This window comes from Choloepus didactylus, chromosome 19, assembly GCF_015220235.1.
Source record: "Choloepus didactylus isolate mChoDid1 chromosome 19, mChoDid1.pri, whole genome shotgun sequence".
Classification (NCBI taxonomy): domain Eukaryota; kingdom Metazoa; phylum Chordata; class Mammalia; order Pilosa; family Megalonychidae; genus Choloepus; species Choloepus didactylus.
Genome location: NC_051325.1, coordinates 8,701,818 through 8,773,906, shown reverse-complemented (window position 1 = coordinate 8,773,906; position 72,089 = coordinate 8,701,818). Strand labels below are relative to the sequence as shown.

The 72,089-nt window shown below is 47.8% G+C and overlaps 2 pseudogenes; both read right to left on the bottom strand.

The window, feature by feature from the left end:
* Positions 1-16,070: 16,070 nt before the first annotated feature.
* LOC119516046 lies at positions 16,071-18,306 on the bottom strand (annotated as a pseudogene).
* Positions 18,307-21,429: 3,123 nt separating this feature from the next.
* Positions 21,430-21,791, bottom strand: LOC119516056 (annotated as a pseudogene).
* Between the last annotated feature and the right edge of the window lie 50,298 nt (positions 21,792-72,089).

The following is a 72,089-nucleotide window of genomic DNA, read 5'->3' as shown; positions in this document are numbered from 1 at the left end:
CTGGTTGTTTGAACACCTTGGAAATAACTGCAAGGCTTAGCTCATCATAACCAGAAAAGCGTCTTCCTCCTTGCAGGCCTGTGGAACAGAGAGAGCAGGGGGGCTTTCTGGCTGCTGATATTGAGGGAAGGGGTGTCCCATCACCAGGAGACGGCCCGGGAGGCTTGGCCTGGGCAGAGTGCTGCTGCCTATGGCTCTGCCTCAGTGCACGTTGCCAGTGGAAACGAGGGTCGTGACTGGCAACCTCACGTGATATACCCAGCTCTGCACCATGCTGTCACAGCTGGTCCCTCTCAGAAGCAGCCAAGCCACCACCATATGCTAATAGCCAAGAGAAAGACTGGAAAAGAAATCCAAGCTCTTGTGGGATATATATTGAGGGGTCTATGCATCAGGCCCATCTGTTTCACACACAAGTTCAGAACCAATCGAGGAATGATGATTACCAACTTCAAAGCCAACTGAGACATACACCACCCACAATTCAGTCCTCAGGGATCGCATGTCTCCTTTGTAAGCAGTAGATCAGAGACTGGGGACGGTAACCAAGGTGTGTGCAGACACAGCTCCTGACCCTACATCTAAAAGAAGCTACCTTACCTATCTGCCATGAGAAGCCCAGATCCCACAGCCTTCACCTGGGATAGGGTCTCCTAATTTCACGTGAAGCTGTCTGCAGGGAAGCACATCCCCCAAATAAAGCCATGCCTATGTCCTCCCAAACTTCTCTGACCTGATAAATCACCCTTTTTTCTTTGGGGAAGGAGTAAGTGCATAGAGAGAGACCAGAAATGAGCACGGTACAAGTGTTTCACACCCACGGTGTCCTAAGGCCATTACTAAAGGTTCTATTTCTAAGGGACAGCTCTGCACAGGCCAACTCAAACTTCAGAATGCTCTCTATAGCCTAGAGTGAAATTTCCTAAGGCATTTCCCCAGTGCTGTGTGCTGGTTTGAATGTGTTATGTACCTCATAAAAAGTCATGTTCTTTAATGCAATCTTGTGGGGGCAGACTAATTGTGGGTACAATCTTTTGACTGGCAAAGTGAGCCACCCAATTAAGGGTGGGACCTTTTGATCAGGTTATTTCCTTGGAGGTGTGACCCCAACCATTCAAGGTGGGTCTTAATTAGTTTACTGGGGTCCTTAAGAGAGCTCAGGGAGAGAGAGAGAGAGCTCAGAGCCAACACAGATACAGATGTTTGGAGTTGCTAGGCTAAGAGATGAAGCCCAGAGTTTGCCCTGCAGAAGCTAAGTGAGAACCCACAGATTCTTAAGGAGAAAGGCATAGGAATCAGAAGTTGAAAGCAATGCAGCCCGGGAGCAAAGGACCAGCAGACACCAGCCATGTGCCTTCCCAGCTGACAGAGGTGTTCCGGATGCCACTGGCCTTTCTTTGGTGAAAGTATCCTCTTATTGATGCCTTCATTTGGACACTTTTACAGTCTTAGAACTGTGAATTTGTAACCTAATAAACCTCCTTTACAAAATCTGATCCATTTCTGGTATTTTGCATTCCAGGGGCTGTAGTAAACTGGAACATGCTGGTATTTGACCAATGCCCACAGAGTGAGAGCAATTTAAATAGTGCAGGCCATGGCCCATGCAGAGAGAGCTCGAGATGGTAGGGGGCTTAGCATTCTTGTAGCGTGCGTATCCTGTGATGATAAATGTGATCTTATGATAAAACTGTTCATTTTTGTTGTTGCTTTTACAAATAATCTGGCATATTACCCTTCCCTTCAATACCCAGGGTGGCCTGGGGTGGTGATGATGTGGGTGAGAGAGGCCTCCCAGGGTACAGCGTGGCATGTCCCCTGCCCTTGGTGAGCGGAGCACCACTCTTGATCCATGACATTTTCTATCACCCCCACCAACAGGGCCCTGGAAAGAAATAGAGACAATGTGTCCTCCTGCAGGACCAGGTCATCACAAGTCACCCTTTAAAAAACACACAGTACTGCTGTCTTAGGCTGGGTTTCACCAAGAGCAGAGCCTGAGCCTGGGATCTGAGTGCACATAGCTTGTTTGGGAGGTGATCCCAAGAAGCACACAAGTAGAATGAGAAAGTGAGACAGGAGGGAAAGTACCAGCAAAGGGATGATGCACGTCAGCAACCACTGAGGGTCCCTGGAGCTTCAGCCTGCTGAGAAGCTCTGAGAAGTCAGAATAGGACACTTGCCAAGGAGGTATCCCACTGAGGAGTGTGGGAGCTGGGGTGCGGATTCTCCGACTCATACCAGGCACTGGTGGAAAGCTGTCCCGCCTTATGGTGTGCGAAGCAGACTTCAGGGTCCAGAGATGGTCCCCAGCCAGAGAGGAGCATTTGGCCGTGGTCAGGGTGAGGGGTTTGGGTGAGAACCAGTATCTTTTCCATCACAGCAAAGATCCCCTGCTCCTCTGAGCCCATCCTCCTGGGAGGCTGGATGAACTACCGATCATGTTCCTGGGCAGAGCTGCTTCTCGTTCACCATGGCCAAGGGCAGGACCCACCCCCTGTCTTAGTTTGCTAATGCTGCAGAATGCAAAACACCAGAGATGGATAGGCTTTTATAAAACGGGGGTTTATTTCACTACACAATTACAGTCTTAAGGCCACAAAGCGTCCAAGGTAACACATCAGCAATTGGGTACCCTCATCGGAGGATGGCCAATGGCCTCCGGAAAACCTCTGTTAGCTAGGAAGGCAGCTGGCATCTGCTCCAAAGCACCGGCCTCAAAACGGCTTTCTCCCAGGACTCTCCTCTCTAGCAAGCTTGCTCCTCTTCAAAACATCACTCCCAGCTGCACTCCATTTCCTCTCTTTGAGTCAGCTTATTTATATAGCTCCACCGATCAAGGCCCACCCCGAATGGGCGGGGCCATGCCTCCATGGGAACATCTCATCAAAATTATCTCCCACAGCTGGGTGGGGCACACTCCAAGCAAATCTAACCAGCACCAAAACTTCTGCCCCACACAAGACCACAAAGATAATGGCATTTGGGGGACACGATACACTCAAACCGGCACACCCCCTATAAGCATCCAAGACCCGTGCATTCTCCAACACAGCTCCTCAGATGAGCCTCCCAGGACCCCACTCTCCAGCAGAGGCCCACCGTCCTCTGCCCTAAATCTCTTAGTGCTGTTTCCTCACTGCATCTTCTCTGGTACCCAGGACCATAGAGGAATTTGGCCAGAGCCAGTAATTTACACCAGGGCCATGTGAGAATCTTTGCACTGTTACTACCTGGGGGGAGTCCTCTCCCCTTAGATACCGACATCCTTCCCATCCTCCTTCCCCCCCAGGCCTTCACCCCAGGGCCACCCTCACTCAATGGCAAATACTCTGTTCTTCCTATCCCCTTCCCTGTTGGTTCTTCTCCTTAGCACTCACCAGCATCCAATAGTTTATACATGTTGCTTATAAGTCTTGTCCCACTGGAATGAAACTCTTCATGTGCAGAGGATGTGGTCTATCTAACTCACCCCTAAGCCCTCAGCACCTGGAAAAATTCCTAGCACAGAGCAGCCACTCAGTATACATTTGTCAAATGAATGGATAATGAGTTAGGTATGAACAAAAGAGAGCAGCCTCATTTGCACATTATCTAAGGCCATCTCCTTGGGCCAAAGGGAGAGATTTTGGGGGCTGCAATGCACAGAACGGTCATGGCCCAGTGAGGGGCACATCCTTCCAAGCAGAGTCTCCGAGCTGCTTTCACACAGTACTGAATAAATATGTGCTAGGCCTTGGAAGGATTTTCACTTAGCATATTGCTAGCCGTGTGTCCCCCAGGATGCCGAAGGCATGGCACGCCACTCTCTGAGCTTCAGTCTCCACTGCCATGAACATGAGTGTTAGACAAAGTCATCGTTTTCCAAACAGTTCTCCAAGAGCCCTGTGGTTTAATGGAGCTGCCTCAAGGACCACTGTGGACGGCACACACACTCTAGCTAGACTCTGCCCCAACCCTGACCGATTAAAATCAAACCAAAAAAAGGAGGAGGAATGTAATTGTAATTGGCTACATGAGAATGGCCACATCCAATGAACATGTCCTGTTCAGCTTCCAGGCATTTTGCACACCCGTCTCATTTAATCTCTTCAACAAACTCCTGATCTGGGGGCTAGTGTTAACTCGCATTTACTCATGAAACCCAGGCCCAGGGAGGTTTGCTCATAGCCACACACCAAACACAGGGAAGAGCCAGGCTTTGCAGCCATGTGTGTGTGATCCCAGCACCCATGGTCCTGACCTTCAGGAACTGCCGCATCTTCCAGGACCCCTGACAGGCCTGGGGCTCTGGGAGTCTGCCACGGTGCCTGGCCCTGCCAGGGGGCCACATTTTAGGGTCATTTCCTTGACAGCCTGAAACAGGCCCTGGCACCTCAACCTACTGACCAGATAAATGAATGAGCATTTCCCTTCTCTTCTCCCTGCGTGAGAGCAACTTGCACCCATCCAGCTCCAAGTACAACCCCTAAAGGGCTCCCCAGCTTCAGGATGGCAGGGTGCAAGACTCAGACATTACCGAGCTCACCAGAATCAGACGCACAGCCTCCACTTCAATGAAGGAAAATATACAGAAGAAAGTTATTTGTGCATCCGTTTGGATTTGAACTTATGGAATTCAATTGCCTCAGGGGTTAGGCTAACTCCACACAGGCTCCTTGCCTGCAGCTGCTTACTTGGGCTTTTCTGTAATAAATAGTCCAGAAGCACAGCTACATAAGTTAGCTTCAGGCCATCCTTTCCTCCCCAGTCTCCTGACTATTGCAGAAATGATTGGGAGACGATACATCCCAGAGTAATTTGGGCAGAGAATAAAAATGTTTTGCAAAGTCCCCTTGAGGGACTGGGGGAAAATGTGGAAACATTAAGTTTCTCCACCTGGGGAATTCCTGATAATCTTGCAAGCATTGGGGGCTACCAATTTAGCAGGCCAGGCCCTCAATCTTGGGACTTGCCCTTATAAAGCTTGTTACCGCAGAGGAGAGGCTAAGCCTACTTATAATTGTGCCTAAGAGTCTCCACCTGAGTACCTCGTTGTTGCTCGGATGTGGCCCCTCTCTCTAGCTAGGCCAACTCGGCAGGTGAATTCACTGCCCTCCCCGCCTACACAGGACATGACTCCCAGAGGTGTAAATCTCCCTGGGAAGGTGCGACATGACTCCCGGGGATGAGCCTGGACCCAGCATTGTGGGATTGAGAAAGTCTTCTTGACCAAAAGGGGGATGAGAAATGAAACAAAATAAAGATTCAGTGGCTGAGAGATTTCAAATGGAGTCGAGAGGTCATTCTGGAGAATATTCTTATGCACTATATAGATATCCCTTGTTAGTTTTTAGTGTATTGAAATAGCTAGAAGGAAATACTTGAGACTGTCAAACTGCAACCCAGTAGTCTTGATTCTTGAAGACGAGTGTATAACTATATAACTTACACTGTGTAATCTTGTGATTGTGAAAACCTTGTGGCTCTCACTCCCTTTATCCAGTGTATGGACAGATGAGTGGAAAAATGCGGCAAAAATTAAATGAATAATGGGGGAGGGGATGAGAAGTTTTGGGTGTTCTTTTTTACTTTTTATTTTTATTCTTGTTTGCATTTTTTGTAGTAATGAAAATGTTCAAAAATTGATTGTGGTGGTGAATGCACAACTACATGATGATACTGTGAACAACTGATTGTACACTGTGGATGATAGTATGGTATATGAATATATCCCAAAAAAACTGAATAAAAAAAGAAAAAAAAACTGCTTTGAAGAGATCCTTGTACATAGTATATGACAATTACAAAAAGTACCCTCTTACATGAAATTACTAGGCCAAAAGTCAGTTCTGAGGAAAGTTTAAAAAAAAAAAAAAAAGGGAAATAATTGGGAGAAGCCCAGATTCTCAGGGGGGGCGGATGGCCAAGCCTTACCCCAATGTGACCTCAGCCAGAGTCCTCCACCTCTTACTGCCCAGGGCCAATGCGTCCCTTATCTGTCCACCAAACCGCCTGGGCCTTACCACCTTCACATTTGCTCTGTCCGTGCTGTCCACCAAGGGTGCACTTTCCAGCTACCCAACTTTCACCCCAACCATCCCAGAGCACCATAACCAGTCATCCAAAGCTCAGTGGCATAAAATCCCATTTCATGAGGCCCCTGGGCTCTGGACCAGGATTCCAGAAGGGGCACATCAGGGACAGTTTTCTCGGCTCTAAGCGGCCTGGGGGTCCAGAGAGAGCATTTGGGCAGAGCAGTGCCAGTGCCGGTGGTTGGAAGTCTGGCTGGTTTGCTCTGAATATTTGAGGGCAAGGGGAGGGGGGCGGGGGTGCTGACAACGCCTGCCATATGTGATTCCTCAAAACTCAATTAGGGGCCATGTGAATCACATTAGTAGGACTTGAGGCGATTGGAGAGGAAATGGCATCACCTCTAATTATAAAGCAGCTGCTTATGCTTGAGTAAGTGTATCAGTCAGAAGGCTGTGGTTGCTTGCAACAGAAATCTGCTCTGGAGCATGTAGAGCCAAGAGAATTCATTGGAAGGATATCAGAAGCCCAAACAATCAATGGCAGGTATGGAAATGTGGGTTAGAAGCAGGCTCCTCTGCAGAACTAGAGAGAAGGAATTGAAACAAATGTTCTTTCCAGGTTGCCATCACTGCAGGAAATGAATGGGACCACACTGACATTTTTGTCACTTTACTCAAGATACAAATACCATGGGTGGAATATCTAGTGGCCTGGCCTGACCTGACTTGCAGTCCTATCCCTTGCCTTGGGGAGGGCCTAGTCCCATCAGAACAAATCCAATGGAGAAAAGATAACTCCCTAAAAGGAAATCAGTATGTAGGTAGGAAGGAAAACAGATGTGGACTCACAGTAATAAGTGCACATCTCAGAAAGTGAGAACTATCTTTTGATTCTAAGTCCCGTTCTTTTCCATCATGCCATGCCACCAGGCCTCAACTCCATGCCTGGCCTCTTGGCATAGACACCTTGGTTGACCTTCCCTAGGAAGCAACACTGCAGCTCCTCCAAGACTGCCAGCAAATATTGCACGATACCAAGGACTGGGTTTTCTCTCCCCTGAAACGAGTAAAAGAAGCTCCCACAATTTTTATGCTTAAGAAGTGCAATACAGTTTTTGTTTACCAAGGTATTTAAAGATTGCTAATTTTCTCCAAGCTCCCAATAGCGCAAATTGTTTTATTGCTCTAAATATAGAGTTTGTAATGTATCATTTTAGATTTACAGTAACCACATGTATTTAGCAATTAAAAATATTAGCATTGCCAATTGACTTTGAAAAATAACTGCTGATGGCTAGAATAATGCTGTGCCTGCGCTTGTTTTATTAAAACGAAATACAGATCATGATGGCTTTATTCCAATCCTCTGCATCTTAGCCTCTGAGCCAATTAACTGAAAGCATAGATAATATAGTTTTCCCCCCATTTCAATAGGCTCTGCTCCATCTTTATTCTAAATATTGTTTACACTGTGTACCGTGTTCCCAAATTTTCCAATAAAATGGCATGTCCTGTTGCAAAACTCACGTCTCCACTGGAGCTGGCACGGTGGGTGCCCTGTCCGTACACCATGCAGTTCTCCTAGCACCCACACATTGACTGCTCTTGAAATCCTGCCCATAGGCTTTCCCTGGCATCAGGGGTCAGTCCAGAAGCTCCAGAGAATTAACACTTTAGAAGCAGCCCTCAGTTAACTATAAATGGAAGGTTGATGATAAATAGCCTGGCATCCTCAGCCCTTGGCTTGGACATGCTGGGGTTTACTCAATCATGCCTCCCAGGGGTTCCCAGTGGGACTGAGACCCAGTCACTCACAGCAGTCACCTGCTCCTAAATGCACCCTTGTCTCTCTCACTTCCCCCTCCCCTACTGGAGCTCCTTAAGATCACCTCCTGTCTTCGTTTCCAGGCTCCTATGACAATTACCACACAACAATGGGAGATTATTATCTTACAGTTTCAGCATCTAGAAGGCTTACTTCCTCCTGAGGTCTGTAGCCTTCTGGTGCTGGCTTGCAGCAATCCTTAGGGTTCCTTGGCTTGCTTTTCTGCTCTCTGACAAGGTGACCTCCTCTCCTTTTACTTCTGGGTTCCCACTGACTTCCAGATTTCTGCTCCCTCCCAGTGGCCCTCTACTTGTAAGGCCACCAGTCTTCTGGACAAAGACCCACACTCATTAAGTTGGGCCACACCTTAGCTAAAAGTAACATCTCCAAGAGGTCCTATTTGCAATGGGCTCACAACCACAGGAATGTGGATTAAGATTAAAAACATGTCTAAATTGGGGTTTGTAATTCAATCTACCACATCCCCTAAATAAACTACTCAAGTACTTGTCCTCCCTCAACTACTTTTGCAGGAACTCAACCCAAGTCACCCATCAATTCCCAACAACACGAGCCTTTCTTCTTTCTCAACCAGCAGGTGAAGCAGCTGAGCAAGGAGGAGGCTTTTGGGTGTGGGCAAGGAGAAGGGTAGTGAAGAGAGAGCCTGAGTGTTTTACCCTTTGTGGGTAGAAACAAATGATTTCAGCCAAGAAAGTAAAGAATGCTGCAGTGCATAGTGATGGAATTCCAGAAAGATGGACGCTAGGGACTCCCTCAAATACCCATTGTGACTGTAGAACTGGACTTCCACCCTGTCCAGTCCTCTGTTCTCAAGGAGTAGGAGATAATTGCCAAATCTTAGCAGAAGCCATAAAAATCATTTTCCCACCCACGTCCCTTCCTACCTTTTCTTTTAGGCATTCAGTAGCCATCTCCTGAGTTAGAGAAGGTGTGCTAGATGAACAAGGGTGGACAAAGGGGACTTTGGCTCCCACATCCCAGTGAGTGGACACTCAGGCCTCTTCCCTCTGTCCTGCTCTCTCTCTAGGCAAAAGCAGCGTGGCCTGAGGGTCGATTCACTATAGGAGGCAGACAGTTTGCTTTGCAGCCATTATCATCAGGTGCCTCTCACCTGGAACACCTGCCTTCTGCAGCCCCGTGGCCCCCGTGCATCGTGCAGTCTGTCCCAAAGTGGTTTCTCCATGGAGGACCTGGGCAAAGTACAGTCAGGTCAAGAAGGCTGGGTGGGAGCACACTGGCCTGAAGGGGAGGGTAGAGGCTTTGTCCTTGTGTGGGTTCCTGCCAAAGCAGACCCTGGAGCAGGGATCTGGTTACTGGGGAGGTGATTCCAGGAAGCACAGGAGCAGGGCGGGGCTACAGGGAAGGGATGGAAGCTGAAACAGAGTATGAGGTGGTCACACTGAGGGAAATTGGAGCCCAAGCCTTGGAGGTCTCTGGTAGAAGGAAACGTGGGAGTCATCCCCTCTGAGAGCCAGGAAGTGGGTGCTGTCCATCAACTCTTGTCCGTTATTCGCTAAGTGTTGACTCTGGGGTGTTAACTCTTCAGCACTCCTGGAGAAAATCCATGAGCTGGAACATGCGGTAAGAAGCCTTGGGCTTGCAGCAGTAACAGTGACTTCCCCGGGGGACTTGGGGCAAGAACTTGGGGGCAGGGGTGCCTGGTCATTACATTAGTCTTCCAGTAATTTAATTCTGAAAGAAATTGAGTGAGCCTCTTTTCTATATATTTAGTGACCATTTACATTTGTAATTCTGCAAACTACTGCTCTTTCAATTGGGTTTGTAAACATTTTTCTTATTGATTGATGAGAGCTCTTGGTAAACTGCGTCACTTACAGAAGCGGGTAGGACCTTTGTCATTGGAGCTGCAAATATTTTCCTCGGTTCATTGTTTGCATTTTCTTTGTGATTTTTGATCCTTGTTGATGTTTTTCATTTTTAGTCAACCGCACCAGTATCTCCCATCAAGACTTAGAGATGTACATCCTGCTTAGAAAGGCATATCCCTCTCACAGCTAGAAATAAATTCACCCTTTGTTCTCTAAGAATGGTTTAGCTTTGTGTTTGTACATGTAAATCTCAGCTTACCTGGAATTTCTTTGGGGATAAGGCAGTGGGTCAAATTCAGCATTTTTTCCCAAATAGTTCATTGTCTCAAACCATTTATTGAATAATTTCGCTTTTACCCTCTGATTTGAAATGCCACCTTTGGCATAAACTAAATTCACACATTTAGTAGTATGTGTTTTGGGGCTCTCTGTCTGTTCTGTGAAAACCTTCAGTTTCAATCCAGTTTAGCAATTGAACCTTCAAAATGAGTTTTATATCCAGTAGAGCTATTCCCTCCATATTATTCTTTCTTTCCTCTGAATCTTCCCATTCATTTTTTTCCATGTCAGTTTCCCTCAAATAGGATGTTGGCATTTGAATTGGGATTGTACTGCCTTCGTAGGATAATTTAGGATTAATGCTTATCTTTACTCTACAGAATAAAGCAACCAGTAGCAAGTTCACTTAGATCATTTGCAGATTCTTCAAGTTTTCTTTATATAGGCCCTACATATTTCTTTTTAAATTTATAGTTTGCTATTGTCTGACCGAATGAAATAATTGTCCATAATATTTTAACTAGTTATTTGTACATAGAAAAATTATTGGTTGTGCCTAGTAATTTCACTACCTGAGTTCTTCATTTCAAAGGGTTTTCAGGCACTTCTCTTGAGTCTTCCAATCATACAATCATATCATCTGCAAATGATGATAACTGTGTCCTGACTTTTCCAGTACCTCTTATTTCTGAGTCTTGTTTTAGTTCACTAGGCCGTCTTCTAGAACCCAGTTCAGTACAACAGGTGATGGCAGGTATCTTTGTTTATTCCTGACTTTATGATAATGCTTTTTCCCCACCTATTAAGCATAATATCAACAAGAAGTTCTTTTTAGCCTCGTAATAACTAAATTAATGCTGCATTTTGTATAGGTAACTAGTAGTAGTGTGCAAGGTGGCTAAAAGGGGTGGCGGGGGAGGCAAAGCTAAAGAGGGAGAAATTTAAGCGAAGCTAGTAAGCTGGCATCTACGAGCGTGCGGGTGCATCTGGTCTGGGCCAGGGGCTCTCGGGTGCATCTCCCAATCCCACACTCATCCTGAGAGCAGCAGCACTGACATGCGAGCCCATGCCCAGCATCCTGAGCCAGCCTCGTGGGTGCCTTCATGTTTCAATGTGCCTGGACACCCCATAACCATGGGAAGTAGGAAAGATGGAAATTGGAGAAGGAGAGACAAAAGGGAGGGGGAGAATGAGAGCCAAACCAAAGAATCTGGCTTCAAAGACTGAACAGGTACAATGGCCTTAGTTAACATGTTGTAGGTGAGGCACACCTGGGAGCTGCAGGTGGAGAAGTCTAACAGGCAGTTAGAATAGCAGTGTGAGGACACGGGGAGAGGAGTCAGCAAAGGAAGCTAAGGCTGAGCAGTCAGAGAGGGGAGACCTAACAAGTAGGCTAAAACGCTGTCTCTGGAGTCTATGTGAGGCACGATTCTCTGGTGGTTACATAATGAATCTCATGTTCTCCCTGCTTTGAGGTTTAAGGAACCTTCTCCCAGGGGCTGGGATTCCGGAGTCCTGGGCACCTTGAAAAGAACCAAGACTTTGGTTCACAGAGACCAAGGGAAATGTATTAACCCCAGACGTCTGGAAGTTCCTTGGGGAGCAGCGTGCCATCTCAAACTTACCTCCTGGCTGAGGCAGGGTCCCCCAGCTCCCCCAGCATGCTGCCCTCCACCATGAAGAGGTAGGACAGGTCTGGGCATCCATCTCACCCACAGCTGTGAGGATGGTGTCATCCCTGCATTAGATATTTCACCTGTGTCCGGTTATCTCCTGACAAAGCCGGATAGTGACCCACAGACCCCTCCCCACCTGACCTCCTGTGGCCCACCTCCCATCCCACCCACACTCTTGCTCTCTCTCACTCCAGCCACCATCGTCCCTCCTGGTCCTCCAACATGCCAGGCCTGCCCTCACTCCACGGCCTTTGCACATTCTTCCTGGGGGCAGGTATTGCTGCCTGCTCTGCTCATGGCTGTGTCTCCCATGCCTTGCACAGTCCCTGGCCCAGCAGGAACACTGCAGCCTGCACCAAATGACTTCCCGAGACTTCCACCTCGGGAACATTCTGCATTGACTAATCCACACTGTGAGAGGTAAACCCAGGTCCCGCCTGCACCAGACCAGCTACAAGCAAGAAGGATATGGGCAGTGTGCAGGAGAGTTGTAAGAAAAAGCCAGAGCCGAGGAAGGGAGAGGTAAGACGTCACAATGCAGCCATCTGTGCATCTGTTCAGGCCCTCCTGCCAATCCTTGGCAGAAACTGAAGGATGGAGACAGTTCTAGAGTGTCCTCTCCTGCCCCTACTCTGTCTTAACATTAAGACCTCTAGCCTTTATGCACACCAACAGCCCCCCAGCCTCCTGAGGGATAAAGGATATTCTTGCTGCATTTGCAGTTGATGAACCAGAAGCCAAGAAAGCTCCCCAACAATTCTGCTATCTCTCAGGCATCACATCTACTGACACCTGCCTGGGAATTGCCAAACCTAGAAGTGACTGACCCCAACCCATCCCTTGGGGGCAGGCAATCTGGAAACCCTGCCTGTTTCTCATAATTCCAGGGTGAGGGCTGCAGGAGTCGATAGCACAGGAAGTTTTGCTTCTAGAGTTTGGCTTTAGGTGTCTACCTGCCTGCTCCTTCCCCCTGCCCCCCTGTGTCAGACACAGAACTGGGCAGTTAGGGGACCCGACAGATGAGGGGGTCACAGGCCAGGTTAGTCTGGACTCATTGTAAAGCCTGTGTTGGCAAAACCCACCCTACGCTCCACGATGAAGCTAAGGCAGGACAGATGCCGTCCCCAGAAGGACATGCCAGGGCCTCACTGAAGATGGCCACAGGGGGTGCCTGGCTCCTGGGCTCAGCTGGCTTCAATCCCAGAAAAGGTTTCCTTCTTCCTTAAGTCTACCCAGAGAGGGCCGAAAAGGCGGCAAGGGATAGAAAAGGAATTTCATGGCACTACTGATAGCTCTGGAAGAATTAGGAATTCAGGGCAGAGGAGGTTCAGCCTCTTGGAAATGGCTTCTATTTCCCAGAAAATCATCCCATTGGAAAATTAAAAGTAGAAACATCCAGAGGGATAAGGAGGTAATAACTTGGAAAATGGCCCCCAGCAGATAGCCAAGTCCCAATGCCTGGAACTGGTAAACATGATCTTATTTGGAAAAAGTATCTTTGCAGACCTCCGACTCACCCTCACCCTCTAATTCTGTGAAGAGGATGGAGTCCCTCAGCTAAGGCCACTTTGTCACCATCATGCTCGCTTGGTCTCTGTTCTGCAGAACCAGCTGGAAAGAGGGAGTGGCTGCTGCCTGGGGTTCTGCCCTCCAGCGAGAGCTGGCTTAGAAGGAGCCGGCAGTGTGGCAATACACATCCAGCTTCTATCCACAGGGCCCAGGAAAGCCCCCTGCCCTCCCGCCTCAGTGTGGCCAAGCTGAGTGGGTAAGGGCTGTGCTGGCTTCCCAGCTCCCACCACTTACAGTTTACAAGTTCACCAGGCCCCAATGGTTCTTGTTACCCCACGACATCTGGAGGAACAGACTCGAACCCCTATCCTGCAAGAAGTGGGCAAGGAGCCTCCCTTTCAAGTGGAAACACAACCCTTGGGCAGGGGCAGGGCCTGAAAGTGACGTGTCCCTTTAGATGTGGCCAGTCTTGGGACTGTTGCAAGGGTAAACCATGGACACTTAGGAAAAGGACAACCGGCTTGAGACGGGTCAGTCCCCCAGATGCAGTGCAGTGGGCCAAGACGGGGCTCTCGGCACCTTGGCAATTGACCACGGCCAGTTGTGGTCCCCAGGGTGGCATCTGGTGTCCACTATGCTGGAGGCAGAGCACATGGGGCCTCCTGGCATGTCCTGCTTGGAGAGCTGAGCACCCTCCCTGGAGGGACGCTCTTAGACAGGTGCCAACTGAGGTGGTCCCCAAGGGTCACCCACTCTCCCCGGCCAAGTGGACTAGCCTGATGTTCCCTTTCTTTCCCTGACCCCAGGCTGAGGGGCTGCCCATGCAGAAGAAACAGAAATGGCCATAACCTGCCAGCCCAGGCTCAGGGGACCCCCTCCCCAAGGCCTCTCTTCCCACGGGCTGGATGGAGACTGGAGTCTGGGGGCAGAACAAGGGGTCCCATGCCCCAAGTCCTCTCCTTCATCAGGGGCAAAAGAAGTGTCCAGCTCTTCTGCACCACTTATGGGACACGCACTTTGCAGATGTCATTTCTTCCTCAAGGACTCTGGGGAGTAGCCATGATCATCTCCCACCCTTTAATGCAACCCCCAATACCCCAGCTCAGCAGCCCCCACCTTTATTAAAACTGCTCCTCTGCCAGCCACCACTTCTTGTGTGAACAAAGGCAGCAATTTCTCACCTAAACAATATTGTCTGATTACTAGATTACTTTGTCTTGTTTCCAAAAACTGACATCACTTCATCAACCCCAGGCCACCCTCTCACCCCACCTCACCCCCACCTCCCCACCACAGCCTGGCCGCACACACACCAGGAAGCCAGCTCGCTGAGGACCAGCCATCACTTCCCTGCACAGCCATCTGAGCCCACGTGAGGTGCCACAGTGTGAGCCGATGCCCCCCGCCCCCAACTGCCCCATGGAAACATCTGAGAGGGACCCTGCCCACCAAACACAGAGTCCACCTCGTAGCTGAAAACGTGACTGCTCAGCATGGCTTTCTCTCCGCACTGCAGGCATCCTGCTTCCCACGCTGCATCCTAAACTTCCTGGAAGCCCTGCCCCGCCAGGATTTCCTCTTATGGTCCTGATCTGAGTTACCTACAGGTCAGGTTTCCAGGATACGCATGCCTTCTTGTCCTCATCAATACACATCCTCCATCGAAGGCATCTGGGGCATAAGCAGGTTTCACGCTCTTACGTCTGTATTCACATAGATGAATTCTTTAGTCTGAAAACATTTCTTTTTATCCATTCATGTTTCTTGACATGGGCCCCAGAATAGGTCGCTGTGGTTTGTGGGGATACAGAGAACCCCCAGGGCCAATAGAAGGAGCCAGAATAGTGAGGAGACGGAGGCCCAATGGGCACGGCCTAAGTGGGCAGTAAGCAGAGCCAGAGGCTGGGGGGGCCTGTGTGCTCCGAGGCTGATGGTCACTGAGGGTGCTAGAAGGGTGCAGGACGGAGCTGAGGGTACCAGGCGGGAAAGGCACCATCTCCAGCCTGCCTGACCTCCCAAGCAGGTTGCCTAGCCTCGCCCTCCGCTAGGGTGGCCTCCTCTTTTTCCCAAGCCCACCCCCTGCCTCTCCTTTCCAGAGAAGAACAGAGAAACAATAGTATTTAGTAATGATAACAACAGCCAAAGGTGCTGACGTGTTTGCTGGGCACCCTTGTGAGTTTAAGAGGAGAAACCTGTGGCTCAGCTCAGGAACCTGCTCCGTGCCCCCAGCACCAAGGACAGGGCCACTGTGGTGCACACACCCTTCCCCACCAAGGTGTCCCTGCTCTCACAGCGCCCCACTGGTGACTGCCATTTCAGCAACTCAAGTCTGGTCTCTCGAGAGTGTAGCTTGGGCCAGGGAGCAGCCAAAAGGAGTGTCAGGCTTTGGGCGGTAGAACTACCTTCCTTTGCAGAGGAGGCTGGAGGGAGAGGTTACAGTCTGGGTTTGCTAATGAGGGAGCACCATCTGGTGTTAAGTTCAACCAGAGAGCTGGCTTCCTCCTCCCCCTCCTCCCCAAAACCTTTGGCCAAGAAATCTAATTGTAAAGACTGAAAGGATCTGGTGATATTTCAGAATCAGACCCATTAATTGGAGGTAATGAAAGTAGGCTGACATTCTCTTTCAATTCTACCACACGTCACAACTCGCAAATGGTTCTGAAATGAGAACATTTACCACCATACTCCGAAAACTTAGGAACATGGAGAGTCAGCCAGAACGAGGGAAAAGTCGTGGATAGGTAGGTAGTAGGTAGGTAGGAAAGTAGGTACATGAAGAGTCAAGCTGCTTTACCCAACACCAGTGTACACCAGCTTTAACTAAATGAACTGAGGAGGCCAACAGCAGCAGAACTTCTCAGTTCACCTTCCAAATCAGAAAAACTAGACTAAAAGCAGCTCAGGTTTGAATTTTCTGCTATGCATAGTTTCCACTGGAGAAGAGCTGCTCAAAAGCAGGGTCTCTACTCCTTCTATACAATGCGATGCATGCACACAGCCTGCCCAGCAGCTGAATAGCTGCAAATGCCAGTGCTGCCCAGATAACATGCAACATGACTTCTTGTAGCTTCTTCACAACCAGAGCCTCATGCCCCTCAGCATAGAGGTCAGATGGGTGGGCCAGGCTGCCATTACAGCTGCTGGCAGTCTCTCTGCAACAGCTAAGAGGGACACTCTGGTTTTTGGTTTCTTTGAACCAGTCGGTGTTTTCCGAGTATAAGTAATTGTGAATTCCACAAAAGTGCAGCTGTCTCTGTACATAATCAATAGCCCAGTGTGCTGGTTTGAAATGTTATAGACCCCAGAAGAGCCATGATTTTTTAATCCAATCTTGTTGAGTGGGACCTTTTGATTAGGTTGTTTCCATAGAGATGTGACCAACCCAACAGTGGGTGGGACACTTTGATTGAATATTTTCATGGAGGTGTGAGCCCACCCATTCAGGGTGGGTCTTGATTAGATCACTGGAGTCCTTCAAGAGAGCTCATAGAAACAAGGAGCTTGAGCAGCTAAGAGAGACATGTTGGAGAAAAGCTAAGATATGTAATCCAGAGTTTACCCCCGGGAGATGCTAAGAGCCAACACAGACCCAGATGCTTGGAGATGCAGACAGAAAGACATTTGGAGATGCTAAGGTAAGAGATGAAGCCCAGAGTTTGCCCCGGAGAAGCTAAGAGAGGACCCCCAGATGCTTAGATACACAGGAGCTAAAAAAGCTAGAAGAAACAGAATCCCAGAGATGTTTTGGAGACAGCCATTTTTGAAATCAGAACCCAGGAGCAAAGGACCAGCAGACGCCAGCCATGTGCCTTCCCAGCTGACAGAGGTGTTCTGGATGTCATCGGCCTTTCTTCAGCGAAGGTTTCCTCTTGTTGATGCCTTAGTTTGGACAATTTAATGACCACAGAACTGTAAATTTGTAACCTAATAAATACCCTCTATAAAAGCAAACCCCTTTCTGCTATTTTGCAAAACAGCAGCTTTAGCAAACCAGAACACCTGGTTAGCAGCATCAGGGCTGGTTCCATTGTAGGTCTTATACACTTTCTGAATGCTGCAATCAACCTCGTTTTCCACCTTCTCTCTGTAAACGTGTCCCAAAACCACTACAACAACTTTTGTGATGAAAACAAAGAGGAGGATCAGGACAAATGTGGCAAGTCCATGGTGGCTTTCCTGGATTGTGGCACAGGAGCCAACTGGTCCGAGAATGAAAAGCAGGGCTCCTACAGCTATGATCACTGCAGCAGGGATGAGCATGTACACATGTCCAAAGAAGTGGTCATAGTCATCGTAAGTGATGAAGACAGGCTCCCACATAGCACGACATGCCAGCTGATCCCCAGAAGATGTTGAGAGAGACCAGTCTGGTCTTAGAGGAGGTGATGTGGCACTGACTTATGGTGTCGGCGGCCAGCGGAGGCTCTGCTTGGTGAGCGGAGTCACACTCACCAAGCGAAGCACCGATGGCAGTGGCACCTCCCCATTGGGAACTATGTGGCCTCTGCAGTGCTCCCGCAGCCCCTACTCAGTTGGTGCAGAGCACGAGCCCCAGCAGGTGCCTAGTTCCTCCACACAGCTGCTGCAGTCCCCCCTTAAGTGTGTTTCTTACAAATAGCATATAATTAGATTTTTAAATCAGGCTGAAACTTTTACCTATTAATTGCAGAATTTAGTCTGTTTGCCTTGATTGTAATTACCATCACATCTGAATGTATTTTATCCACTTTATTTTGTATTTTCTATTTGCCCTGTTTCTCTTTCCTATTAGGTATCTTTAATTATGCTTTCTTTTTCTTGACTTCTTTTTAGTTGACAGATTTTTTATTCCCCTCATTCAATATTTTTCTTCTGCTGATTGGATGTTATATCCACTTTCTAGACATTTTTGTGGTAGCCATGGATATTTAAAGATGCATATTTAACTTAACAATACTTTCTTCTCAAACAAAAACAAAGTTTAACTCAAGCATCTCACTTCTAATCTTCTCTCTCCTGCTATTTTCCAGTATTTGTACTCAGTCTTAATTCTTTCTTCTCCACAAATTAGACATTACTTTTCATTGGTTTACACAGTTCACATTTGTTTATATTTATCCACATGCTTACTATTTTCCTTGTTCTTTTTCCTTTTTCTACCTCTGACCTTTCATCTCAGACCAGCTTCCCACTTCCTAAACTACTTCTTTAGAAGTTTTTTAGGACAAGTTCATCAGTAGTAAACTCTGGATTGTGTGTTGTTGTTGTTGTTCTCTATTTCACCCTTATTCACGAAGGTTTTATTTCACAGAATACAGAATTCTAGCCTAGCAGTTAGTTTATCTCAGTACTGTGAAGATATTAATACAATGTCTTCAAACTTCCATTTTTGTCTTTTGATTTATTCACTGCAATGTGACCAGATATGGATTTTCTTATATTTATCTTTCTTGTGGTTTGTAGTCTTCTTGAATCTGGGAATGACTTATTATGTCAATTCTGGAAACTACACAGTCATTTTTTGACATTTTTGCCTCTCCTCTGTTCTCTTTCTGCTTTTATTCTGGACCCCTAATTAGACACATGTTGGACTCTCTCATCCTATATGCTCTGCCCCTTAAACTCTCCTGTCTATTTTTATCTTCCTCTGCTACATTCCTGGAAATATATTTGAATCTATCTTCCAGTTTACCAATATTCTCTTCACCTTTGTCTAATCTTTTGTTTAACTTATCCAATAATTAATGTATGTATTTCTAGAAATTCCATTTATCTGATAAATTTTTATAATCCTTTTCCTTATCACACTTTAAATTCTCTCTTTTATTCTTTTAAACTTATTGTGCATCTTTCTTTATTTTCCAAATCTAATAATGAGTTCCCACTGTCTCTTGTTCATAAATGACTTGATTCTTTGTATGCTTAGTGATTTTATTTTTATTGTGTTATCATGTTTCCTGGAACTTATCCATGGGAATCTTTTGAGAGCCAAGGTAAAAGCACATTCCTACAGAGAGGATGAGGGTTTTGTTTGCTTCTGCAAGATGCCTGAGGAGATGTCAGACCTGGGACAATTTTAAACTAAATTTTTAACTTGGAGTTTTGGAGACCACATAAGGAGTGTTAATTCCATCTGTAATCCCATCAGATTTCAGGGTTTTTTTTAACTAATTCTCAAAAGGGATGTTTTCTCACCCCACTAAGGCTGAGATAGAATATCCCTATCACCCACCTCTGAAGATTTTTTTCCATTTCATCCATTGAGAATATTCACCTTTTCGAGGAGCTGAACTTATGCAGGAGGCTCTGACAGGATTTTCCCCAGGCTTTGTCTTATTCCTCCATCCATATGGTCCATTCAAACCCTGGCTCTGGGTTCCTGGGATTGGAAACATCCCCAGGACAAACTCCACCTCTACTGCTGGCTATTCCAGTGCTTTCACACTTATTTGCATTGTCAGGCCTTGGAGGAATTCTCTTACTTTCCCACTAGCTTGACCTTTTTTATTATTATTATTTTTAAGGAATGTTTTTAAAAAGATCTCATCTGACATTGTAAATGTGTTCTACTGGAGGGACTCTCCCATGTTGCCAGGAGCATATGTCTCGTGAGTGGCATTTTGATAAACTTTCTCAGTGATTCACCTTCATCGGAGCTGACTTCTCACAATCACGTATTAGATTCCATGTAGCAGAAAATAACTTATTCTAATTTACAGTGGCATAAAAGGTGAGGATTTGGGGAGATGTGAATAGCAGCTGTCCATAGGTGAATGCTGTCATAGGGGTGTATTCTCTGTGGCATTTAGTTTGAAGGAGTCACTGGAAATTCACCGATTCTGATGGAGCCCTTGAACTGTGCTTCCAATCCTAGAATAAACATGTAAACTATTGCTCAAAGGTAGTGCCATGGAGTTCCACAGAGCACCAGAAACTTCCACGTTCTGTAACCATGAAGACTGGATACGCAGTCCCCCTGCTGCTGGGTCAGGGGACCCGTGTGCATCTCCCACACTGACGTTCACTGGAAAACGAAGTCCTGGTGCTGTTAATAGAAATGCTGAGAAGGAAGTGCCCCGTGATCACACAAGTTACAGGAAACACCAAGTCAAGCTATATTAAGCAAATTTCTTCATTGCAGTACATCACACGGCCTTTAAAATACCAATTTGCGAGAAGATGAGGCAATGCAGAAGTTCTCCCAGACTTTTTCCGGGCATCCTGATTAACATTTCCCATAAGCATCATCCTCAGAATATAATTTGGACACATACATTTGGCCACAGTTAGGCCTTGGATGAAATCGCTATGGGTTGCAAACCCCCGATGAACCGAAGGGACTGTGTTACCTCCGAGCCAACCCAGGACCACATCTGTGCCAGGGGCCACTTATCTGGGAAAATCTCAGGTGTGACATTAGTCTAGGCTGCCCATGTCTCACACCTTTAGCACCAGCTGAGTAAAACAGACAGCCTTTGCCTGCTGCATCCCGGGTTCAAGAAAATTACTGATTGCCCTAAATGTCCATGCTGGGAAAACCATACTGGAAACCTTGGGTTTTGGTCACCACAGTTGTCAGTACCTCAATAGAACAAAACTTTCCTGTAAGCAGGGCCAAGGCACAGGGGGGATTCAAAGTAAAGTGCTCTAATATCAAACTTGGATGGATTTCAGGTAAAATCCTTGACTGGTTGCTCTGTTTTCTCACAGAATTCCTGGGAACAGTTGCTAAACAGTTGATCCTAAATCAGTGCTGCTCAAGCTGCGGCCGTGGACCCAACAGTATCAGTATCTCCCGGGAACTTGTTGGAAGGGCAGAATCCCAGGCCTCGTGAATCAGAATTCCTGGGTTTGAGGTCCAGCAATCTCTGTTTTCACAAACCCTCCAGCTGATTACTGTGGACACTGAAGTTTGAGAATCATCCTGAGACCAAATTGTCAAGTATAGCAGTATCAATAAAAGCCCACGAGCCAAATCCACTTTTGTTTCCACATGAGTTTTATTTTTCTTTGAAAGTTTATTTTTCTTTATCTTTCCACCCATTCACAATCCCATCTCCCACAAAGAATTGATGTGGATCCAAGTGTGTCTGCTATAGAAATAAATATTGTAATACAAAGGAGGCCTTCATGTAGGACACGTGCAGGTTGTCTTGGGACCTCGAAGAATTTTCAAAGATTCTTAGAAAGTCACTCACTGGGGTCTTACTCCTTCCAGTTTTCTTGTTTGTTTGTTTGGTTGGTTGGTTTACAAGTCTTTGATTTTTATTATTCAAAAAAGCTCCATTTTTTTTTTTTTATTTAGCTCTCTGACTCTGTGCTTGTGCCTTCAACACTTTCATGATGGTTTTCTGCTCCTCAATCCGGAAAGCACGCTTGATCCTGCCACAGACACATTTAGCACACTTGGAACCACCATAGGCTCTGCTGACATGTTTTTTTGTTTGTTTTCTTTAGATAACCTCATAAGAGCTTTAGGCCTCACAGCACAAACACCTCGAAGTCAGCCTGGACCAATGCTACATGCAGATTTTTGTGCTTTCCCAACCTTCTTGGTATGAAGGTAAATAGCTCTATTACCAGAGGTCCAGGAAAGCCTAGTTTTGTTGGAAGCAGTATTGTAGGATGGCCTATGACAGTATTTCAAACACTGGACCATTTTGGATGCATTTAGGTACTATCCCGTGGAGAGGAAAATGAAGCACTTGCAAGTTCAAAACCTCCTTCCAGTTTTTAACAGTGATCCTGGCAGAAGAAGCAATTGTTTTATACCCCCAAGTCCCAAAAGAGGGCAGCCAAAGTGTTATTTCCAGTTCCCTCCTGTGCTAGCTCTGAAATCCAGGGATTTCTGTGCATTAGAGCCGCCTGGGGTAGAGCAGTCCCATGGGGTCTCCTGGGGAAGGGATCTGGGTGTTGAGCATTCTTCATCACTTTCCCTATGGTTCTTCAGTGCAGCCAGGCTTGGGAGTTGGGCATTAGGGTCTAGAGGCTAAGAAAAACAAAAGGAGCAAAAAGTCGTGAAAGGGAGCTCAGGAAGCTGCCAGCAGGCAAACTCATCTTCCCACAGAGAAAAAACACAAATGAAGGAAAGAAGGTGAGACCCTTGGGGGGGTGGGGTGGCAGAAGAAAACCCTTCAGCCCTCCTCTGTTGCATTTGGCAAAGGGAGGGAGCGAGCTGCAAGCCCACCACTCACCCCTTTAAAGGAAGGTCATGAAGTGAACGTTATTTCACAAAGGCTGGCTTTGTGTCTGCACTTTCTGCACAGCAGCCCCAACCCTTGACCCCGAGCCTGGGATGGAGGACTGAGGAGCCTGGCTTTGGGTCAAATCCTGTGTGTGATCATTCAAGCCTGACTATGCGCAGTTGCAGAGCTTTATCTGGCAGGTGTCCTGGGGGGAGGCTGCCTCCCCATCCCAGGCTTGGTGCCCGGCAAATGCACTGAGGTCTCCAGAGGGAGTTGCAAACAAGATCCAGGACCCCAGCCCTGCTCATACACCTATCTGCATTCCTAGCCCAGGTGCTTCCACTTGGAGACCTCCTGGAGGCAGGGGAGAGGGATGCCCTTGTGCTTTTGTCCTGTCCGACAGTACTTTTCCCTCCTGTCCCCCCACCCCAGGAGTCTTTGGCTCCGAAGTGAGAGGATTTCCTCCAGCTGCATTGTGTCCATCTGACTGACTGACCCTCATCTCAAGCACTTCATGAGGAAAAAGGAACACTGGGGAGCCAGCATCCCTTTGCCTCTTGCTTACATTATCACAGTTAAGTGAATAAGGTTTGATAGTTGCTTTCAGTTTGGCTCTTGGTCCTAAATGACCAGCTCAGCAAGTAAGTGCTCAGTCAATAGTTGTTGAATGAATGAGTGAATGAATGAGTGAATGAATGGGGGACGACTATGCCTCTTTGATCCAAGGGTTGGCGACACCGCTGTATGGACAGTTTTTTGAGCTCCTACCCTGCTTTCCAGGACTGAGGTCCTGCTCTCTGTGCTGACATGGAATGAGCTTTGGCTACAAACCCTCCTTTGAACTTGGGCTACAAACCCTCTTACTCAATTCCTAATACAGCCAGGTTAAACCCCTTCCTTTAGAACAAACTAATTTTTAAAATGAACTGAAAACCACATTACCCTGATTTGATTTGCTTTTATAAAATTAGGCAAGTATTAAAAAATCAGCCCTGCAAACCCAGGAGTTCTGGTAGCACATGTCAACTCACCTTTTTCTCAATTCATGTATTTAAAGCAGAATGTATGCAGTGTGCGTGCAAGCAGAGGTCTCAGATTGGAGTAAAAGGAACATCAAGGCAATTTTACACAGATTGAGATGAGGGCGACTGTGCTTTGTACTTAGCAGGGCCAGTGAGCTGTTGTTTGAATAAATGGAAGAGTAAATGAATGATTGGCACAAACAGAGAATAAAAACTAACGGCATGGAAAAGATCAACTAACTTTCTGTCATCTTTGCAGAAAATGTCTTTAGTCCTCAGCTGTCTTCCTAGGATCTGGCTCTTATAAAATTCCTATTCTTTTCTGAAAATTGTATTTCTCTAAAATACCCCCAAAGCACTTACCACAGCCAAAGTCGCTTTTTCAATCAGCGACCTGAGTATGAAGTCAGGGCTCTTGTCAGAAGCGCTGGGATGCTGGTAAAAGCAATGCCCTCCTTAGCCTGTTAGGAGCATGCTGACTCCTGCTGTCACTTCTAATTACAAAGAAAGTAAAACGCAGAGGTCAGTCTGATTCTGCTTTGTGGACCCACAGTGACCTTGGCCGTCCCTTCTAAGGCAGTGTACACACATACCTACATGAGGGAGAGAATAGGGGGGGCAGAGAGGGGTCTTGGAGGGCACTGGGCCAGTCCCCGCCAGCATTTGTGTTGAGAGGGTGGGTGCTCAAAGATTTCAGGTGACTTACTCAAAGGCACAAACCATGTCTGGCAGACTCAGGACATCAACCCACAGCTCACAATTGCCAAGCTGTATTCTTTCCACTGCACAGCACTGCTTCCTGAATATTCATTCAATAAATATATTTGCTAAGTACCTGGTATGAGCTGGCACTTGGGCTACAGATGCAGTGGTGGATAAAACAGACAGTCCCTGCTCTCCTGGGACACGTGCCCTAGTGTGGGCAGACAGTTCAATTAAGTAGGTCAGATGCCAAGGGGTGGGTGTCACAGGGAAAGCCAAGTCTGGGTAATGGGATGAGCAGTGTGTCCCTAGGTTTTGGGGGTGTGAGAGTCATCCTATGTGAAAGGGGGTTTCTGGGAAGATAGCGGCTGCAGGGGCAGAGGGTTTACTCTCCCCAAATCCTGGCCTAAAAACAGATGGTGAAGCAAAAAACTCCTGAAGCACATTTACAGCAAAACTATATAACAAGGTACCCCCACAAACCCAGCATTCGAGGAGGTGGGCAAACACACAGCGGCCTTCAGACATGAATGTGTGGGAGAAATGAAGGAAGCAGAAGGAAGCAGTGGGGCATCTGTGGGCCCTGAGAACAGGACCCCAAATCCATCAGAATGCAGAAAGGGCCAATCTGAAAACAGTGGCTAAACAGAGGGCTTGCTGAGAGCAATGCCTGTTGAAGGGGTGGGGGTGGGGGGAGGGAGTCGGGAGCAAAGTCTGAGAGGCAGCAGCAGGTGGAACCTTGTGGGCTCCTAGTGTGACCTACCACAGTTCCCTTCCAGGACAGAGCTCGGCACTGAGGGGAGACTGGGGGGGAAAGTCAACAAGGAGCAGGGTATCCCCAACAGACACAGAGTGAGGGAGAGGAACCGGGAGATCTCAGAAAGCAGGCCACTGTAGTTTTTAATACTAGGGAAGCAACAGAGGAAGGAGTTTTGTTCAGATGAAGAAGTTCAGGATGCTATCTTCTAAAAGTTCAGTGTCTCCTTCTAAAAGTTCAGGAAAACTAATTTCCTGTTTTAAAAAAAAAACTAGCAATAGAGATGCATTGAGGTACAAAACCATACAAAATTAATACAATAGCCTATAAAACTAATATAAGAAAAAAAAATAAAGAGAATAGCATCCCTACTGATAATTAGAGCATGCCAAAGAGACATGCCCAAACATGCCCAAACAGTAAATTACTATTTCGATATGCGTTAAAAGATATTAGGAACATTACATGACATAAGCACCCTTAAGTAACTTTGGAAAAACTCACAAATGAGGTAATAAAACTTTAGAGATAACTAGAAATAAAAGAAAATTAGTTTAGAAGTGAAGACTAAACTAGAAGGAACACAAGAGCAAATAAACCTCATGGATAATGCTGTTGAGAAATAGAAGAAAAGAGGAAATTTAAAGTAAAAAATTTAAAAGAGAGCAGAGAGAGCAAAATGATTTAAGAGAAAGGGACAAACAAAAAAGAGAGGCAAAGAACACATAATATAAAGAGAATAAGAGTCCCAGAGATAGAAAACAAAAACAAGAGAAAAGAACACCAACACAGAACCATCAACCCCAAACCAAGACATGTTCTAATAAAATCACTAAACTTGAAAGAAAAAGGAAACAGTCCTTTAGGCATGTAGGGAAAAATAGCAAATGACTGGTTATTGAGAGGAAAACAGATTACCATCAAACTTTCCAACAACACTTTGTGCCATAAGAAAATGGAGTCATGGATTTAAAATATTCAGGGAAAGAAAAAGTAAGCCAAAATTTTATATCCAGCAAAACTAACTTTAATGCTTAAAGCCACAGACAAACTGTTATCATCCTGCACCAATTCAGGAAGTATTGTTCCGAAGAACATTTCCTGAGTAATCAAATTAAAAATGAGCTTCAGACAACTAAAACAACTTGGGATGTTACTGCTGGCCTCATGGTGAGCACTGAATGTGCAGGTATCTATACAACTAGAACTCAGAGATGGCTAATGGAGTTGGGTATAGAGCTCAGCAAGGGCACATATGTGCAGTCATGAAAAGCAGGGTGGATGGAGAGAGCCAGGGGAAATATTTTTTACTCCTTTTATCATATCGGTAGACTAGTATGCTGGTTTGGATGTATTATGTCCCCCAAAATGCCATGTTCTTTAATGCAAACTTATGGGGGCAGATGTATTAGTGTTGATTAGGTTGGAACCAATTGACTGAGTGTTTCCATGGAGACGTGACTCAATCAACTGTGGGTGAGACCTTTGACTGGGTAATTTCCATGGAGGTGTTACACCACCCATTCAGGGTGGGTCTTAATAAAATCACTGGCGCCATATAAAAGAGGTGACAATCAGATGGAACTCAGTGCAGCTGCAGCAAAGAGAGGAAAAAATGTCCCAAGAGCAACATTTTGAAGAATGCACAGGAGCTGAGGGTGGAGCTGGAACATATCCCAGGATCAGCAGATGCCAGTCACACGCCTTCCCAGCTAACAGAGGTTTTCTGGATGCTATTGGCCTTCTTTGCTGAAGGTATACTTGTATTGATGCCTTAATTTGGACATTTTCACGGCCTTCAGACTGTAAATTTGTAACCAAATAAACCCACTTTATAAAAGCCAGTCCATTTCTGGTATTTTGCAAAATGGCAGAATTAGCAAACCGGAGCAACTAGTAATAGTGTCATTATTCTTATTTCATTGACTCTCTAATGTGGGATAAAATGAATGAGCAATTATGCCATATCTTAATTCTATCAACCCCTGTGGTCTTGAGAATCAGAATTCTGGTGATGGAATAAAGGAGATACAGACGGAAAAGAGAAAAGGGACGTAGAACCCAGGAAGCCCTAAATTTTGATTGGAAAATCAGTAGCAACTCATTAGGTAGTCTAGCTTTAAAATAGATACATGCAGGCATACATACAGATGTATATAGATAGAGAAACAATAACCAACCCAGTAGCAATGAGTATCCCTCTGGGCTCTCGGGGCACCCAGACATAAACACATCCCCTAGCAGAGAGAGGTCAGCTGGCCCATTCCTTCCCCTTTAACCCTGAGCATCTGTAAGCATTCAGGGACACTGCTTGGCTAAGTGCATAAATGTCCCCAGAGGGGAGGGAGCAGGGCCCTTTGACAGCAGCACTGCAGGGGTGCCTGCAGATCATCTGCCTGCTTCAGCTTTAGAGCAAGACTCACTGGCCATGGGGAACGGATGCCCACTAGAGCAGGTGACCTTGCTCTGTCTCTTCTCTATGTAACTAAATGCTGCTCCATCAGTGCCTGTGTGAGTCGTGCCTTTTCTGGCAACCCCAGCACCTGCAAAGCATGGAAAGGGTTGGGTTCCTAGGAAACTGTTTTCGGTGGCAGGCACTGATATGCTCTTGCTGCCCTCCATGAGGTGGGACACTTGCCTCGGAGGAGGTAACAGGTGCCCCTTCCCCAATGGGTTACAAAGGCGTTCACCTAAAATAATTTATTAAGCTACACGTTCTGTGGGATTTTCTGTTCCTGTGTTTTATAATATAAAAAGTATTGTAAAAGAAAGCAATACAGATAGTCACCTAGGGAGCTTGTTAAAACACAGATTCAGGAGCCCTAGCTTCAGAGTTTCTGATCAGTTGGTTTAAGGATTTGCCCTCCTACCAAGCTCCCAGGAGATGCTGAGGCTGCCTGTCTGTGGACCGCATTTCGAATAGCCCTGGGAGAAAGAGTACGTGGATTATCTGGTCAATGCATGGCCACTGTTTGTAATAATAAAGATGTATTTTGTTGCTACTCTGCACCAGACTCAGCTTCATTCTTACAATAGCCCTGAAGGCAGTGTGGTCACGTGCCTTTGAAAGCAGAAGCCAAGAGGACAAGGTCATCAAGCAAGGACGATAGCTGGACCCAGAGGATTTCACCATGTGCCTCTCTTGATTAGAGTCATTATTTGACACTTGAAGGTAAGTATGGGATTATAAAGCTGGCTCTTTTCTTGAAGCATCTCTAGGTGACAGGAGTTAACCCATGGATGCCAAACCCTAGTAAACAGAAAAGCTGGGGTGGTCCTGGCTTAATGAGCACAGCTCCCCTATACTTGGGGAGCCACAAGGCACCCAGTGACTCAGTTAACCTTTGCTGTGTCATAAATCCCAAAACTTAGTGGCCTATTACAATAACAATTTGTTATTTCTCACAACAGATCCTGGGTAAGGAAGGAAGGGGGTTTAAAAAAAAACAAGTTTTTCTAAGATAGAAATAAATCTGCTTCCTTCTGTGCAATCACATCCAAATAGCCTGCTCCTAAGCCCACAGTTCCCCTCCCTCTTAGGTTCACAGCCCGGAAAAGAGTGGGGGAAAGGAAACTCAATGCCAGCCCCAGGCACTCAGCAGCTGACATCTGTACAGCGGTTCCAGCCCATGCCCAGGACCATGGCTTAGGCACCGGACGGAAAGTATGACCCATAGCCCATCTCCAGATTTCTGTGCTAACCTCCCTCCAAAATCCAGTCACGCGAGAGTCAATTCTTTTGAGTTAAAACACTTTCTCATTTACAGTGCAAAGGCCTCCCAGAGGGTTAGCCCAGATCCGTACTCTGAACAATCTTTTTACAAGGTTATGCATGACTTTGGTGAACTCAAATGCCCACAGGGGAAAGTCAGTGACACAAATGTGCAAATCTGGTGAAGTCAGAGATGAGAAGCTTGGTGGGGACAGAAACACTAGGTGTGCCCGCTCTGCTTAAAGGCCCTGAAATTAAAACCAGGATGTTAAAGCATTGTGCTCAACAGAAAGACACATCTGCTGGCCAGTGCAAAGAGGCCTGGTTTCACATTAGCAGTGTGAGCTTGAACAAGTCAAGAAATCACTCCGAGCCTCAGTTTCCCCTCTGAAAATGGGCATAAATCCTTGCATACAACCAAAAGTGAATGGATGATGATGATGGTATAACACAATTAACAGCACTGAATTATATACTTGGATGTTGTTAAAAGGGGGAAATTTTAGGTTGTGTATATAGTAATAGAATAAAAATTTTTAAAAAGTCCATTGAAGTACACTACACAGTGAACCCTAAGTCAAACCATGGACTATAGTTAATAGCACAATTATTAAAATGTGCTCTCATCAATTGAGGCAAATGTACCACACCAATGCAAGGTGTTAATAATGTGGAATATGGGAATCCTCTATTTTATGCATGATTGTTCTGTAGACCCACAACTTCTCTCATTAAAAAAAAAATAATAATGCGAGCGATTGAGAGAATCAGAGGAGATAGTGCTGGGGGAAATTCCACCTGCCATGCATGCTTAAGAGAGCATTCTTCTGAACCTTCTGCCTTAATGCAAACTCCGTGTTTAAAAATATTTAAGTTCTATTATCATCTTGAATAATAACAGCTCCGAGGTCCTTTTAAAAATACATCTCTGGAAGATTCCGCTGGAGACACAGGCCCGGGTTCAAGGCCCTGCACCTCCGCAAACCCCGCGCGACGGTTTCCATTTAAATCCAGCACCCGCAGCCCTGGGAGAGCGACTGCGCCCCTCCCGTGTGCTGAGCTGCGCTCTGTCGCTGGATGCTCCCTCCTGCGGCGCCACAGCAGCCCTGCGAGGACAGCCGCCTTTCCCATCCGGCAGCCCCGAGGCAGGGGTGCCTCGGCCCTCTTTGCAAGGCGTCCCTTGGCCTGAGCCCTGCGTCTTTACATCACGGCCCCTTCCCCGTGGCCAGCCCCATGAGGTTGTGCAGAGGCAGCGCGGCCTGATTTAGCTGTTTCCCCGGGTTTGGGGGTGGGGGGTGGGAGGGCTTAGGGAGATGCTCCCGGAGCAGGGCGAGGGCACAGCTTCTGCCTGGAGGCTTGGTTTCCCCGGCTCAGCCTGGGCTTCCAGGGCAGTGTCTGATAGACAAGGTTTCAGCAACAGCCTCCTCCAGGCACTCACAAAGCCCTTGTACAAAACCAACCTTTCCTCCCCAAGTGAAATCAAGCGTGAGAACTGCCAGTGATCCAATGATGGCATTCTGGAAAGATCTGCCTGCTGCAAATGGCACCGCACCAGCACTCAGCCAGCACTCGCTGCATTTGCAGGTCATTGGAAAACCGGGCTTTCTAATATGCATTAAATGCAAGCACAACTGAACATGCTCTGTCCCTCTGTGTGTGTGCACACTCATTTAATGTCTCAGTGTGTGTGCATGTTTGCATGATCTATACTGTAAATGCAGGGATGAAATAAATGCATGTTTGCATATTTGAAGTATTTGCATAGTGTAGATAGTGTACATGATACACTATAAATGCAAGAGCTGAAGAATGCGTTTTTGCTTATTTCAAGTATTTGCATAATATAGGGGGTGTGCGTGTCCATATGTGAGAACTTAGTCACTGTAAGAAGGGAAGAGAGAGAGAGAGAGAGGTGGAGAGAGGCAGGCTGGCTGCAGACCCCATCATAAGCCTGAAGACCCCACTTTCAGGCATCAACAAAATGATGGCACGCTCCTGATTCCATGTGTTATTTCATAAGCTGGCAGCCTTATTGTGTGTTTCCAGGAAGGCCCAGCTTATGGGGTCACCTGAAAGGAACAGCTGCTTTCCATGGGAGCTTACAGCTCTCCCAGTCTCTCCATCCGCCCCCACTGCCTGGCCCTACAAAGTTCCCTCCCATTGGCCCTCCATGCAGGGAGCAGTGCTCTGGGAAACCGAGAGGGACCCAGGCCTCCTGACCCCCTGTCTTGCCCATCTGACCCTCCTGCTCCTCCCAGATGCAGAGGGCAGGGGCTGATTGGCTCCAAAAGCTGACACTTGTCCTGTGGAGTCTGAGAATGAGTGAGGCCCGAGTCCTGCTCCAAGACGTGCCCAATCTGTGAGGGGGGGAAACATGGAATTAACTATCACTCTCTTTTCCATTTTCTCCCAATGGAGCACACGGCACCAAACATTTTGGAAAAATTTCCCCAAACTTGAGATGAGACCCTTGGTGTGGTTGTACCCAGAGGCAAAAACGGAGCTGGGGACTCAAGAAAAGCTGTGGACCTTGGAAGTGAGCCCTGAAAATGTTGGCAGGGGAGGAGGTGTGAGAAGGGGGAGGGAAGGAGCCAGCCTGGGTAGGACACCCCACCCCAGGGCTTTCCCGTGCCGGAGTGATGGAGCTGTGGTAGTGGCCCACTCCTGTCCACTCTGGCTGAGGGAAAACCCACAGAGAAAGGGGTTTTATGCCCCAACTCCTGCCTGTCCTGCACCCACAAATAGCAGGCCTTACAGCCATAAGGAGCCCCAATGACTGGTCACAGGTGTGGGCAGCAGAAGCGGATGGACAGGCCAAGGAAGTCCTGCCCCAGGAGGGGCTAGTTCTACAGGAGTGTCCAGAACAGAGCTCAGGTACAATTTAAGTAACAGCAGAAAAAGAATAAGGTCCTCAAGAGGTCACAAGATCCGCTTGGGTACATAAGCTGTGCATGTCCCTCGGATCCGAGCATACCACAACCGTTTCTCACAGAGTGTCTGGGCCATACATGGAAAAAAGAAAGCAATGAGAGAAAGAAGCACTAAGTACCCCAAACTCCGTTTTCATTCCACTGAGAAGTTCTGAAAGTCTCGCCCGGTGGAGAGGCTTCCCGAAAGGCAAGTATCCCAACCACAGCAGCTTCCTCTAGGCATTCTAGGCCAAGTTCACAGCTGGAGAACCGTTAGCTGGATCGAGTTGCTTCCTAAAGCACTTCGGATGTGCCTGGGGTGCTGGCAGCAGGGAGCACCAAGCCTGAGCAATCTTTCTTTGAAGAGAAAACGTTGGACATCAAACGCCTGGCTAGGTTTTCGCTGGAAAAGACAACCGCACAAAGGAAAAGTCCAGAGAGATTTCTATCTCTTGCTATTGCACTTATTTACTACATGAATGAGAAGTGATACAGCCAGCATATGGTGGAATTGGAAGCATGCTTGATTGCTCGATTTAAAAATTTAGGACCCCTTCCTAGTAGACCCTCCCCACAGAAAAGGCTGAGCTGTCCTACACAGGGGGGACTTCTTTAACTTCAGAAAAACCCTGTTTTAGTTCCCTTGGCTGCTCAAGCAAATAACATGAAATTAGTTGAGTTAAACAATAAGAATTTATTTGCTCACAATTTTGAGGCTGAAAAAAGCATCAAAGTGATGCTTTCTACCCAAAGACAGTGGCATTCTGGGGCTGGCTGCCCATGACCCTTGGTTCTTGTTTTGTCACATGGCAAGACCCAAGGACATGTCTTCTGGCCTCTTCCTTCTCCAGGTTCCCTTGATGCTCAGCTTCTGGCCACTCTCTCTGTGGCTTTCTCTCTGTGTGTCTGAATTTCATTCTGCTCATAAAGGACTCCAGTAACAGGATGAAGATCCATCCTGATTGGGTTGGGCCACACCTTAACTGAAGTAGCCTCATCAAAAGATCCTATTTACAATGGGTTCCCACCCACAGGAATGAAGAACATGTTTTTCTGGGGTTCATACAGCTCCAAACCACCACAGACCATGAGTGGCAGATTTTGCTTTCCCATCTGATAGAGAAATCCCACAACTCACCTATGAGCAAGCCCAGTGGATGACAGATCCGGGTTCCCATCAGAGATACAGCTAGCACCAAAGCCTTGGCTTTGGGAAGAGGCTGGGTCTGCCCTTGCCTGTGAGGAGCCTTCATCGTGAGGGAGCCAACCAGCGGTGGCCACCTGAGCCAACAACATCGAGGCAGGTACCCGAAATCCAGGTGATTTCCCAAGCCACACCCCTGCACAAAACCCAGCATCAGTTTGCTTTTGCTACCTATTGACCTATTCCAAGGTGAGGGGCTTAAAGCCACCACAGATGTGTATTCATTTCAGAATTCTCTGGGTCACTGATTTGGGCAGCTCACCCAAATTGGGGCTGCTCTGGGCTCACTCAGGTGTCTGTGCCTGTGGCCCTGCTGGACCGACATGGCCTTGGTTGGGACGGCTCATCTCTGCTTCATGTGTCATCTCATTATCCAACTTGGCCTGTCCAGACGTGTTCTCATGTGGCCATGAGGCTCTGAGGGGGCAAGGAGGGGACACAAAGGCCCCTCGAGGCCCAGGCTGAGTGCTGCAGCACAGTCGCTTCTGCCACACTCCTCTGTCAAAGGCAGCACAGGGGAGCCACGAGTGGTAGCTGCAGCACAGCCAGGGTTTAGTGCTTCCGTTTCAGCAGGAGCTTAAAAGTCGGGTTTTATGTCTAAGTGCCAGGGTCTTCTTGGGTTTTAAGCTCTGGCCGAGGCCGCTGCCCCCCGCCCCCGAAATCAGATATTGGCAGAGGTGCTTTGTTTAATTATGAAAATAGATCACCTGGCCGAAGATGGTCAGTTGCCAGCACTGAAACCCAGTGGGTCTCCACCCCAAGTTGAGCCCAAGAATCACCCAGAGTGCTTTTAATACTACCAATGTCCATGTCCAGATCCCAGCCAAGATCAACTGAATCAGAACTTCTGGGGGTGGGGTGGGTCATCGGGGTGTTTTGAAGGCCCCCGATGACTCTGACACGAGGCCAAGGTAGTACCCACAGCTGACCCCTGGCTCTTACACCTGGCTGCACCTTAGGATCCCGGGGGAAGCTTCTATGTACCGATGCTCGGACCACATCCAGGCCAAGTAAGACTCACCATGGTTAGAACAGTCATCAGGGTTTATAAAGCTCCTCAGGTGATTCCAGGGGACAACAAGTTCGAGAACCACTCGGCTCGAGCCTGGAACTCCAATCTGTCTGAGAGATGTGGCCATGTTTTTTTGGGGGTTGGCAACTCAGCTTTCAGAACCCCCGTGTTCTCCTGGGCCTTCCCAGCAGGAATCTGTTGTTTCCCCATCATCACACACACCTCATCCCATCGTCCACTCCCAGGAGCCCTCCCTGGAGCCCTGGCCCCTATTTTGTCCCACTCCACTAGCTATGGTATCCTCACCTGTGTCAGGAGCTCCAGGAGTGTACTCTGCCCACCGTTGATGCCTGGAGAAAGCAGTGATTACAATGGTGTCTCTTCCCATCACTGGCTTTGGATTTGATCTAAAAGCCAAGTACTATGTATGTAGGAGACTGACAGGTCCCCCTGGCTGCTCCTCCTGCATAAACGACAGGTGGAATGACACAGCTAAGCATCATGGGCCCAGAGCAGGGCCTGCTGCAGTTCTTGGGGGCAGGAGCAAGGCAGCCACGCAATTCCATCTTTGACTGTGTGTCCCTTGAGCTCCAGGGTGGCCAAACCCAGGAGGGAGGGTGGTGAGCCACTGACTCCAGCTCTCCTGCCAGCAAAGTTCCTCCTGAGACCCACAGACAGACCCCACAGCCCCCACAGTGAGGACACGGCAATAAACTTTTCTTCCCAGCCCACAGCCCTATATCTCCCCCACCTCAAACCCTATGGCTTCAACCTTCAAAGGAAGAATTAAGGAGAGAAAATTGGCCTTAAGTTTTAATGTGGATACATGCAAAAAATGCACACACACACACATACTCGCTTATTTTTGGTTGGATCTCAACAACCCCCAACCACCCTATGGAAAATTACAGTATCTGTCTTTCCAGGCCTTGTATTTCCTCTAGGTTTGATTGGGCTGCTTTTGCTCTAATGAGGTCTTCTTGGACTAATTTAGAAGAAATTCTGCCCTGCACACAGCCTCTCATGTCCCCTGAGATCCCCGAGGTCCCATTTCTGCACCCCAGGCGGCAGCTCGTGGTTCCAGTTGCACCATTTGAGGGCATCCTTGGTCCCTCCCCCTGACCTACTGGTATGGCCAGTGCAGGCCCACCTGGGGCGTCTGTGGCTGTCCCTGCTAAGCAGGGCAGTAGCCTCAGGCTTGGCTTGGGCTGTTTCCCATGTTTGAAACAGCCAAAGCCCCAAAGTCCTTGCCAATGGGAAGCCCTTGCAGCTCATGCAGCCAGTGCCTCCAAGCCAGGACTGGTGTGGGGCTGGATTAGACATCTGGCAGCAACTGGTGGGTTGCAACCACAGAAGCAGATGCTGCAGATGTGAGCCCAGAAGGCGGCACATTGGAAAGGTTATGAGGAGGCTGGAGAATCAGGTTCAGAACCAGAGCAGAGACCAAGCAGTCTTGGGAGCCCAGATGACACTGAGCAGAGTCTTGGCTACACCCCCACCCCCTGCTGGGATCCACCACCAGGAATGAGCCTGAAGCAGCCAAGCCTGGGTCACAGTCCCAGGGGCCCAGAGATGGTATCCTTGGCCAACTTTGGCCACCCCCAAAACTCCCCCAAACAGACAGGAGCTTGACGGCAGGCAGCCCAATGCCATACATGCCCCCCAAGTACATCTTGGGGCAGGCCATGTAGCTACCCTGGGCCTCACATTCCTCACACAGGGGTCAGGTGATCCCTGTTCCCTGATGCCGCAGCGCACTCTCGGGGAGATGCAGCAGCTGGCCCTGTGCAAAGGCAGTTGTGTGCGGGCCGGGTTGGAAGTCAGGTACTCACCCCTCTTTTCCCCATCGCACCCCAGGCACCAGGGGAAACCTCTGCTGGGATTCCAGGTGAGCGCTCCTGCCAGCACAGGGTGGAGCCCATGGTCCCACTGGCAGGTCCCTGGATGGGTATCATCAGTGTCTTGGATTCCTCTTTTGGGAGGATGCCCACGCGGACGTCCTCCAGGTCAGGACAGAGCACACCCCAGCCCCTTCCACAGCAGCTCCTCTTCCTTCTGTAAAGCAGCTAAGTTGGCTCTGGGGAAACCCCATGCACAGGTCGCCACAGTCAGGTCCCCAGTCCCCCGTCCCTAGGGGAGTAGAGCTCTGTCCCCTGGCCCCCAGGTGAGGGCAGGTCACCTTTAGCTACCCAGGTGGGGACAGGTGTGCCCTTGACAGTGAGAAAGGAGACTCTCTCGGGGAGCCTTCATAGAAAAGGCAGATTGGAACCCCCAAAGGCTTCAGAGCAGGGCTCTGCTGGGCAAATCTGGCAGCACACAGGACATCCTGGAGGAGAAGGGACAGAGACCCAGGGATGTGCAGAGGCCATCAAGAGAGCACAGACAGGCACAACCCGGCGGGAGGTCAGGAAGGAACGGAATGGGGCAGCCCGGACACCAGGGTGCCCTGAGGAGTAGCTGGCAGGCTCTGAGGTGTGGGAGCAGGGAGGCCAGAGCAAGACATCACCCTCCACCCCCAACTTCCCCCCCCCACCCCCAGCTCCCAGCTGGGGGCACAGGGAGGGAGAGGGCTGCCCTTTGACAGCCATGGATAGATAGAGGCTGAGTTGTTTCTGCCTCAACTTAGCTTATTTTCCAAAATATGGAATTTAAGGTTAAAGTCCCTTGGAGTGGAAATTTCCTGCCAGCATTTGGGAATGCAGAATGGAGATCGTTCGTCAAATTGCTGAGAGCTTCCGACCTGCACCTCATTAGCTGAGTCGTATTTTTATACCAGGCCTTTGGCTTTTGTTGAGAGATCAAATAACAGAATGCCCCGTGACTTATTTTCATTTCACGCGGACGAACTCTGTTGGAGCCAACACCATCAGGCTGTTGAGCTTCCCTGGCCTAGGATCCTCCAAATCAATTCCCTCTAGAATGCTCTGAGAGGTGTGCCCACTTTCCCCAGATATACATGTAGGGATAGCAAATGGTCTGGGGAGAAGCATCCTGACGGTACAGATACCCTCAGGAAAATTGAGGGTCAGTCGTAGTCCAGGTACAGAGCTCATGGGTGTATTTCTGTCCCTTCCTTCCACTCGCCAGAATAGCTTCTATACTTACGTCAGTGGCCTGAGGTCTCAAATCTTATAGGAGTGGGCAGAGCATCAATTGAAGTCTCTCCAATTCCTTACTTACGGAGTGCAAGAGGCTGCAGCCAGTCTTGGCAAGGTACTTGCTGTAATTAGAACTGAGCTCCCAGGTAACCTGACCCCTGAGCTCATCCCATGTCCCACCTTCTCACTGCCAGTGAGGTGGGAACGTTACAAAGAAAAGACCCTAATTCCTGGGAGGCCATCTTAAAAAAGACTATTTACAAAACAGATCATCGAGTATTTGTCTTATGGAAGAGCACACTATTTTAAAGGATTTTCTGTACCATTTCCTCAAATATTTAATGTTTCTGTGTTATATTACCATGGAGGATAATGAAAATTTGGTGTTTATGTGATACTTGGTGGTTTTCAGAGCACTTCTGATTAAATCTTATTTAAGCAACCGACATCTCTGCAAGATAAGCCCAGAAGGTACGGCAGTTCCATTTACAGGTGAAAAGAAGAAGTGAAGAAAAAGAAAAGAAACCACCTGCAGTCACATTGCCATTTTATATGTTTTGTTTTATTTTTCCGTGAACTTGGAAGTGTTAACAAAGAGCATAGGCTTTGGGGCAAACAGACCTATTTCATGTCTCAACTCTGCAACATCTAGAGTGTCAGATTGTGAGCAAATTAATTAGCCTGTCTGACCCTCAGTTTACTAATTGTGAGGACTTGAAGTTCACTTTCAGCTGGTGAGAAGCCAAGAGCCAGGACCCCAGATCCCAAGGCACCCAGTGAAGGGCTGGGGGTGAAGCAACACCAGCCAGAAAGGACTCACGTCTGCCAGAACGACCAGCAGGTGGCCTGGCACCCTGCCCACACAGCCAGCTGCACAACCAGAGACAGGATGGGAACTTCATCCTGTATGGAGATCCCAGATATCCTCAAACATCCATATCTGTCCCTAAGTTTGTATATCTGATCCCACTACAGCACATGCATGATGCACAATGGATCTAAACTCCACTGTAGCTCACCCAGAGTTGTCTGTCCACCCTCTGTGTCCTTCCAAGGAATGAGCCTGAAAGGATCTGACACAACCGTCCAGTGGAGACATGTGACCCCTGCAGGGGAGCTGTGTGTCCAGGCTCTCCCCATCTCATGCCCCCTGTCCCCTTGCTCCTTCACTCCATGGGTAGTTTGTAGTGCCAGAGACTTGGCCATGGTGGGTGGTAGTGACCAAGGCAGAGGGCCTGCAGTCTGTGGAGGCTGGACCAGGGCAAAGAGGTAAAACAACAATGATAATCATAACATTTATATAATATTCACTATGTACCTCCTCCTGTTCCACACACTTAGCAGATGATGCAAAAGTAAACAAGCAACTAACAGAATAATTTTGCACACTGGAGAGCACTCTGAAGAAACCAAGATGGAAGGATGTGATGGGGATACTCCTTCAGCTTACACGGTGAAGGACACCGTCTCTGAGAAATAAAACATGAAAGGTGAGGAGGAGCCCAGAACATTAATATTGGTGGAAGCGTGGTGCAGAGAACAAAGAGCAGTGCCAAGGCCCAAGGTGGGGCGAGGTGCTGGTTCAGAGAACAAAAATACCAGGTGAGGGTGGGTGAGGGAGTGTGCTCTCCTTATCAAAAAGGAGGGTCCTTTTGGCTCCTTTTTCTCCCTGTTGCTTTAGAAGAGAAGAAAGGAGAAATGCCAACTTTATACCCCCAAGAACTCAAAGAACTAAAATGTATGCAATTCCACTCCATGCCAGGGAGGGTGCTAAGGGTTTACTCTGCAATGACCCCACTCAATCCAAGCAACGGTTCTGTGAAGAACCACAATCGTCATTTCATGCTGGAGGCCCTGGGGCTCAGAAAGCTTCTCAATTCATTCAAGCTCATGGTGCTAAAGAAGAACCCAGTTCTAGACAACCTCAAAGACTTGCATTTTACTGTGTGGCAGAGTAAGATATGTGAAGATGGAAAGCCTACATTTTTCTTTTTTCTATGACACTGTTTGGATGGACTTTTTCTAGTGACCTGAAGAAGTTTCAGAACTCACATCTTGGAAATTCTTAGTCACGTTCTCCCTGTTCCAGTTTGCTAATGCTGCCATTTTGCAAAACATCAGAAATGGATTGGCTTTTATAAAGGGGGTTTATTTGGTTACAAAGTTATAGACTTAAGGCCATAAAGTATCCAAGATAAGGCATCAACAATTCTTCACTGGAAAAAGGCCATTGCCATCCAGAAACCCTCTGTTATCTGGGAAGGCACGTGGCTGGTGTCTGCTTGCTCCCAGGTGTTGTTTCAAAATGGCGTTCTCCAAAATGTTGCTCTTGGGGCATTTTGTCCTCTCTTAGCTGCAGCTCTTCTTCAAAATGTCACTCTCAGTTGCTCTGAGTTCCCTCTGTTTGTGAGCTCTTTTTATAAGACTCCAGTGAACTAACCAAGACCCACCCTGAAAGTGCGGGGCCACATTTCCATGGAAACATTCAATCAAGAGGTCACACGCTAACCAAAGATCTCAACCACAGTTGATTGAGTCACATCTCCATGGAAACACTCAATCAGAAGGTTCCAACCTAATCAACACTAATACGTCTGCCCCACAAGATTGCATTAAAGAATATGGCTTTTTCTGGGGGACATAATATATACGAACCAGCACACTCCCCAACTGCAGACATTGTAAACACTTGAGGGCAAGTGTTGCCACTCCCTTCCAGGGCCAGCTCAAACCCTGGTTTAGTCACAGTGCCCAGATGGCTTCAATAGAACTGCCAGGCTCCACAATTCCAGGAGCAACCACTGAATGTTTTCCATCAATTCGTAGTAGTTTCCTTGGCTGCTCAAGCAAATACCAAGCAATGGATTGGCTTAAACAATGGGAGTTTATTGGCACACAGTTTTTAGGTTAGGAGAAGTTCAAATCAAGGCATCATCAATGCTTTCTCCCCAGAGACTGGCGTTCTGGGCTGGCAGCTGGAGATCCTCGGTCCTGGGCTCCTCTGTCACACAGCAATGCACATGGCAGCCTCTCCTGGCCTCTCCCTTCTCTTCCACGTCCCGTTGATGGTCTGCTTATGGCTGCTCCCTCTGTGGCTTTCTTTCTCTCTCACTGTCTGAATTTCATTCTGCTTATACAGGACTTCAGTAACAGAATTAAGGCCACACTTTAACTAAAGTAACCTCATCAAAAGGTCCTATTTACAATGGCTTCACACCCACAGGAATGGATTAAATTTAAGAACATGTTTTTCTGGAGTATGCAGCGCCAGGCCAACACAAGACTACTCTGGAGTTGGGCAACACCATGCTGGTTCTGGGATCAGATTACCTCCTAAACCAAACTTGGAAATAATTTAAATTCATATTTTACAGGTGGTGCCACAGTTTAAGCTCTGAGCACCTCCTCGGCTATGAGCTTGTGCATTCCCATCCCAAGCAAAGATGGGAAGAAGCCTTGCCTGATCCATAATCCACTTCATGTGCTTCAGCATAGAGTGTGAAAAACCTTTGGAAGATGGCTTGCAAGATCTGCTGGTGAAACATGACGCGCCTCTTCAGAAGACAGAAAATAAACCCTTAAAAAGTTTTTTGGGGTCTTTGTGGACAACCAGACTCCAATGTGTTTCAGGCAGAGGAGTCAGAGCCAGATGAGGTGTTTGGCCCTTCATTACTGGCGCTCGGCATGTCCTGGCCTCACCCTGCACCGACTGGGTACTGAGCCATTTATTATAAATCTGTGCTGGTCAGTTTGAGGGGTCAGCAAGAGACCAGAGTTTTCTGGATGCCTGTCAATGGCACACAGATTCATTCCAGCAGGTGCCACAGCCCTCACACCCTGCTTGGCGCTGACCATCGCCCCCCACCCATGCAGACCAAGCATCAGGGAGAAGGGTTTGTGTTCATCTGCTGCTGGTAGCTCCAGCATTTTAATGACCTCATTTGTAGCATCCTCCAAAAAGTCTTTTCTGATCCATTTCTAGATCCAATTACCCCCTTGGCAGCACAAACCCTGGAAATGGTAGCATAATCCCCTGTTAAAATAATTAGAGAGGAACATTGTCTATGTGCTGAACAAAGATGGCAAACTTTCAGGACGGTGAAGAAGACAAGGCAATGAAATTCCCATATTTTACCTAAAAGGAGCTGCAGAGTTGGTCAAGGAGGAGAATTGCATGTCTGAAGTACCATCATTTAAAGATCCTCAGTGTTGATTGACAGGAGGTGGGGCTCCTACACAGTGGGGGATGTGGAAAAGGATGATGGGGAGACAGGAGAAAGAGAGAATTGTTAGGATATGAAAAAATCAATCTTGATTGATAAGAGGATGAGCCACCCCTGAAAAGCAATATTTACACAGAATTCACCTATGAATGAGTAGCTAAATGATGAGTCAAGAGGACCATGTCTTCACTGAGGCAGAGGTGCCATGCTGAAGAAATACTACAGGGTGTGGTGGCTCCCTGGCAGAGCCTCTGATTCCTCCGTGACCACTGAAAAATGTTTTACATCCGTTCATTCTTTCAGTCATTCATTCAGTGTTTACCATGCCCTGACCATGTGACAGGTTCTAACCTAGGCATTTGGGACATTAGCCCCAATGTGTGTAAAATAGCCCCAAATTCTTGCCCTCATTCAGCTTACATCCTAGTGGAGAAACAGACACCAAAATAATAAAGCAAAATATGTAGGATGTAAGATTGAGGGGTGACAAAAGCAGGGGGAGGATAAGAAGGACAGAGGGTAGAGATTCGGGTTATTGTAAATAAATAAAGTAAATAGCATGACCAGAGCAGCTTTACTGGGAAGGCAACCGAAGAGGTGAGGGGGTGTGTCACACAGAGACCTAACAGAAGAGCAAGGCAGGCCCTGGCCAGGAGGGGGGCTGGGGGTTTTCAAGAAGTTGGAGGAGGCCAATCTATTAAATCATTCAGATGATTACTCCAAACAAGTAGAGAGAAATATATGAAATGAAAAAAATGCTCCATCAAACCTCTGTGTAAAATTGAATTTGAGATAGAAATACCTCACTGGGAATTTCTTAGTCCTGGAATAGGAAAGTTCAAAGAAGACAGCCTTTGGTGTTGGAGAGATCTGGGTTCAAGTCCTGTCTTTGCCACTTGTTCCAAAAAAGGGAGAGTGGAAAGAGCAGGATAAATAAGATATATAAAAATAGGATGGTTAAAATAGGCCCAAACATATCTATTATCACAATAAATGTAAATGGACTAAACTTCAGTTAAGATACAAATATGGTTAGTCTGGGCTAAAAATAAAATGCCATTATATGCTGTCCTAAAGAGACACATCTAAAACATAAAAATACAGACAGCATAAGTAAAAGTATGGGAATAGATATACCAGGCAGATAGAGTGATTCTAAACTTGTGTGAAACTAATAACTTCCAGATATTTAAAGCAAAAATTGGCAGAGTTATAAGTTACAAAATCATCATCAAAATGAAAGATTTCTATGTAGATCAATCAGACACAAAAAATTGGCAAGGACATAAAACAACCCAATTAACAAACCTGAACTAATGGATTAAATAGAACATATACCAGTTAATTGGTGGCATGGATTTTTTGTAAGAACACAGGGAACTTTTACAAAAATTGCTTATGTATTGGGTCATATATAAAGTCTCAAAAGATTACAAAATTCAGTATCATACACTATAGTTTCTGAATATGGTGCACTTAAGTTAGAAATCAAGGATGAAAAGATAAAACTATATATTTGAAAAATAAAGCGCACATTTATAAAATTATGAATTAATATTAGACTTGATAAGTGAAAGACACAGGTTGTAATTTCTAGGGTAAATAAAAGAATACCAAAAAAGGCAGCAAAGGATAGTTTTCATCTGGTGCCTTTTATTTACGTTTTTAAGGTAAGAAAAGCTGGTGACATTTATATGTTTTTGTGCAAAAGTAAATGAATGGCAATATATTTTTTAAAATCTTATTATGTACTTCCATGTGAAAAAAAGTCTGCATAGTATTTCCATTAAATATGCATTATTCTCAAAATAAATAAATAAATAAAAGAGTAAAAATAGAGTGTATAACTTCCAGTTTGTAAAAGGGGGAAATAGATTTATAAGAACACATTTCTAAAGAATTTATAGTTATAATACCTAATATTAAACAATAATTAACAATACATATCAAAACCTGTGGGATACCACAAAAATATTTTATTTTAGTTTGTTAAAGCTGATGAAATGCAATATTTGGCTTTTACAATGAGGATTTATTAACTTACAAATTTGCAATCCTGAGGCTGTGAAAATGCCCAAATCAAGGCATCAACAGGACGACACCTGCACTCTGAAGACAGGCTGCCGGCATCTTTAGCTCTTCTGTCACATGGGAAGACACCTGGAATATCTCCTGGTCTCTCCCTTCTCTCCCGGGTTTCATTGCTTCCAGCTTCTGGCTTCAGTGGCTTCCTCTTTCAGCCTCTGCGTGTTTCTCTCTTTTAGCTTCTGTCTCTCTTAGCGTCTCTGTGTCCTTCTCTCTAAGCTTCTCTGGTTCCTCCCTCTGCATTTCTCTGGATTTTCTCTCTGTGTCTTCTCTCTTTTACCCTCTTATGAAGGGCTCCAATAAGAGAATTAAGACCTGCCCTGAGTGAGGTGGGTCACATCTCAACTTAAGATCCTACTTACCGAAAGATCCAACTTACAATGGGTTGACACCCACAGGAATGGATTAAATTTAAGAACATACTTTTCTGGGGTACATATATCACAGGTTCTAAGAGTGATTGCATGGTATGAGTACTATGTCAAAAAAGCAGGAAATCCGAGAATGAATGAACCAATCAGCCAACTTAAGGAAATAAATAAAGTAGAATGAACCCTAATAAAGTAGGGTGCAAGAGATAAAAAGAGAGAGGGGGGAGGAGGAAAAGCAGAAACACATGAAATAACTCATAAAGCTGTGTCATTTGTTGAAGTACAGTGCTGTTTGTCGATTTTATTTCAGCTGACAAGATACACCAAATCTAGATCCACATGCCAATGTTCCACACCTAGTTTGCAGGCCAGACACTGTGCTGAGTTTTTAGGATTCATCCATGAAAGAAAGCGACAATGGACTGTAAATAATAAACATGATTAAAAAGTAAGTAATGTGCATGTTAAAAGATTATAAGTACTATGGGAAGAAAAGCAGAGCCAGGTAAGGGGTTCTTGAGTGTGGGGTGGGCCAGGCCAGAGGCTCTGTAGTGCTAATCAGGGTGATTGGAGTTTGAGGGCTTCAAAGAGAAGGTGGGAAGTACATTGGGCAAGCAGATGTCAGGACAAAGTGCTCCAGGCTGCCGGGACAGCTCGTGCAAAGGCCATGGGGCAAGGCTGTGTCTGGTGTGTTGGAGGCACAGTGAGGAGGCCAGGCTGGAGGGGTGGGATTGGGAAGAAAGTGGAATGCGGTAAAACTGGGTGGTAGAGGCAGGTCCCACTGGCCCTCGGAGGCCTTTGGGGGCCACCATGGGGACAGTGGCTTTGACACTAAATGAAATGGGCTCCCACCGTGGGTTCTGAGCAAGAGAGTGCCTTCTTCTGACTCACTGTTCAGGGAAAGGAGAGAAGCAGGACAAAGTAGACCTCCTCACTATCCCAGACTCCACCACCACCCAAGAAGACACCATCTTCAGACCTTTGGGAATATCTCACATTGGAGGGACATGAAGTGATAGGACACAATGGTGGACACAGCCAATGGCCAAAGCTACAGCCCAGGAAGTTACAGGGAGCTGACCTCAGGGGCTCTGGGGCTTCCGGGTCCTACCTAGCAGACCAGAGCCACCTCCCTCCACCAAGAGACTTTGCATTACTAGATCAGTAAATACATGTCACAGCACTCCTGCTTCCCAATTCCTGGATCCAGAGAACAAACACTAAACCTGGTCAGTACCTGCAGAGCTTCTACGTGATCACGTTCTTAATTAATCCCCTTAATCATACACAAGGAGTCTCTTAATGATTTCATTTGGCCTCAGAGTGGTATGGAAACTTACAACCCTACAACAATTATTAAGTGGAATATTCAAGTTCCCACCATGTGCTGAATTTCCAAATGACTGAACAAACAGCTATGCAGAGAACTCTGACATCTCTGCCTGTCAGACTGTGGAGAGAATGGGCACGGAGTGGCCTCGGCATTGCACTTCCAGACTTTGCTAGTTGATCTAATGTAAGGCCTTGTAGCTCATTGATTTTTTGAGAGTTGGCAAGACACACCACCCAATGTACGACTAAATCCTAAACAGCCTCTAATGTGCAGAGGGAAATGCACAGTTCTCTGCTTTCTGTCTTCTTCCTGGAAATAAAACATTGCAGACATGACCAGCAGGAAATAGAGAGAGAAAGCCATGCTCATTCCTTCTTGTGGGATTCCACCCCTGACCCTCATTCAAGTCTAAAACAGCTACCAGACAGAGAGGCAAGAAGTAAGCTCAGTCTTCGGTTCTATGGGTTCTGGAGGACTCTATGGTCACCAGACTGACATCTCAGAACTGTGGAATCTTCTGGTAAAGGATTGAGGCTTCACTTAGCATCTGCAATGAGCCAGGATGCCTGCCCCACCCACACCCCAGCCCCATAAACTCCCACCCACTGTGGGAAAATTCCTAGCCACTTCCTCACAGCCAAACGGGAAGAGGGACCCATTGGGCAAGTCTCGATGATGCTGGCTACCCAGTGTCTCCCCGTTTCAGCAACCATCCACTCTTTCTGGTATGTCTTCAACATGGGAATGCAAGGCCCTGTGTTGGACACTGCAGTGGCCCAAAGACGGGGCAGAACAGATTCTATCTTGAGCATCCCCAAGACATCAGGACTGACGGAGGGTTCTGAACGTGGGGTGCCTGAGCCCAGGGCTTAGGCTTTCCAAACTCCCAGGACCAGTCTCACCTCGGGGGTGGGGGACGTGCTGAGGAGACTGCAGTCACTGCCTCCCAGGGAAGACCACATCCTGCAAGCCTTGGCAGGACACCCCCCTTGGGGACAAGGGAGCCTGTGGCTGCACAATACACAGGTGGGTGGGGCTTGCCAGCTGCATCTTTCTCAGGGAATTTCCATCTTTCAGAGATGAGCTGGGTGCAGGTGACTGCAAGGACTCCCAAAGGCTCCCCCACAGGTTAGGGGAGAAAGTCCTGCTGGAGGGAAGGTGTGGAGTTTGCACCATAAGTATTGCCCATCAATGCCCCAGGTAAAGACTAGCAGAAACCCCAGCCTGCCCCCAACAGTGCTAGTTCTGGTTTGCTAATGCTGCCATTATGCAAAATACCAGGAATGGATTGGCTTTTATAAAGGGGATTTATTACGTTACAAATTTACAGTCCTGAGGCCATAAAAGTGTCCAAACTAAGGCAAGAACAAGAGGATACCTTCACTAAAGAAAGGTCGATGGTGTCCAGAATGCCTTTGTCAGCTGGTTGGCATCTGCCAGTCCCAGGTTGTGTTTCAGCTCCTCTCTCAGCTCCTGTGCATCCTTAGCTTAGCATCTCCAAATGTTCCTCTGTCTGCAGCTCCAAGCATCTCTGAGCATCTCTGACAGTTCCCAAGCATCTCTCCAAAAGTCTCTCTCAGCTGCTCTGAGCTCTGTCTGCCTGTGAGCTCTCTTATAGGACTCTAGTGATTTAATCACAACCTACCCTGAATGGGCGGGGTCCACATCTCCATGGAAGTAATTTAATCAAACATTTCCACCCTAATCAACAGACTAATAAATCTGCCCCCACAAGATTGCATTAAAGAAAATGTTTTTTAGGGGGACATAATATATCCAAACCAGCACAGTGCCCACCAGCCACACACTGGAGCCCCTGAAGAAACACCTGGGACAGAGGTAAGCCGTTACCTGCCCCCCCCCACCTTGTGTGGCTTCCATGTGGCTTCTTGCTGGAAGGCCAATCAGGGATTAAAAGCAATGACCACAGGAGAACCCCAGAACCCCCGGGAACCTGTGCTACACTCATCAATTCTGAAGGACCCACTAGATCTCTTCCTGGAGCCTGGGATGCCCTCACCTTCCAGCAGTATCCTGGCCAGGCTCAGACCTCTCTGCCCCAGGATCTCGTCGTGGCTCTAGCTGCCCCTTATTTTGAGGAAGGCTTTCTATGGGCCATGTCTAATCTGGTCTAGTTTTTCAACTGGCTGCATCTTCTTAAAGTATTTGGCTGCATCTTCTTAAAGATATTTGCAATTGTCCCCACCTCTCAGCCCAAAACCTAGCTCCTCTGCTACTTGTATTACAACTGCTTTATGCATGCATCAGAATAAAATTTGTCCCTGGCCCCAGGGCTTCCTACACTATACTTCCTACATTATAGATGCATCAACTATTTCTCCCTGAAGTGAAGGAACCATCTTGAACACATTTCTTCAGGGGGTCCTGTAAACTGAAGCAGCTTCGTAAACCCTGGTTCCCTTCCCCCACCCCCCAGGCAGTTTCCGATACAAATCCAACCTTTTCTCCAAATCTGATGCTTCCACCCAAATCTCTTCTTCCGGGATGTGCATTGCTGAAATCACATCCCTCAGGGTCAGAATAATGAAATCCATCCCCGGGAATGCACCCCTTCTGCCTTGCCACCCAGGTGCTCATCCCCTGCTGGGGCAGCTCACAACACCACGGCCCGGGCAAAGAACTCGCTCTCCTTCCATTCATGTGAAGCACGCTGAGCAGGTGTTTTCTGCTGCTGAGGGTGACAACCAACAAGAGCCAGCCTGGGAAGAGGAGCCACGGGGATGGAGGCAGGGAGGCGGGTGCAGCTCCCCAAGAGCACACTCCACAAACCGTGCCGTCAAAATCCATGTGTCCATCCCTCACCTTCAAAGTCAGGCCTCAGCCCTCCAAGACTCTCATTAGTTGGTTACAGATGATTGTATTGTAGATCAGGAATCCAACAAGGCCTTACGGAATTTCAGGGGTGCATCCAGCACCCCTGGTTAATTACATTCTTATTTCTTTCTCTCCAGCCCTTGACACTTAAATCTTGCACTTCATTGTACACTAGAACCTCTATGAATGAATGAACGAATGAATGAATGAATGAAGCATTGGAAAGAAGAGCGAAGGAGCTCCTGGGGAGGGGCTGTCTTTGGGCTTTTCCCAGCCTCCTTGCCCTGCAAAACCCCAGCCCCCAGATAGTGTCAGCAAGAATAAAGCTCTGACATTTTCCCCCCTCCTGAGCCCAGCAGTCACAAGGTGTCCCTGCTTCTTTGTCAAACGCTGACATTTCGTGGCTGAGGGCACCATCCTGTGCCATAAACTGCAGATAATCCTGACTGTAATAAACTGAAATGGCCCACGGAGGGTGTGCAGGACAAGCCATCATTAAAGAGAAGCTGATGACCTTCATTAGTTACCAGTTAACAAGCCTTGCAGTGCTGTCCACTGTGAAAACAGAGGGGGGCCTGCTGGAACCCCCAAGCAAAGGCAAGGATTCACCCAGGGAGGGCAGACAGGAGACCCAAAAGTCTCTTGATGTGCTGGGTCAGGGACTGGCCCTGACCTGACTTGTGGAGACTACTTCAATAGGAATAAATATAAATATGAAAGCAGGTTGGCATGGCTCCTTTGTCCTTTTCAGAGCCCCTACACATGCATCATCATATTTTGCCTAAAAATAAATCTCTACCAAGGAAAGAGACTGGAGCCTTTGAGGGACTCTGCCCAAGGGATGTCTACAAGAAGTTCGGCCACCTGCAAATTTAGATGAAGCCTGGAAAATAAATTCTAGTGCCTTGGACCATGACCACAAACCTTCTGGAACAAAAGAAGAAATATTTGAAATGCAGCAGCTGTCTTCATCAAGGAGGGAGACTCTCCCTGAAATCTCTCTCCCTCCTATTCCTTCCTTTCCTTATCTCTACCCCCCCCCCCACCTCTTTTCACAATACCCCTTCTTTTCTCTCTCTTCTTTAAAAAGGTGATTAACGTGGCTTCCAAGCCACGCCAGACCATGTGGCAAAATAGCCATCCTTCCCAAAGCAGGGTGCCTGGCAAAATCTCTGCTGCTGAGTGTGCAGCATAGGAACCTCAAGCATAAGGGAGATAGAATCTTTAGGAAAAAGACAAATTTTCCAGCTAAGCAATGCCTAAAATATGAAATTAATCAAAGAGAGTGGACGTGGAAATGAGCACGTATTTATGGGAAGCCCTGATGACCAGGTTGATAGGATGCTCTGTCTTTCTAACAAGTCCATCTCTATAGCCCATCGCTGAGGCAGCCGATCACGCCGTCCCTCTCCCCACGCAGCTGAGTGAGCAACTGCGAAGCCATGTGTGGCTCTCAGAGCAGCCTCAAATGGCCTCTCCTCGTTCCACTGCCAGGAGCAGCCCCACCTCCCCATCCCCTCTGTCCTTGGAGCAAACAGATCAAAGTCTCCCTGCTGGCTCAGACGCTTCAGCATCTATTTTTCATCCACTTGGTTTGTTTTCCCAGGAACTTTCTGCACTGCTTCAGCTTGGGAGCCTGGACCGGTTCTTGGCTGCCCATGAAAGACAAAGTAAGAATAGCCCCACATCCCCATCTCCTCCTGGCTTTAATGGATTGAAATTAAATTCAGCTGCAGCCTCAACTCCATTTGAATTTCCTGAAAGGACTCCCCACGGCCTGCCTTTGGGTCTGTTGCACTCTTCCTTGATCCTGAACAAACCTTTCTAAAAGAGGTTTGGCCTGGGTCCTAGCAGAGTATGAGGCTACCAATGCCCATCACCCTCCTGGGCCAGGCCCTCCCTTCTACGGGAACCAGGGCGAAGCCAGGGCAAGGTCTGGAGCTCACTGGGGCTCTTTCCTCACCCAGCCTTGACCCAAGCAGCATGCTTTCTTCTAAAGGCCGTGGCATCTCATGTGAGCAACCAGGGTTCAAACATGCCTCTTCCTGGAGCCCTCCTTCATTCCCACCTTCCCAGGTAGAAAGGGCCACTCTCTTCCAGGTTCCCTCTGGCCCCACTGCTCCTACCTCAAGACATCTCCTCTCTGCTTCCATCTCATTGGGTGGTTTCAGAGCAAGGGGGGTGAGGACCAGTGTTTTTCTTATTTTTGCACAAGCATGTTGCCTGGCACTGATGAGGTGCTCCAAAACTGTAATAAAATACTCCTGATTCAATCACTCCCTCTTCTACGTAGTGACAGGGACCCTTTAAGAAAGAGAGGACCTTAAGAGCCCAAAGAATGGATCTCTGGCACCACAAGAAACACAGTAAGAACCACTTGGGGACAGAAGTACAGCCCCAGCCCAGACTGCCACTTCCTTGCCAGTCACTCAGGCCACCTCTGGCAGTAAGTCCAGCTCCTGGAGCCTGGGTTTGCCCCTGGCTCCTGCTCTTTGCCTCAAGCCTCCTTTCCCAGGTTGCCTAGGGACCCTGTGCTGCCAGGAACATTTGTGTGCTTCTTCATTCATGCTTTGCTCTCATTTACTGAACACTGCATTCATTTTCTGGTGCTGCATAACAAATAACTGCAAATTGAGAAGCTGAAAACAGCACACAGGTTTCCGTAGGTGAGGAGTCTGGGCACAGCTAAGCCGGGTTCTCTGTTCAGGGTCTCACCAGGGGGCAATTTAGGTGTCAGCCAGGGCTGCAATCTCATCAGAGGCTCCACCGGGGAAGGACCCACCTCTGAGCTCCCTCAGGTCATTGGCAGAATCTGTTTCCTGCTGTTGTAAGACTGAAGGCCCAGCTTTCTGCTGGCTCTCAGCCGGAGGCCACCCTCAGCTCCTAGAGGCCACCTCCAGTTCCCAGCCATGTGGCCCCTTCTGTGGGCCTCTCTCAGCATGGCAGAGGGCTTCACTAAATAAAGCAAGGGAGAGAAAGTCTGCCAGCAAGACATAAGTACAAGTGGCACCCCATCATGTTTGGTCAGAGGCAAGTCACAGGTCCCACCCACCCTCTAGGGGAGAGGATTATCCATGGTGGATTTGTTGGTTTTCTTGTTTCTAAAGCATGTACATACAATGGATTGGCTTAAACAACATGAATTTATTGGCTCATGGTTTTGATCCTGGGAGAAGTCCAAATCAAGCCATCATCAAGGCGATGCTTTCTTCCCAAAGACGGTGGTGTTCTGGGGCTGGCTGCTGGCGATCCTTGGCCTTTGGCATCTCTGTCACATGGCAGTGCACATGGCGGCCCCTCCCTTCTCTGTCAGGTGCTTCTGGCTGCTCCCTCTGTGGCTTTTTTGTCTTCCTGTGACCTTCCCTATAAGGCCTTTGGTAATAGGAATAAAACCCATCCTGGGCCACACCTTAAGTGAAATAACCTTGTCAAAAGGTCCTGCTTACAATGAGTTCACACCCACATGAATGGGTTAAGTTTAAGAACATGTTTTTCTGGGGTACATAGAGATCCAAACCCACCACAGTGAGGATCCCAGGACCCAGCTTAAAGCTTGTCCACCACAGACTCTCTGGGGATCAGCTGTTTCTCCCCACCCAGTCCCCCACAAACAAGCTTTGCCTCCCCTGCTTCATTTCCCCCTCATGCCTACTGTTTGGGTTTGTTGGCAGGATTGTGGGAACACAATGCTGGATGCAGAATTGATGGCTAATCACCAGCGGCCACTAGTGCTAGAATTAAAGTACCCCTACATGGAACACCATTGCCAGCTAAGAAGGCAAAAGAGCCAGTGCCCGTCTCACACCCTGACTCTCTACCTGTACCTTCACTCAGCGAAATGACCCAGAATGGCAGGGGGGGTGCCAGCAATCACCCCACTGCCACAGCCCGAGATGCATGGGTGTGTGTTGCCTATTCCTCTGATCTCCAACACTTGCTTAGCCATTTCCTAATTTTAAAGCTCATGTGTTAAAACAACCCTTGTGGCTTCCGCTTTCCTGGCTGGACCTGACAGATACAGTATTTGGTACCAGGAGTGGGGTTTGAACCCACACAGACATATTCCCATAGAATTAAGGAGTGGCAGCTTCTCTCCCTTTCACACCCCAGAATAGATTGGTTGCTTGTTACCAACATGGCTTTGAACCCAGCTGTTCTGGACATCTGTATCTGTGAATGGGAAATTGAGACTCATCCTGGCCACTCCCTAGGGTCACTGACCCAAGAGTTTGGTGTAGGAATGACAGGTGGAAATGCTAAGGAGAAGCATGCCAGGGTGAAAGGAAGGAAGCCGGAATGTGATCACTGAGAAGGTCAAGGTGTGGACCAAGCTCAAGGAGGGAAGGGGGACTGGAATGAAGGGCTTTGGACAGGATGATGCCCGGGAAAGGCTTTCTGAGTTTGTAGGAGCAGGCGTTCCAGGTGCCACAAGTGGCAGGTGGAGAAAGGGCTCAGACAGCTACTCTCCATGTAGCTGACCAGAAGGGGTCCTGGAAGGCAGGGCTCAAGGCTCGGCCATGACCACTGTCTCATCTTGTGTCTGTGTCACTGGTAAAGTGTCATGTCTCACTTGCGCCCTATGTCTTGGTGGCACGTTGATCAGTACCCTGGCTCTTTCATCCCATTCCACATACAGAAGCCAGTGATGCAATTAGAGAAAGCCCTGAGGGCCCTTAGAGTAAAAAAAAAAAAAAAAAAAAAAAAAAAAAATGCCCTGTTAAGTTTCCTCTTCATCTTCTGAAATTTGAAATCCCACCAAGGCAGCTGACCCAGAGAGCTCATTAAGCCCCTTTCTCATTACCTTTGACCCAATACAAAATAAAGCCCACCTGCCCTAAACCCACCCCTGAAAGACAGACAAGCCCTCATCCAATTCATAGGAGTAGAGCTAACTTCCTTTCTATATCTATAAAAATGGTGTGCCATCCCTAGAATCCAAAGCTACTTCTGTCCTGGCTTCTCTTGCTGCAGCAAAACTTTGGTGTCCCAAATAAAATGCCATAGTGTGCAAACTCCACTCCAATTTGTCTTTCACACCAACAAGCAATTTCCAAAGTGTCTCCTTCTGACTTTGCAGCACAACCTGTAACTTGTCTTACTTAGGTTGATTTTAAAATTATTTTCTACTTACTGGGTGTATGTCATCCTGCTACTGGGAAGGCATATTGAGTGACAGGAATACCAGTCAGGTTTGTCCCCAATATTCTAACTTCATGCCTGTGTGCTTCTAAACGTGCTACCTCACCCCCATTCCCTGGTATTTTCACCATATACAGGGAGGTCCACTAATGGGTTCTAGACATAGCTGTTTCTGCAAGCCAGCCTCGAGGCAACTTCTCACCTGAAGGCACAGCAATCAGTGGCCAGGGTGTGAAGTCAGAACTTCTGACCTTCTTGACCCCTGCTTCCATGCTGCCTCCTGATGGTGCAGCCAAGTCAATGCCTGCTGGGGACGATGGGGATTGGGGCAGGGGGGATGCTGTGAGCTGCAGTGATTGCAAAGCAGCATTTTATCTGAAATAGAGTTTAAGGAGGGCAGGAGTAGGCAGCTTCAGCAATTGTACCTACTTCTCCCAACAGCTTTGGAAATTGATTGCAGGGAAGCGCAAGCCCTTCGGTTCCAACCCAGAGAAAATGGTAATTGTATGGCATTGACATTTTGGGGCATTTGTGTACCAGGTATTCTCTCATCTCATCACCTGGGCCACCATGGGGGGAGGATGTGGACCTGATTGTCAGGGAGATAGTGAGTTATCTGCCCCCCACACACAGTGTCTTTGTTTGCCCAGCTGCCATGACAAACACCATACCACGAGTTGACTTAAACGACAAGAATGCATTATCTCACCATTTTGAGACTAGAAGTCTGAAATCAAGATGTTAGTTAGACTCAGCTTTCTCCCAGAGTCTGCATGCTGTGTGCTGGCTGCTGACCATCCTTGGGGTTCTTTGACTTGCATTTCTGTCTCCTGCCCCATGGTGATGTCCTCTCTGTTCTGCTTCTGTGACTTCAGCTTCTGGCTTCTTATAAGGTTTCTGGTGATCCAGACTAAGGCCACTCTTATTCAGATGGGCCACAACTTAACCAAAAAGAATAAAACCTTCAAGAGCTCCTTCCTATTGACAATGGATTCACCCTACAAGAATATGGGTCAAGATCAAGAATGTGCTTTTTGGGGTCCCTGAGCCAATTTAACTGCTTTCTTTCAAATCCTTGTCTCAGGGTCTGCTTCAGGCAAACCCAGCGGCTGTGTTGGGGTGACAGTTTTCCCAACACTTGATGTAAAAGCTCTAGAGTCCCAAGCTAGAAACAGAATATTAAGCAGCCTGGAAATGAGAGAGTCTACCACGCTTGGTGAGGAGCTCCCCCATGCAGGTTCTGGTGTCCCACGTTGGTGTGGAGGAGCCGCCTTGTCAGATGTGGAGCTTTTCCTGTTTGTTAAGCAGAGTCTGGAGGCACAGAACTAGGTGGAAAGGGGGAGTAGGAGGGAGGAGGAGAAGGAGGAGGAGAAGGAAAAGGAGGAGGGGGAGGAGGGGAAGGCAGGGGGAGGGGAAAGAGAGAAGGGGAGAAGCCACAGGAATGTCACCCCCACAGCTACCATTTGGGGTGCCCGGTCACGTGTGCCTGACACTGCACTGGGTATTTATAAATGCTTTCTCATTTCGTCCTCAAAATACCCTATTTTGCAGAAGCCTGAAGAGTGAAGAGGTTGATGCCTTGCCCATGTGACAAAAGCTCTGCACTCTCATTTCGTGGGTGAAGAAGCCAATGGAGGCCCCAAGAGGGCAGCCTGCAGGACAGGGGTCTCTGGGGAAAAATTCACCCAGATCCACAAGAACCCCAAGCCCATTCTGGGAAGAGCTGCCCTAAATGGGGCTGAGCTTGGGGGTCCACGAGCCCCTCTGAGAGTGTCTGAGGGTAATAGAGGCTCCCATCAGCTCCCAGTGAGTGTCCACCTGCCCGGGACAACTGGGCTGCGATATAGAAGGGGGGTGAGAACTCCATTTCCTGGGACTGTTGGCAGATGGAGGCTTTCAGATCAGGGAGCACGTGGAGAGCCACCTAAGCTGAGTCCTGGCCCAATGTCAGAGTGGGGAAGTCGTGCTCAGCTGCCAGGCTGCCCTGTCACCGCATATTGTTTCCTTCCCACCCTCCCACCCCAACTCAACCTAACTTTAAGAGGTAAAAAATAAAATTAAAAAGTTGAACCTCCATTTTCTTTGCTTTGCTTTCCTGCCAGAGTTTTCATGGCATCTTTTGACCTGCAGAAAAAGAATTCCAAAAGTGAATGGCCTGGTTGGGTCTCATATTTATGAAACTAGGAAACGGAGCCAGTGTTTTCTAAAGGCTGCAAGCTGACCTGGGGGAAAGGAAAAGAAGAAAGAGAAAGGAAAGAGGGGGGAAGGGGGAGGCAAGAAAGAAAAAGAGAGGGAGAAGGAAAGAGAGAGAGCGAGGAAAGGTGGGAGGGAAGGAGAGAAAGAGAAAGAAAAAGAGAGAAAGAAAGAGAAAGAGAAAGAAAGGATCCAGCTTTGAAGGTGGGAGGCCAACAGATTCCTGGATGAGCTGGGCCTTTGGGAATCTGAAGAAAATTAATTATACTGTCAATTTAAGGCAACACCATAGAAAGTGGAACTCACTTTCTCCTCTTAGGGGAGGTTGGTCTAAATTATCCAGGGAACAGTATCCAGCTCATCTCAGAGCCAGGCGACAAAGAACGGCCCCAGGTATCCCCCACGAATAACCCCTTCACCCCCCTCCTCCCAAATTCTAAGAAGAGGAACTACATGAGTATCTGGAAAGAAATTGCCAAAAGCCCTTCTTCCCTGCAGTGCATCAGGGCGAGGAGCCTGGGGAGGTGGCCAATCTCCCAGGGACAGGAGAAGCGACTGGGTTGGGGGGACAGGCTGGCCCAGCCCCTCCATTCAGGTAGGTAAGGCAAGGCAGAGACCCAGGCCCTGGCACTGCCTCACAGGTGCCCACAGAAGACACCAGCAGCCCCAAGTTTGGCCAGGAGAAAGGCTTTCTCCTGGAATTCTATCACCCAGTCCCAGGGTACCCCAGCTGAGCCCTCCTCTCTCCTGGAAACAGAAGCACATCAAGGCCAGAGGTCCATCCAACCATAGTGCCCTCCAGGTGTCTCTCCTCCACCTGCCCAACCACTGAGAAGACACGTTTGGTGGGAAAGAAAAAGAGGCATAAAATGGGTCCAGAAGAATCAAGTAGAGAAGGAAGTTTCTACAGTTAAAGGATAGAGAAGGTTTTCTGGAACATGCCATGGAAATAGAACGTGGGCTTCTTGGGGGCTGTGCGTGTTGATGGGGAAGTAGTGTGTGCAAGTATGTGTGTGTGTGTGCACATGTGTGTGTGAAAAAGTCCCAAGCACACAGGTATTTCTTCTCAAGGTATTGTCCTCGCTGACACGGCACAGCTGCCTCACCCTATCCTGGCTGCATTTGAGCTCATGGGAATGAAGAGTGGGGCCCACAGTTTCCAATTTTAAATGTTAGTGGCCCAGACGTCACACACCTGCTCACATTCTATTGGCTGGAAGTTAGTCACCTGGCCACACTAAGTGCATCTCTAGGTGGGTAGTCGCACACCAACAAAAAACTCAGCAGCCTCTGTTATTAAGGGGAAATGCTTGGGGGGAGATCAGAGAGCTGGTGGCACTAGGGCTACTGGGAGGGGCTGGGCCAGCCATGCAGCATGGAAAATGGTGCCCCGAGAGGCAGCTGTCCTTTCAGCATCATCCCAGGGATGGGGAGTCTCCAGCAGTGAACTTCATGAATCGGAGCCCCACGTGCTGCTGGGCCAACCCTGTGAAGAGATGGATATATCAGGCTGACCGGCCAAGCCTGACTGTTATTAAACATTTGAATAACTGCTCCCTGCACTAATTTTATGGTCATCAAACTGCTTTCAATTCAGTTTGGTTTCCTGCCTAGCTCGCCCACAAGGAGAAGGTGCTGACTGACAAGGCTTACTCAGAGGTCTGGTCCACCAAGAATTTCCCACTTCACCTGGAAAATCAGCAAGCTGGTGCTGTGGTGTATACATCAGTCTCTTGTGAGTTTTGCTAATGTGAGTCAGCACTCCCACCTCTGATTGACTCTGGGTAATTCAAGAGACTGGAAGTCTAAGGGCCCAACACTGAACCATGATTGCAGCAGGTCATTGGGTGTCTGCCAGGGGTTCAGCCAGCCTTCCAGAGATCCACATGCCATCCCTCTGGGTCATGGTTGCAAACACGTTCTTTCTCACTGGCAGGAAATAAAGATCTCAGTGAACTGCAGAAATCTGGCTTTCATTTAAAGAAATGCTCTCTCTTTGACAAGGGTAAAACCACAATGTTGCTCATTGATGACTGTTCCAGTTTGCTAATGCTGCTGGAATGCAAAACACCAGAAATGGGTTGGCTTTATAAAAGGGGGTTTATTTGGTTACACAGTTACAGTCTTAAGGCCATAAAGTGTCCATCAACAAAGGGTACCTTCACTGGAGAAAGGCCATTGGCATCTGGAAAACCTCTATTAGCTGGGAAGGCATGTGGCTGGCGTCTGCTTGCTCCTAGGTTGTGTTTCAAAACGGCATTCTCCAAAATGTCTGCATCAGCTTCCAAAGGCTGTCTTCAAAATTTCTCTCAGCTCCAGCTTGCTCTGAGCTCCTTGTCTGAGCTTATATAGCGCTCCAGTAAACTAAACAAGGCCCATGCTGAATGGGCGGGGCCATGCCTCCATGGAAATTATCCAATCAGAATTATCACCTACAGTTGGGTGGGTCGCATCTCCATGGACACTGAACCAATACGTTCCAACCCAATCCACACTAATACATTTCCTGCCTGTACAAAACTGCATCAAAGATAATGGCATTGGGGGAGACATGATACATCCAAACCAGCATAATGACTTTGCTGGGTGATTTGCTGCCAACTCCATATTCAGGCTTTTAAACAGATTCCCTCAGCACAATGCACAAGCTCAGGCCCTCTTTTGAAATTAAAGGGCCTGCCCTAGGCTGTGTTCTGGGGCAAGAGAGGCTTTGACTGGGGGGTGGGGGAATGGGGTTCTATGGAGATGATTCTTGCACAGTGAGACCGAGGCTGCTACTTTGGTCCTGCTGAAACGGCTCCATTTTGCAATCAGCAGATGCTGCAGTCACATTTTAAAGCTAAACATCTTCTGAGTAGTTGGCTTTGCTGGAAACCAGTCCCCTTTAGCAAGACTCTGGGTCTCATGCCGGGTCATTTTGCAGCTTGAAATACCTAGTCAACTCCAGGGACTTATACTCTTTCCCCAGATCGAGAACCAAAGGGCTTTGTAGCAACAGGGCAGCGCAGGACATGGGGGGAGGTGAGAAATCTGTTTCCTAAAGCAATCCTTGGAGACCCAGCCCTGCAGCCTAGGGTGCTAGAAGGGGCAGAGAGGAGCACCCTCCAAGGGCAGCAGGAGACCCTCCATAGCCCACAGGAGTGGGACAGCCCTAAAGCCAGAGAGCCCAGATTAGTGATGGCATCTGGGTGTGACCCTGACACATCTGAAACCCCTGCAAATGAGAGGGTGCGCATGCATTTTAAAGGAAAGAAAATATTCTGTCTTCTGTTCTTCTGTGGAAACGTTGAATCAGATGCATGCCCAAGGCAAAGTCCCAGTGAGCTCTGCCCATCAGCACCCTGTCTCTTCCAGGCCAAGAACAACAAAACCAAGAAATTTCTCGTCTGGAAAGCTCTTCAGAGGAAATTTCAGAGCTGGATCAGGAGCATTAGGTAACACAAAGAGCCAGCACTGGTGTCGATGAAAAGGAACAAGGCTGTAACATGGGGGGAAGATAGTCCCAGCCCAGAGAGGCAGCTGCCAATCCATGCCGGGGTGGAGAACATGGATGGGGGCTGGCTTCAGGTAGGGTGGGACTTGAAGGAAGAACTGAGCTGTGGGACAGGAAGTTCAAGCCCCCGCTCCCCCATGGCAGTGTGACCTTGAGGATGACAGTTAATCACTCTGAACCTCAGTTTCCTCATCTGTAAAATAGAGAAAGGAAGTTGTAAGGACTAAGCAAGACCTTATTTGTAGGGTCACTAGGCCAGATCAGCCCCAGGCAAACAAAATTAGGAGCCTCTAACCACACATAGGAAGCAGAGGCTCCAAGTGGGGATGGACATTGGGCCACACCAAACCTCTGTGGGACATGGACCTAAACCCAAATACTACCCTGTGCACAGATGACACAACAAAGTCAACACAAGTTCTCGGGAAGAGCAACCTGGAAAAGATGAGAAATGAACTGCAAGAAGCATGCCAACTCTCTGGCTCCTCGTTTTGCATTTCCAACCCAACTGTCATGAACTAATCCATGAGTCCCATGGGCACCACCCCAGTCTGGTACAAAGTGATTCTATACCCCACCCCATTCTGATCCAAGAAGATTTTGTAGCTCATACCATTCTGGTCCAAAGAAAGTTTGCAACCAACACCCTTCTGGTCTAAGAGTAGTGTGCACCCCATGCCCTTCTGCTCTAAGGAGAGTCTATACCCCACACCCTTCTGGTCTGAGGAGAGTCTATACCTCATGCGCTCTGGTCTAAGGGGAGTCTACACTCCACATCCTTCTGCTCTAAAGAAAGTCTACACCCCATGCCCTTCTGCTCCAAGGAGAGTCTAAACCCCACACCCTTCTGGTCTAAGGAAAGTCTACCCCCCATGCCCTTCTGCTCCAAGGAGAGTCTACATCCCACACCCTCTCATCTAAGAACAGTCTGTACCCCATGCCCTTCTGGTCCAAGAAGAGTCTACACCCAAACCCCTCTGCCATGAAGAGAGCCTATACCCATCCACTGAAGGCTGTTTCCACATTGAAGACCCATTCCTGGGTTCTAGCCTCTCAGATTCCAACCTGACTCTGACAAGCAGCCACCTGGAGGGTCAGATTTCCCGAGGTCATAGAAGCCCTTCCAGCCCAAACAGAGCCTAGGGATTGCTTGTGGGGGCTCTTGAGAGGGTCCCAAGAAGACGTTGGTTCAAGGTCAATATCAACACCTCCTCCACCACCACTGCACTGGGCATCTGCACCGAAGCCTCTGCACATAGAAACTCCAGACCTACTGCAGCTCTCACCATGCTCCCGGAGGACCTCACACTCAGGGGCAGCTTTGAGTGGGGACACAGTTAACGGACACTACTCCCTCCCCTGCTACAGGTTTCACAGCAAATATGTTGATACAGGGACTCAGAATATCACTCCTAAAGAATGTTTGACATGTAGGAACAGAGGAATCACCTCCCTAAGGTTCTGGTAGAAAACCCAGAGTACATCCCATGGGACCCTGGAAACATCTCAGTTGCATACCAAGGAAAAATGGGTGATCTCAGAAAGAGTCTTAATTCTGGGCTCATTCTCTATGGGAGTGATGGATACCATCTTGGAGTCATCAGCCTGGAATGGCCACAGTGGTTAGGCCAATTATGGGAACAAAAATAACCATAAAATTAAAAGGGCTGAATTCCACCTCTCCTCCACATTATGGAGACCAGGGTCTCCAGCTCTAACTAACTAGCCAGATCCCGGAGGCAGCTACACACAAAAGGAAGCCACTTTGGCAATAACAGTGTCCCAATAGGTCTCGACAGCCCACTTATTTGCACACCTGCTCTGGGAGCCCCTTAAGAGGGTGAAAATCCCTTTCTCCAGAAGGATTTGCTGAGGCCCAGAACCTATCCCTGCCCCAAGTAACAAATCACGGTAACTATTGATGCTGGCAGATTAGGGTCCTGAGCAGAAAAGCAGCGTCCATCTGTGCAGTGCAGCTGGGTGCCACAATGTGGCATCTGAGCTCAGCATGGCTGACTCACTGTCCATGGCCTTGACAGCCCATCAGACAGCTCCAGAACATCATGCTGGAGAGACACTGTGGGATCTGATCAGTACTGGAGGATCTGGACTCCTTGATAAAAAGTCCAGAAACCTGGGAGCTTCCAGCAATGCAAACAAATTAAAGGGGGAAAGAACTAATCCATCATATGCATAAACCACAGGAAGTCCCAGGTGAACCCAGGAAACAAATTTGAGCCACTGTCTGCATCTTCCATGGTTTGAACTGCCTCTGGGCTATTCAGTGGAAGCTCCACTGGGGTCACCTTTCCTTGTTTGCAGCCATCTGCATCCAGAGGCATGTCAGCTGAACCCATGCTCTCGGAAACACCAACCACATGGTGCAAACTGGAAGAAGAATGGACCCCAGAGATACCTGCAGCCTTATTTCTCTCCCTTCTTTATCCCACTGGAAAGAGGGTTTATAGGAAAGAGAATGAGGCTGGCAGTCAGACACATCTGGGTTTAAACTTGGCTCCATGCTTCACAGCTATGAAATCTTAAGCAGAGAACTTCACCTCCCTCAGTCTTCACATCTATAAAACATGACAATATCACCTGCCACTCATGATTGGGCAAAGGTCAAATGATGATCAGCAAACATCTGTGTGCCTGCTTCCCTCCCACTGAAACTGTGATGGCACATCTCCAAGCAATTTTGCAGAACACTCATTTCACAAAAGAAGAGTTCTAATTTTTTTAAATGGAGGGGGATGGGGTCTCAGTCAGTAAATTTGGCAAACACGGGGTTAACCTGAATGAAAGAGATTTCCTCATAGCTGGAATTCTCTGCCTTTCATCTGGGGATCTTCATTTTGAGTTTCCAGGAAGGAGTTCAGGGTAAGAGGCATTTCCCAAATGTATTTCTCATGAATGACGCTTCTTAAGATCTTGCCAAAGCCAGGAAAATCTTCTGGAAAATTAAACAATTTGTTGAATAATTTCAGGATTGCTTTGCATTGTGATACCCAGCATTCTCAATTGTTAAATGAGTTTCAATTAACAAATGAAATAGATTCCTTTCTTTTGTCCAAATATATAACCAGTGTGGGTTTGAGTTGTTTGGGTCTGCTGTGCTCCTTCCCCCTGTTCCACGTAGGGTTGGAACCCCCAGCCACCCACATCCCCACATCCCCACATCCCCACCTTCCAGCATCAGCACACAGGGATGGATGAGTGATCCAACCAGGACATTCAGCACCCGTGATTCCATGGCCACAGCATTGGGCTGGAGGTGGCTGGGCACCCAGCAGGGCCAGGCACAATCCTTCCCTGAAATGGGTACATGGACTGGGGTGGGGATGTCTTTCTATTGGGATGACCGCCTGGAAAACGTTATTTACCAGGACCCGGAGGGACACTAAGTGGGGAGAAGGTGAGAGAGGGGCCCTAACACCGCCTTCATTTACCTAAATGTTGCCTACCCATAGCTCCAGCCCTAAGCTTCCCAATCATGAGAGTTACGCAATTCCTCTTTGTGCTTAAGTTCGTTTGAATTAGGCAAGTCATGCAGTCGGTAGAAGTTGAACTGGCAACTAAACTCTCCATACTGTTTTGTAACTTGTTCTTCTTGCACTGATGTTCTCCCTTCCAAATTACTTTATTCTGCTGCTTTAAATCCTCATTGGAACAAGGCAGGAAATACATAATCTTAAAAGTTGCAAGTAGGTTTTAAGATTACTTGTTTGTTTCCCTTGAATTTTGACCCAGGGAGGATAATACCAGAAGTCCAACATCAGGGTGTCGGCAGGACCACACTCCCTGTGGAGGCTCTCGAGGAAAGTCCTCACCTCTGCTAGCTCCTGGAGCTGCTCAGCAATCCTTGGCTTCCTTGGCTTGTGGCCACATCACTCCAATTTCCACCGCCACCTTCACATCACCTTCTTCTCTGTGTGCCTCAATTCTCCCTCTACCTTTCTCTTCTAAAGATGCTTGTCATTGAATTTATTACCCACTCGATAGTCCAGAATGACCTCCTCATCTCAAGGTCTTTAACTCATTGTGATGGTTAGGTTCACGTGTCAACGTGGCTAGATGATGGTGCCCAGGTGTCTGGTCAAGCAAGCACTGGCATAACCATTACTGCAAGGACATTTGCAGCTGGTTTATAAACCAGAGGGCTGGTTTATTAAATCATCAGTCAATCGACTGCACCTGTAACTGATTACATCAATGAAGGGCATGTCTTCTGCAATGAAAGAATTCAATCAGCTGGATTTAATCCAATCAATTGAAGAGTGTTAAGTGAGAAAGAGAGAGATCCTTCACTTCTTCTTTGGCTAGCCAGTCTCCTGAGGAGTTTCATCAAACATCTTCATCAGAGTTGCCAGTTCACTGCTTGCCCTATGGAATTTGGACTTGAGTATACCCACAGTTGCATGAGACACCCTTATAAAATCTTATATTTACAGATATCTCCTGTTGGTTCTGTTTCCCTAGCAAACCCTAACTAATACACTCATCTATATCTGCACTCTTTCCAAATATGGTAACATTTGTGGTTCCAGGAATTGGGACTTGTACATATCTTTATGGGGGAGGGAGGACATTAAACCCACTACAATCTTACAATCTGCCCTCTGGCCCTACAAAAATTCACATCTGTCCCACATGCAGAATACAAGATCCCCAAAAGTCTCAACATTTTACAGCACCAACTCTAAGTCCAAAATCTCATCTAAATACCATCACCTCAAAAGTCCCAAACCTCATCATCTAATCACCTAAATCAGGTATTGGTGAGACTCTGGGATTCAATAAATAATCATCAACCAAAATAACAGACGCTGAGCTTAAGAAACCTTGGTCATGAAAGTATTCAGCATGCCCTGTCCCAGGGCATTCCAAAGGGGGCTGTGCCCCCCAGCTGGCTCTCCAAACGGTCCTTTGGGGTGTAGGGAAAAAACACTAGAATTGCTATTTGTAGATTTTTTCATATGAAAGCATAAGGTATATTTTAGACTTTACTAATATTTAACATGTGATTAACAGTGGCACACATATATAACTTAAAAATGCATATATTTGGGGTGCAGGCTTGATTTTTTTTTTTATTGTTGTAGACCACTGCTTTAAGCACTGGAGCCTCCAAAGTTCAGAGGCCTCATTGACCTGGGATGGTCACTTTACAGCCATGGTTTTTAAAGTGTGGTCCCTAGACCAGCACCATCTCATCTCCAGGAAATGTCTCAGAAATGCAAAATCTGGGGCTCCACCTGAGATCCCTGAATCAGAAACTCTGGGGCTGAGGGCCAGGAATTTGCATTTTCAGCAGGTCTCCAGATGCTCTCTCCAGGTGGAGAAAGAAGCCCTGCCCTGCAGCACACCCAGCGCCAAGCCTGATCTCACACACTTGTGATACTAGCCAGTATCAAATGCATCTGGGTGAGCAAAAATGTTATCAAACGTGTTAGGTTCACATTTTTGTCTCTGTCCTCTGGAAGTCAATGATCAAGTGCAGGCATGTGACTTTCTTAGAGCAATGTGGCAGCTTTAAAACATGTCCGCCTCCCCAAAATCCTTCACTGCCTTGCATCAAGAGGTGGGGTCTACATGCCCTCCGTTTGAGTCTGGGTGGGCTGTGGCTAAGTCAAGCAATCAGGCAGAAGGAATGCATGCGACTTCCAAGGCAGGTCAAGAAAGGCCATGCAGCTTCCACCTAATTCTCCTGTGGGATGCCCCCTCTTAGAAGCTGCCATGCAGTGAGAAGCCCACTCACACAGAGAGGCCACAGGTGGGGGCTCCACCACTCAGCCAGAACCGGGACCAGCAGAGTCCGTCCTTCAGCTGGTTGTGAGATCAAGAGGCCACCTTGAGAGGGAGTCCTCAGCCCAGGTGGCTCCAACCCCACCCTGTGAGTCAGCCCCAGCCAGCTGAGTCTCCCCAGCTGGGGACCCAGATGTCATGAAGCAGAGACAAGCCACCCCCACTGTGCCCATCTCCATATCATTTGACCCACAAATTCCATGAGCTTAATACAATGATTGTGTTGTGTCCCACTGAGTTTGGGGAGGTTTGTTTCTCAACCATAGATACTTGGAACAAGCAGTATGTGCTACACAGCCAGAGACACAAGGTTTTGCCTTTGTGGAACAGGGTGATTTGCAGAGCAGGTGCAAGGCTTCATCTTCCAATCCCAGAGCTGAGGGGCCTTGGCATTTAGTGCAGTCCCCCCCTTTAAGAGGAAAAGACTTTAGTTAATGCAGATAAGCACCCAGGATGAGCTCCCAACAGAACTGAAAGGGATCCCAGTATAAGACAGCACAAAGGGAGACCCCTGACTTCAAAATGAGACTTGCCCTGTTTGAACCCCAACTCTGCAGCCTTGAGCAATCCTCCAAATACCATTGTTCTAGCTTGTCAATGCTGCCGGGATGCAAAATACCAGAAATGGATTGGCTTTTATAAAGCAGGTTTATTTGGTTACAAAGTTACAGTCTTAAGGCCATAAAGTGTCAAAGGTAACACACCAACAATCAGGTACCCTCACTGGAAGTAGGTATACCAATGGTGTCCAGAAAACCTGTTAGCTGGGAAGGCACGTGGCTGGTGTCTGCTCCAAGTTCTGGTTTCAAAATGGCTTTCTCCCAGGATGTTTCTCTCTAGGCCACAGCTCCTCTTCCAAAATGTTACTCTTATTTGCTCTTAGGGCGTTTGTCCTCTCTCAGCTTCTCCAGAGCAAGAGTCTGCTTTCAACGGCCATCTTCAAGTGTCTCTCTTCTGCAGCTCCTCTCTCAGCTCATGTGCATTCTTCAAAGTGTCCCTCTTGGCTGTAGCAAGCTCACTCCTTCTGTCTGAGCTTATATAGTGCTCCAGTAAACTAATCAAGGCCCATGCTGAATGGGTGAGGCCACACCTCCACGGAAATTATCCAATGAAAGATCTCACCCACAGTTGAGTGATCACATGTCCATGGAAACATCCAATCAAAAGTCTCAACCCAATCAACACCAGTATGTTTCTCTGCCCACACAAGACTACATCAAAGATAATGGCATTTTGGGGGACATAATACATCCAGACCAGCACAACTGTCTTCATTACAGCATCAACAAAGGGATCAAATCACATGAGCTAAGAGTTAGGGTGTAAAGGGCTGTCCCTGGCTTGTTATCACTACTGCACGCTATTGAACCATCCCTCCTGGCTCACCCTCCTGCCCAGATGGACCCCTCTATCCCAGGGCTTCTAGTGGGTGTGAGCTTGCCTGAGACCCTAGTGGCATCTGGATTCCACACCCCAACGCAGATCAGCCCGGCCCTCCAGGGATCTCACCCAGTGAGCATCACCCCTCCAGCTCCCACCAGCCTTCATGACCTCACCCAGCACCACCATTATTTGTGGTCTGGACAAGAAGTAACAAACTGCCAAGACAGGATATAAAATCCTAGAAAAGGTGGATTGCCTGCCTGCCCCTGAAGTCCTCTTGTTTTAGAGCTGAAGCTGTACCCCTCTGTCCCAGCCAGCTTGAGTCCATGACTACCCAGGCAGGGCTGCAGGGCACACAAGGAACAGCGCACATGATGCTCCATGCTCTGGCACCTCCACACTGCCCCCCAGCTGCTCTAACCAAGTAAACCAGGGCCAGGAGGTGAATGCATTCCTTCTGTGTTTTGGAAGAGCCCCTGCTTTGCATTATAGTTTCATGAACTAGGTTCTCCCTGGGTCTGCATCCCTGCCTAGCTCCTCACAGACCAGGGTCTTTGCTCTTTCTTTGGCATAGTACTTCCAAGGGGCAAGAACATTTTCCTAAGTTTCCTGACTCTGTGCTAATATCCCTGCCACCCAGTCTTGGCTTTCTCTGATGTCAATGTTTTTTAACTTAGATTGGTTAGATTTCTGTCCAAGTGCACAAAAAGATAGTGGCTTAAACAGAATATACATATGTCTGTGCATAAAGGAAGTCCAAAGTGTCAGGAACTTGCCTATCTTGCTACATCGCTTCCCTAGCACATCACACATTGGGCTAGGATGGCTGCTTCAGCTCCAGCCATCACATCTACATTCCAGGCAGTGGAAGACAGTAACTGAAAAGAAGGGCATGTCCTCCAAAGAGGATTCTCTGGAACTCCCACAAAACACTTCTCTTTATATCTCATTGACCAGAAGTGAGTCACAGGCCACACCTGGCTGCAAGGGATGCTAGGAAGTGTGATATTCTAGCTGGGTGCCAATGTATACAGCTAAATATCTGGATTCTGTTAGGACAAAGAGGAAGGCAAGAGTGGAAGTGGGAACCCAGGCCCCGCCCCTCCTGGCACTGTGCTCTGAAACATCAGCCTGTTTCCTCTTCCTGGATCACCCTCGCACTGACCACCTGATCAGATCCCCCTGCCCACCCTCCATGGAGTTGCAGGGACCTCCTCTGAGCCCTGAACCAGCCCCAAGAGTCTTGGTGTCCCTGGGTCCATGATTCAAGAAGGTGCCAAGGCCAAGCCAGGGAGTTGAGAAAACGGAAACAAGGAGCCCATCCTCCCTGCCTGGGTCCCTGAGGCCCACTGGCCTCAGTCTGTGTGCCTGGCAGCTACTCCCACACCTCCTGGCCCATCCTCCACCCACATCTTTACAGAGGACAAGTAGACAAAAGCCAAGTCCATCCTCATCCCTGAAGACCATCCCCAGGGGCCAATTTTGTCATCCTAACGATTTTTGAGCAGATGGTCTGAAAATGCCCAAATCCCTTCCATCTTGCCAGCTGCCAGGTCCCTGTGCATTTTAATCTCCCTACACCAACACTGTTTCTCCAACCTGGGCTTGTACTCTTGTTTGAAGAAGCAAATTCCCAACCCCACATCCAGAGATTCTGATTCCATTGGGTGAGGCAGGGAGGTAGAGGGTTTGGGTCCAGGAGTCTGCATTTTTAACAAGCATCCCCAGGCCACACTGTTATAAAGCACCCCATTTGTGGAGATCATCCTCCCACCCACCCCAACCACGGGACCCCCACAAACACCGCCCTGCCCCTGACTTACAGATCAGCACTGGCTCTGCATCCCTGCTGCATAACAAAGAGCCCCAGACGTGCCTCTGCTCCCAGCCTCTGCTCAGCAGGATCTGATAAAGCCCCTAGAATGTGTTTAACACCCTCCGCTATCAATTAGTCATGAAGCTCTCCAAGAAAATGCTTGCATAATACCAATCATCTGCTTGGGTGCCCCTGGAATGTGTCAATATGTGGGTCAAAGAGACTCGATAATTGCCAGTGATGCCTAAAAGCTTAGCTCATTAGCCAGCCCAAGGCAAAGAATTTATCAGCAGCAACAAATTAATAAGAAACCCTAATTAAAAGGCCAGCTTGCTGACAATACCATGCTACATCTCTGTAGCATGTAACACCTCCGAAAGCTTTTCTCCCACACACAAGTCAGCAACCAGCTGTTCCAGAATCACTGGGCAGGTGGAGAATGGGGCACGCTAGTTCAAAACCCATAAACCTCCCCTTTGCTGCATGTTTGTCCACATCCCTTGGGTAGGTTCTGTTTACAGAAGAGCTTTAAGTTATTCAGTGTGGATTTTTTTTAACTCATTTAACTTTGTGAGTATCAGATTCATAAACATTTGAGACAAAATCATTGATGTGGGCTGACATGATACAGCCGGCCAGCAAAACTTCCAAGAAATATCTCCCCCAAATCTTGGCACTGAAGGGGCCAGTGAGGAATCATCCAGAACACACCCTCATCCCTCTCCAAGCCTTTATTTTATATTTAGGCAGAATCTCAAGAGAACTCAGCTCAGGGACCACTTTAAATGTGAAAGTGGAGAGAAAAACGGTCCGTCCTCAGCACTGCTGACATTTTTTATTTTTATTCCCCCAGAAGGTACCGAATATGGATCATTTCTGCACGTTGATACAACCCTTAGAGTCTCTCATCACGGATCCCTTCTGCTGGGTCAAAGTTTTGTCTGATTTGTTTGATTTTGTTTGTTTCAGACCCAGGAGGAAAATGAGGGATGGGGCCAAATTGTCTGTAAGTTTCTCCCACCCAGGCTTCCTTTATAACTTTGGCCCAGGACTTTGGAAATCAAACAACTATAAAAATTGACTATTCAAGGAAAAGAAGCTGTCAACCCCATCAGCCTTGGCATTTTGGGTCCAACTGCCCCCTCACAATTTAACACCAGCAGGGACAAAGAGCCAGGTCACTTGGGCCCCTGCCTGACAAGGTGACTCCGAGTGCAGCAGGCAGAAGAGTCGGGCAGGTGGCTCCCCAAGAGAGGGAGGCTCCCGTTAAAACTCAGGACTCTGCTAAGCCTAAGGCTCTTCCTCTCAGCCCTTCCCTGCCCATCAGGGATGCTCCAAAGGCCCCAGATCCTTCCTCCCAGAGCCCCTGGTGCATCACATGTGCATCATGTCAGTCTTCCCGCTATCCTAGCCCTGCTGGACCCTGCATTGAGCACAGTGAAGGTCAGGGGTGCAGGGCACGTGGAAACACCTGCACTTGTGCAGTACCCCCCACACATACACACAAACCTTGCAACCCATCAAGGTCCACCTCCATTTCAGGGTGATGGGACAATACAAGAACAGATGTTACAGAAGTTATTTGTGTTGAATATAGTCAACTCTGAGTATCCAACGCTCTCTTTCTACATATGTCTCAACCGTACATGTGTTTTAGAACATATGAAATGGCCAATGTTGGCCCTGCTTGGCCCATCCATCTGAAGCCTCAGATGGTACATCCACAGGGGTCCTTGGCCCATGGCAGCCATGGCCACAGTTGGGGAGGGGGTCACCCACAAATATGCTCCTCCGTGGGGTGGAGATCCGTGCTAGGGAAGTTCATCAAGAGGTAGAGCAGGGGCTGCTGAGTACAGATGAAAAGCTGGGGAGAATATGACACGGGGAGAGCAGGGCCTTGGTCCCACATCCTGCTTGTCACACCCCATAACAACTGCACCCAGCAGAGTGGATGAGGCTCTGCCAAGTGTTCCCAGGATGGACAGATAGATGAGAAAGTGTACATGGCATCTGAACAGTGTCCCAACTGCTCACCATGCTCCCCAACCCTGCCCACCCCCTACTCCCTGGTCTTTGAAGGATGGGTCTGAAGAGGAGAGAGGAACAGAGAAGACACCGACATCTCACCAAACAACCAAAGCGATGCTTCTGCTTTCAGACCTACCCCTGACACATGCAGGGGGACAGGGAGGAGGTCAGTGGGAGTCCCAGGAAACACCCCAACTTCTGGAAGGTGCCCTCTCCTTTCAACACTTCTCTATGTTTGCAAATTTGCATAATAAACTATTGGGGGAAAAGATGTAAGGAACAAAATGTTGTCCCCAAAGAACTAGAATCTATCATATGATTCCAGCTTTCTATTGAGGCAGATGAGCAGTCCCTTGGCCAGTGAAGATGGCTCTGTCTTTCCTTTGGTTTATCCATTCAGTTGACTGGCTGGAAGGGAATTCCACAGCTATGATATCAGCCAAGCAAAAAAACCAGTCCAACCAAGGTGTTTCATTTTACATGTGCAAACAAAAGGTCATTTGGATACGACACCCGGCCACCAACCAGCTGGAATTCCTTAGTCTTTTTTCATCATCCAGCACAGTGGTTTTGAATCCAAGACCTTCCTCCTGGTGAGCCCTTGCACAGACATCCAGCACATGAAACAGACGAGTTTGCTACAAGGAGGGTCTGGAATTCTCTGCCTGTCCCCCACCCCTCCAGGGCAGCCCCAGGAGTCCTTCCTTCAGTATGGGTATAAAGGGGCCTCTGTCCTGGAAACTGGGGGGCTTTGGGGACCCAATGGGGAGCCCACAGGCAGGAAGCTGAGGCAGTGTTGCCTTAGAAACACTACAAGCCACCTGCATTACATGACCTTGGCGATGGCAGGAATTTTGTGATGTCCAGATAGATCCAGGGTGGCCCTGGCTGGAAAAACCCTGACCTCAAACCCTGCTGAAGGACATGGCTGGGCCTTGGTTTTGCTGATTAGGGGCACTGCCACTCCTTCACCATGAGGTTTCCATGGGCCAAGGTCCCCAAGGCCTTCCGTCCTCCCTGGCTCCTCTCACCCACTCTCCACAATCCCGCATCTGTGTCTGGAACATTCAATTGCTTTTATGTGATGCTGCAACAGAAATGATCTTCCTTTAGAGCTTCAGGGTATTAGTCAAAGGAAAGAAAGTTCACTGACTTCTGCATTCTTCAGAGGAAAGCCTACCTCTGGCATGTGGGCTTTTTGTTTGTGGTTTGGGTAGTTTAGTCCACTATCAGGGAATTAAATCAAGGGCAGATGCTTTGGCCAAGCCTTAATTCTGCAGGCTCTGGAGCTTGGAGGCCCAGTGGAGGAGGGCTAGAAGGGAAAGCATTTTCCTTCCCAAGATGTAAAATCACATGTCTGTGCATATATTTTCTGAAACGTGTTGCCCCATTGACATTTTGTGCATCTCAAGTTGCTTGTTAATGTGCATTGAGTGAAGAAAGATTCTCTTTCTTGGCTGTGTTCATACTTTTAATTAATTCAGCCCTGGGAGGCCAAAGTATGTGTCTTTTGCTGAATGCCGGTGGGGAGTCAAAGTCATGTTCAGTGACCTAAGCCCACCAACTTGGTGTATGGCTTGATGAAAGAGCAGGAGGGAGCCCCGGCCTGTGCACCCCATCTTGGCTTCCTGCCTCAGTGGGGGAGCCCAGCTCCTCATCATGGACTTGCCTGACATCACATGGAGCAGGGGAGGACCTTAGGGTGGAAAGCCAGAAGCCCACGTGATGAAACTTCACCTTGCTTTGCTCATCTGCAACATGGGATGGATGGAAGACATCACCTATTGCTTTTTCATTGAACCCCTAGGATATACCCTGCTCTGGGTGCTGGGGAGTCTGCAGTAAAGAAAACAAGATTATTTCCACATCTACATTCCAGCACTCTGTCCAGCGGAGACACCTGGCTTGCCTCACCCCTCTGACAGCTCTTTTGAGATGACCTGTGAGTCAATGACTATATCTTTCTTTATCCTCCAGCCAGACCACTACACTTCTGAGAGTGAAAAGGCCTCCCTGGGACTAACCCCAGTGCAGTGGGCACAAACCCGAAGTGGGCAATGTGATTATCAGGCTTCAGAGAGTCCTTCCCAGCCCCAGAAGCTCTCCCCTCATTTTCTTCCTGACTTTTATCATGGTGCAATTGTGCTAATCCTATAATCAGAAATGAGGGTTACAAGGCAAATATCCCTGGGAGAGGTAAGAGACTATCTGAATACGCACTGATGCATCGGGTTTCTGTTGGCAAGGATAGAAGTCAGATAACAGGGGAGGCAGGAGCAAGACCCAAGAGGAGAAATGCTGGCAAAATCAGAAATGGGGTCCTCACTCCCCACAACCCAAAGTGCTGGGCTCTCCAGCTTCGAGCAATCTGAGCCACCAAACATGAGTGTCATAGGTGGAATTATGAATTACAGCAAACACATGTTCTTAATCTCAACCCATGAGCCCATTGTAAATAGGACCTCTAGAAGGTGTTACTGTTAGTTAGGGCATGGTCAACCAAAGTAGGGTGGGTTTACTGAAAGCCTTATAAAGAGACCTGGAAGTCACCAAAGTAGAGAAAGCAGAGGATGTGGCCATGTGGCGTGAGACAGGGATACAAGCCAAGGAACCCCAAAGATTGCAGCAAGCCATTGCCAGAAGGATATGGAC